Genomic DNA, 72,089 nt, shown 5'->3' on the forward strand with positions numbered 1-72,089 from the left:
CCCATTATGCCCTATGGGGCAAAAATGGGAATGGGGAAGGGTAAATGGGGATTGGGGATTTACCGCCCCGCCGACCTCGGAATGGGGCGGTAAGTCCGCCAACCACCATGGCGTAAAAGTAGTTTACGCCATGGTGGTAAAGGTACGACCCAGGCGGTAACTTACCGCCTGGGTCGTAACGAGGCCCATAGTATGTCATGATATGCCAGAGCATGACATGGCATGTCCAAACTACAAGACTGCCAAAACTGTGCAAACCTGGAATTAATTATTTTGGGCTGACTGTGGTGGACAGGACATGGAGGTTCTGCTTACTCCAACCAGCGTCCTAGCCAATAGCAGACACTACATGGCGGGGAACAGTCGTACTGCAATGTCCTTGCGGGTGGCAGCCCCACTTCTTGAAGAGGCCCTGATTCACTGTGTGGATAAATGATATCAGTTGTTTCTGGCACTAGCAAGAGAAAGTAAAACCTGCAGGTAGAGGGAAGATAAAACAAGGCTGTGATGTCTTAGGTGAACATAATGGAAACCAGCCATGACGTGTACCCTAAAAAAAACTGCAATTAATCTTTCTACCGTTTGCCCGCTTTGCTTGACCCAGTCTGTTTCTCTTTCTTTTCCTTTCGTATCTCCTCTCTGTATGCCTCATCTTCTTATCGTTATCTTGCCAACATCACAGGGCAATTCGGTGTGTCGGAAATATTAAAAAAAAACACAATGGAAAAAAGAACTGATGTGCTAAGTGGATGCACTGGACAACTGCTGTGATATGCCAACTGGTTATAATGGGAACTAACAAAGACCTGTTAAGTGAGACGGGGGTCATTTAACAACCGGACATGATGTAAACTGCTTATGAGGTGGTGGTAGGTGGGATTCTGGAAACTGGCACGTATGTGTTAACTTGGCAGAATGCAAATGGGTAATGATGTACCAGATTCAAATAAACATACGTTAAAAATCTAAGAGTGCAATTTTGATTCATTAAAACATTTGGTGCCTAATAGTGATTACATGCTGTCAGCCTTTCCGTTCTTATATTGTTGTAAACTATTTAAATAGAGGAGCCTTTACTTGAAATGATATGTAATGCCTTTTCGTTTTGCATTTAATTTGCATTTGAGAAGGGCTGACATCTTTTGAGTGCTTGGGTTGGCATTCACTAGAATTGTGTGGTTAGCAGGCATAAACATTGCCCTCCCAAAAATTTCTGTTTAATAGTTTGGTGGGAAAATGCATATTTCTGTTTACCCCAAAACCTTAGTTTCTTTTTTGATTGAATCAAGCATCAAAAACAAGGGTCCCAGACAATGAACAGACTATAGTTGAGGCAAGGTGAACATAATCGACGATGGCCAAGTCTAGCAAGGTTGAACACTGCTTACCGGTTTAGGGATGGCCTTTTTACATAGACATGCCACAGGCAAAATGCATACATAGAATAGGGATGACCACATATATAGATGGACAACTCTATGTATCCATCACGCCATGGACAACCAAAGGGCTGGCTGGCCCGGTGGACTTTGAGATATGTCACAGAGAGGAGTGGGTCCATGTGGACTTTGAGATATGTCACAGAGAGGAGTGGGCCCATGTGGACTTTGAGATATGTCACAGAGAGAAGTGGGTTATGGCACAGGGACTTTCATCCTGTAGCTTTTTGCACACTATTAAGTTCCTTTAGCAACACTCTTCAGTGTGTTGCACAGCTCTTCAAACACTGTTTGGTTCTCAAGAGACAGGCTCTCAAAAGCTGCACACGGCTGTCGCTCACAGCCTAACACGAGCTTAGCAAGAACATGAATTTGAGAACAAATAATTTTTAAAGCTGTGAAAAACCTTCCATTGACATCTATTTCTGGGGCAAAGGCTGCAGAATAAAAGGTGTAAAAAAGAAAGCAAACCACAGCCTTAAATTACCATGTACAGCCTACACATACCATTGAAAGAGCCTTCCTGCAAGCTTCCCCTTTAACATGGAAAGCGTTAACATAGAGAAAGGACAGCTGCCGGCTGAGGAAAGCATCAGCAATTTTGAAAACAGAAAACCTCTGTTTCATGCCCCATTCATGCTAGTTTAAAATACATTGGCCCTCATTACGACCCTTGCGGAAATCGGAAAACGATGGCGGAAATGCAAAACCGCCATCGAATAGCGCTCGGTGCGACTATGACCCGTCACCGCAAAGTACGAAGCCATTAGCGACACCGTAGTGAACGCCAACGCTAACTGCACCAAGCACGCGCGCGCGCGCCATGCGAAACCGCAAACACCACCATGGCGCAAGGGTACGCCAATTCCGACCCTAGCGGACATGTACCTAACGCCATCAGGCATGGCGTAATGTACCATTCCGCCATGGTGAGAAGTACGGCATCGCGAATCAACCGTAAACGGCCCCACTGAGTGCCTGTACACCGCTCCCTGCCCACAAAGTACAACTCCCCGTAGGTGCAATGAAGTCACAATGCAACCATTGAAATGTACAAGTCACCCATGCATGGCAACGAACAAAAGAAACACAAGAGGGGCCAATGGGAGCTGCAGGGCACAGATGGCACGAATACAGAAGCCATCCCAATGGACATGACCACAGTCCCCCACCAAGAAACGCACGCAAACACAGGCACCTGTGACCAGCAATATTCCGAGAATCACATCATTCCACCAGTCCACCTGGCTGACCGGCATCTGTAACACAAAACCCAATCCCCCGCCCCTGAGCATGACAACATTCAAACTGTCATATTGGCAGCCCCCATCCCTGACCTCACGGGCTTAGTAGGCAAACGCGCCCAGTACAGTACCACGCAACTAAACTCCGAAGCTGGAACCCAATGCAGATCTCCTCACAATACATCGCCCCCCAAATAGGCATATGCCACATCACTTGCAAAGAAAAACGCTACACGGGCCAAATCAGAATAGAAATTTAATGCACATCAAAGTCACCAAGCCCATACAGCCATCAGGCCATGAACTCCAAAACACTAATCACCATTGTGGGCTGCATCCGCAAGAAATGACCAGCCACTACTTGTGTGTTGCCCTGTTCCCTCATGGTACACAGAGCCACATTCACGTACGAAAAGGCAACATGGAAGCGCACAGAACCGCAGGGCCGTCCCAATGGGGAGGCACTAGTCCAGCTGAAAGGCCGAAATGTTGCTCCGAGCCACCAGTACTGCGTAAGGGCATGTGGGCCATTGGCGATCGTCCCATAAGATCGTAATGCTGCTCCACTGATTAACACGAAGCAGCAGGTGTCGGGAGTAAAACCCATCTGCAGGAGTGGCATACAGATGGCAGTGGCAAAAGGGGAGGAGATACCTGTCAACCAAAAGAAAAGAAAAAGAACAGAATGGCCATCAGAACCACATTCCAACAACTCACTTCAATGATCACACGAAATCCACAGCCATATGCATGCTAGCCCACTCCAAAGGATCATCACCACCCCAAAACCACTTGCGACTCATAACCATCTATATCGAGGTGCAAACACCATCACAAACGAGTGTACCTGTGCATGCGTCTGTCAAAACAGAATCCATCAGATGGGAATGTTAACGTGCATGGACACAAGTGTCTGAGGGCGCGTCGAGACAGGGAGGGCTCAACAAGGCCAGATAGACGATGGTCCCACTATGGCAGCCCTGCATCACATAGCGTAGGGGAGGCGGATAGATCCCAAGAAGCCCTGTACATGGCAAACTCTGTATCAAATCACCTGCCCATGCATCCATTCATCATTCCCTCATCCCGGAATCAAAACGCCTGAATAATTACTCACATAACATTAGAAACATCCATTGAGTCTGTGCGTTATGCAGCCTGCAAAATCCACAGTGCCCCAGCCCGTAATTCCAGTGTAGTGAAGTAACATGTATTTGGGAACGTCCGGCCTCATCGCCCACGTAGCAATTGCGCATCCCAAACTATTCATATCAATCATTGCTTCCTCGCCATGGGCCCTGTCTCAAGGACATTGAACAATAGAACGTTATATTTGCAGTCAGACCTGTGGGCATCTCCTCGCCGCTAGCTGGAAACCGAAAGCGCCGCCCTTCGAATTCCTCATTTGCAACATCACGCCGAAAAGGCATCTGTGGCCGTTTGAAATCACTAATTATTCCATCGAGTGCGGCTGTGTGTGAAAATGGCAACTGCCTTCACCCACAAATGGGACGCCCCGCCCGTCGTTGCAACTCGGTACAGTGATGCATGAGGGCCCACCGTTACTCGAGTACTACGTTCCACTGACCCTTCACAAGTCTGTTCGCGACTGCACAGATAGTATGTGCAACAATGGGACCACAGCAGAATGAACATGTCAACCAATGTTACACGGCCATCGGGTACAAATACATGATTGCAATAGCAAGATGCCATTCCCCGATTTGCAGCGTTGTGCGCGGGACGTGCTCGGCCAAAGGGGAGAGCAGTTTGCACAGGTGGAATGAATCACCACAGGTGGAGGCCATACAGCCTGAAAACACATAAATTGCACAGCCAGTCTCCTCCCACAACCACACCGAAATGCTACCGGCAGGACTCGCGATGTTGGCCCTGGGGGACCTGATAGCACTGCAACTACTCCAACTCCAAGAAGAAGACGAACACCAACTGCAACCGGCCGCACGAAGGAGACGCAGGAGGAGGAGGAGGCCAAGGCAGGGCCAGCAAGGGCCGCCAGCACAGCCACTACCACCACGCAGGCAGCCCGCAATCCCACGCCTCCGAGCACATCCGTTCGACCTCACTGCTGAGCAGATCCACACCCTCTACCGTTTGGACCGGGACACCATAGCCGCCATTGTGGACATGACACAGGCTGACCTTGTCAGCATGATAGATAGCCCAACTGCCATCCCACCCCTACTGAAGGTGGTGTCTGTACTCCACTTCCTGGCCACAGGCACCTACCAGCACACAGTCGGACAGTTGCATGGCATTTCTCAGCCACTGTTCTCACTGACACTATTTCAAGTGCTCGATGCCCTCCTGCAGCACGCAGACGACTACATCTCTCTACCACGCTCGGAGCAGGAAATTACCAACACAAAAGTGGGATTCCATGCACTTGCCGGCATACCGGGTTGCATTGGTGCCATCGACTGCACCCATGTGGAATTGGTCGTCCCACATGCCATGGAGGCCCAGTACCGCAACCGAAAACAATTTCATTCCCTGAATGTACAAATGGTGTGTGACTCCAACAGGATCATTACACATTGTTGTGCCCGATTCCCTGGATCAACCCATGATTCTATGGTCTTGAGGAACTCTACAATACCACGCTACATGGAGCGACACGCAGGGAACAGATCCTGGCTACTCGGTGAGTCTCATTACATGCATGATTATGTGGGGTATGTGATTTGGCAATGACCTGGCAGGAAGGGGCGGGGGTGTGCGTACGTAGCAATGGCATTCCACATCATACGTTTCTCGTCCACATACAGGTGATGCTGGATATCCACTGAAGAGATGGCTCCTCACACCAGTCCGGAACCCACGGGACCAGCATGAGGAGGACTACAACCATGCCCACTCACGTACCCGTGTAGTCATTGAACAGGCATTCGGCCTACTGAAGACTCGTTTCCGCTGCCTCAGCAGGTCTGGCGGGGCACTCCTGTACCGCCATGAGAAGGTTGCAAAGATGGTGATGGCATGTGTCATGCTTCACAACATGTGCGTACGTAGAAATGTGCCCATGCCCCCTGACGCAGAACTGCAAGCACCTGATGATGGTCATGATGAGGGTGGGGATGTGGCAGCACCTCATGGAGTCTGCGAGGCACCGGAGGCCCGTGCCATTCGTCAGCATCTCATTGATGTATGCTTCTAGCACTCACGCCTGGTGGCTGATACATGGACACGGGACTCGTGGCACTGTGTGTGTCTGGGACATGCACAATATGGACTGTACGCCTATGATGGCCTAGTACACAAAGATCAATGTCCACACATCTCATTGGTTGATCGTGCACTTTTTATGGCATATGTGATGTCATGTTGAACACCCTATCGACCCGCCACCCAAGTGAGCCCAACACACCCCCTCCACCCTCCTACCTCCCCCCCGAACACCAGTGTCCAAAGATGCTCATTGTCAGTGGGCTGTCGCTATTGCAAGCCCCCTCTGCGGGTATCAGGGGCACCCCTGCCTGTGGAGCGCAGCTTCCTTCCAGATCTACGTTGGGGGCTGCCCTGGACGGAACTTGCAACGGATGATGTGTCTGCCTGCTCACGTCCATGCATGTCCCTAAGGGTTTGCGAGAGCTCAGTGAGCACACGGCGCACTGCGGCAAGTTCGGCACATACGTCTTTGGACGTCGCATGCAGTTCCCCCCTCAGGCTCTCGGTGCTTCTCTCCATTTGGACTCTCAGGCTCTCGGTGCTACTCTCCATTTGGACTCTCAGGCTCTCGGTGCTACTCTCCATTTGGACTCTCAGGCTCTCGGTGCTACTCTCCATTTGGACTCTCAGGCTCTCGGTGCTACTCTCCATTTGTGCCCTTAGCGTCTCTGTGCCTCTCTCCATTTCTGCCCTAAGTGTCTCAGTTGATGTTTCTATGTCTGCCTTAGTGCCCCCACATTCATCGGCATGGTCCTTGAGGAGTGTGGCCAGTTGCTGCTGTTGTACGATTAACTGGTCGAGGGACTGTTGCCTCTGCTGGGCCATGGCCATTTGCGGGGGTGTCACAGAGGGGCTGTTGTCCTCATGTTGCCTTGCCACAGGGCTTGTGGGGGATGGCCAGTCGTCGTCTTGTGGGTGCCCCTGCGTGGTATCCTCATGTTGTACGGGATGGGACAGACAGGGGGATTGGGACAGGTCATGGATGGATCTGACTTCGACATCCCCGTTTTCTGTGTCCGAGCATGCTGCCATCAATGGGGTGTCACCTATGGTGCTGCTGCCACCAGAGGCAGTGCCTTCTGTGGCATCCATTGGGGGGACCTGTGGTGGTGGTGTTGTGGGCATGCTGGCTGCTGGGGTGCCTGTTGATGTTCCCTCCTCTGTGCTGCCACCTGATTTGTGCTGCTGCCGTGTCTTGATGCGTGCAGCTGAGGTGGAGGGTCTCTGGCCGTTGGTCTTGGCCCTCTTTGCAGGTGTGCTGGTAGGGGTGTCCTGTAGCTCGTCGTTTGGATCGGACCCTGTGGTGGAGTAAAGGAGGGCGAGGGTTATTGATGGGTCTGTGGGAATTGGAATGGCATTGTATCACATGCATTGGGGTGGTACCTGAGGGTGATTTGGGTCGGGTCCTTGGAGGTGCTTTGATTTGTGTGTGGAGTGAGGGTGCAGTTGTTTGGCAGCCTGCAGTTTGGGTGTGCCTGCTGCACGTGTAGTGCGTGTATTAGGGGTTTTTAATTATTTATGTATTTATTGTGGGTTTTAACGTGCGCTATCAGGCCGATGTGTGTGGACGTTCTCCTGGACATGTGTTTCTGTTGCACTATGTGGACGCATGGTACTTCACATGGATGGACTGTGTGGATTTGGCATTGTTTTATCTGGCCCACCTACCTGAATCTTCGGATGTCTGCACTCCTTTCTCCATCCCTCCGACTCCCTCTATGCTCTCCATTCCGATGGTGGAGGCACAGATTTCTTCCCAGGGGGTCAACTTGATGGGTGATTCAGGACCTCCCCCGGTGGCTGTGGCAATGTTGCGGTTGGCAGAGAGTATGCTGCGGACGCGTATCCGCAGGTCGTCCCATCGCTTGCGGCATTGCTGTGGGGTGCGGGGTGCGGTCCCCACCGCACTTACCCGCTGTGCCACCAGAGCCCATATGGTCTTCTTGTTTGCAAGTGCCGTTCTGGTCATTTGCGTGGAGAAGACGACGGCAGCATTCTCCTGGAGGGTCTCTGTTAGCACGGTGAGTTCCTCACGGGAGAAGTGGACCTGCCGCTTGCGGTCGCACGCTTTCTTCGCTACTTTTCCCATTTGTATTGGTTTCGCTAGGGTGGGTGACGGGTTGGGGTGTGTTTCAGGGTAGTGATTTTAGTGGTTGTGTGGTTTTAGTGGTTTTATAGGTGTACGCCGGGATGTTTCCCGTTCCGGGCCCATGTTTTTACTTCCGTTTCCGTATATTTCCGGTCACCGTACTTTCCGGTAGGCGCACACTGCGGTGACCGCTAAGAGGGGTGGCGGTATTGCACCTAGGGCGCCGTACGGCGGCGGTGTGGGCCGTTTTGGGGTCATTTCCGCCATCGCGGACTTTGCACTTCCGCCGTGGCGTGGTGCTCGTGCCCGATGGGTCGGAATGGGCCGCACTTTGCTCCTTCGTGCAATGGCGGAAACGCTATTTACGCTGTGGCGCTCCGGTCAGTCACTTTCCGCCAGGGTCGTAATGAGGGCCATTGTAATTCTGCTGAGAGCAACGAAATGAAGTGCTGGTTTGAAATATCAAGCAATTCAGCATGGGGAGAAGACACTGTAAAGACATGGCTAGGCTATTTACAATTGACAACATGAATAAACAGCATCATTGTAACAATGATGTCCCGTTCAACATAAAGGTTTAAACAATGGTTTGACATTGCTGCCATTTCATTAACATATCCTAATATCTTCTTAAAGCAAGCTGGCAGTACCGATATTGCAAAGGGCAATTGGAAAGAACTATGGTAAAAAGATCCCTTTGGGCATGGTTTTGGGCAGAAATGTGAGGAAATGGGTGGAAATACACATAGGATTCACCAATAGATGAGTTTTAAATGGGTGTACACATAACCAAACAACACCTACACGCTATGTATCCAACCTAATAAGTCATCTCCATTAGCACCACCTAATAGCCAAAACTAAAAAGGCATATCCTCCCACCCCCACAACATTCATGTGTGATTGTTACTGAAAGGACTTTTCCAAAAAGGTAGCAACTTGCTTCCTAGCTTGCTTTTCAGATGCAACCACACATCCATCCAGTAATATGCATTCACAGAATGATGTCTATCATCCATCCACACAACTGCTCTTATGCATCTTTCTAATTATAAACAGTGTTACCCATCCAAAAACACACATTTTTGCTATGACAAAGCTTGTCATTCAGACGTTGGTGTCAGTGTTCAAGATCATATTTTTATTAAAACAATGAAAAAACTGGAGGGACTTCCATAATATTCACTTTCTAAAGGAAGAAACATATGCCCATCTTTTAAATTCAAAACTAACTGTTGCCCGCGGCTTTGCTCGTGTGGATTTTGGGATTTGGTACAATTGTTTTCAAAAGACATATGAGTTTTTTGTTCAAACTATATGAAATATAATTTACAGGTTGATGTCTTAACATAACATAATGAGCAATGTCGTGTTGCAATTACAAATAGACAATGAGACAGACAAAAAAATTAAAATGATTTATTTGGGATCTGCAACCTACAAAAAAACCTATTTGAGTACCCCTTTGTAAACTACATCAGTGGTTCTCCCTTCAGGTGCTAGGATTACCAAAGAGTTTGGTGAGCTCACTCTGGAACAAGCCACGTAAAACTGCCCACGCGAGAAGCAATCTTCCCTTAGGTCAATTCCGCTACTTTTAAAATCTGCTCCTGAGATTTGTTGATGGTTATGGCGAAACAAACCTTTAAGGGGAACTGAAGTCTTTCAAACGGATATTCTGAAGGTTTAAGAGGTATTTGTGGTATGAACACATACTCCCCCTAGCCAGAAACGGTTAGTACCGTAGCCTTAATCTCATTTATGTGGAGGGCTTTCACTCGTAATCTGGTGCCATTACAGAGTTTAGGTGGTTTGAGGTTTGCAATAATATCACAGGGTCTCCCACTTTGAGAGGAAGTTTGTGTACGAGAAGACCAGGAGGATTTAAGGTGTTCAAGAACTCAGCGCGGCTGTGAACTGCGTCATCACTTTGAACTACTCAGTTTACAGATTTGTACTGCATTTGTGGTGCTCCGAAAGAATAAATAAGTATTTTATTGATTACAGAAGCCATGCTGTTTTTGGGCATTAAAGTGGCACGCTCACATAACCATTCTGTAGATTTTGCCAATCAATTTTTTATGTCAGGTTAAGTTTTGGATGTGAGGTCTGCTAGGGAATTGACGACTGTGCTTAGGTCGGAAGGGATGACAATTTTGCTCTCAAATACAGGATACTCTCTGTTACCAATTTTAAGATGCAGTTCGGAAACTTACTTTACAAGGAAGATTTAAAAAGGGAAGTTTTACTTTTCAAACATCGTCGGTTTGTGAGTTATGGGTATCCTTCAAAAAAATCACCCCCTTTTCCACTTCCCTTAGCTGGATTTTTGGAAAATGGTAAAACACATGTTTCTCTATTTTTGAAGAATAATGCACAACTCCTTTCCCCCCATAAGGGATGGAATTTCCTCAAATTCTTTCTTTAGTGAGTACCTACATCATGAGAACAATGTACCTTCCGAATTCACGTTCATGTGTTAAACGGTTTGAGCTGTAGGTTAATGAGTCAGTCAGTCAGTCAGTCAGTCAGTCAGTCAGGACTTCTTTCATATATATAACATCATTAAATGTGATTATTTTTCTCCACCAGATGGCTGCGCTACTGTTCACAAATCAAATCTAAAGCTACAGTAAATGCTCGGAGAGAAGGAAACACTCAAATGATTTTACTATTTAATAGCAGATTAGGGCATTTAGAATAAATCACCACATATGCACAACACCGCCTAGGAGCCATCACTGAAAGTTCACCTTCAGCTCAGGGCCACTCAGAGCAACCTGGTGTAAGCTCAGCTATAGTGGCAGCCATTTGTAGCAATGAATAGAGCTTCCAAAGTTGGAAGGAAGTTGTTGACTATTGCTTTTGAGGGCATGTTTTCCTTCCATGATGCTTGGTGCATTGATTTAGTTTCAGTTTAGGGTAGAGGTCCTGAGCTGCCAAAAGGTCTGACATAGATTTAGAGCACAAGCACCCCCCTCCCCCAGAATAATGGCCATCCCATTTGAACTGCCAGATGCCCATAAAATAGTACACCTAAATCCATCAGAAGTTGGCTGATTAGTGTGCTCCTCGAGAGGGCCAGGAGAAGCCCCAAGGAGAGGCAGCTGATAAGGGGGCAGCAAGGATCGAAGCATCCCATGAGTTGAGATAAAAGGAGCAGGAGGTGATGCCAACACATTTAGTCCCACACCAGGAAAGCATGGTGGGAGTGCTTGCATGTCTGGTATCATATAATTGGCACATTTGTCCAACAAGGCCATTCAGTGGTTCACATCATGTTTGCCCAACCGCTTTCAACAGGTTAAGGCAGGCTCATACCTGTCTGAAGCTCTGCCTGTAAATTGTGGAGTGCCGCAGGGAGGGTCGGATTGGCCCCTCTGCCTTTTGGCACTGGGAAGTGGGGAGTGGGGGTCGGTTTCTGGCCATGCCTGGGCCGGTTTGGAAGTAAAGCAAATTGAAAAAAAAATATTTTTTTGAAATTTTTCTTTTTTTTTTTCAAAATGCCTTTCATCCTTCTTAGGTCGAAAAATGACTACCAACACAAGTTGGGTGATATTTTATGCATATTTGTTCTATTAAAAAGAGCTTAAGCGTAGCTGCTATACAATAACATATTATCATTTAGCTTTGGACGTCTGCTTGGATTCACAGTAATTTAGTGTACTTAGGACCAATGCTATTTGATGCCACTTCCTGTTTTGTCAAGGGGTGAAAGGTTGTGTTTCATCGCTTCCCAGGATTTCACTTTGGGTTGGGGTCAAATGTCAGATGTCAAGGGTCATGAGGCGAGGGGTGGGCCACTTTTTTTGAGGCAAGGGGCGGGCCTATTTCTTGTCCCAGTCTGACCCAGCCCACAGGGCTCATCGTTTTCTCCAATGTTGTTTAATCTATATATCCACCCTCTTCTCAATATATTTGTCCAATTCGATCTGCATTACCATTCATATGCGGACGATACGCAGATATATGTTGGCATAAAGCAACCTTTCGGGACAGTAGAGCGGATATTAAAATGCGCTGAACACATTCAATTCTGGAGGCTGGTCAATAAACTCCAATTAAATCCTAAAGACAGAGATTATTGTCCTTGGTGCAAGAAAGAAACTGATCAATGTGCTGGACTTGGTACTGTCCAACTCCTTTTGTAATGGCTGCTAAATATACACAGACAGTAAACAATCTTGTTCTGTTTTTTGCAGTCCAGTATGAGTTGCAACCTACATGTCAACCAAATTATCAAGGCCTGTTATTTTGAGATGAAACACTTGAAACCCCTACTCCCGCTTATCTCTGAGAAGGATTGTCCCATGGTGGTAGGAGCTCTTACGAACACCAATTTGGACTATTGTAAAGCCTTGTTGGCTAGTATACGTAAATACCAACTTCAGTGGCTTCAGCTCACACAGAACTCAGCGGTGCGATTGTTATTTTCATTATGATCAAAAACATTGATCTCAGAGCTCCAGAAAGGTTTTCACTGGCTACCAGTGCAGCAGAGAATACAGTTTAAGATTCTATGCCTCGTTTTTAAATGTATTCATGGTCTCGCTCCAACTTATTTGACATCTAGGATTGTAAGTCATCGGCCCACTCGCAGAGTGAGATCTATGGGAAAGGGCCTGTTAGTAATCCCCCCTTCCAGAACCACCACTTAGGGTGACAAACATTTCTCTTCTGTAGGTCCTCGCACCTGGAATTCCCTTCCTCTACAGCTGTGGCAAATTCATTCTCTAACTATTTTCAGGAAGCAACTAAAAATGTATTTGTTCAAGTAATTCTCTGAGTCAACCTGTATAGGGAAAATGCTGTTTATTTGACTATAATTTCATCTGCGCCCAGATTCAGTTCGCTGCCAGGCTCCCTCTTGGGAAATGTGCGGTATCGATATAAAACTCAAAATCAAATCAAGAGAATGCACCATTTATTCTAAGGGGCCAATTTGACCTCAACAGTAGCCGCTGTGCTCATGTTAACGACCAGGTGCACACCACGTCACTAGGCCAATGGGTAGGGCAACATTCTAGGAGGACCGCCAATCAAGTAGCAGAATCCCAAGATGACGGAGTAGGGAACCACGTAAGGGGCAGATTAGGATGTGGCCAATCGGTCGAGGTACTACAGGGGGCTGGTAGTATGTATATAGGTGGTAGCCAATGAGGGTGGGAGATGAACACTGTATATCATGTGCATCATCAGTGACAATGTATTCCCTTATAACTGCATGCTTGCTTTGAAATAACTGAGAGCTCTGTGGCAGTTTGGTTCTATGGGACCTTCTGGCACCTTATTCCTTTTTGTATACAAAATAAATGTGTTTTCCTTGCAAAGAGGTGCACTTAGCCTTTTCCTTAGATGATTGTTTTTTCTTGTTTCGGTGTCTGGAGGTCTTGCCTTAAGAAATGTGGTGACCCAGACGTGATCTCAGATCCTATGCATGGACAGAGGATTCCTGGCTGTACCTCTAGAGCGGCCACGGCCACCTGAAGTGACCAGTCCTCTGAGCACAAACTGGAGAGGTTTACAGGAGCTATGTCGCCTGAATTCCTGTCTGCTCTTTGGCACACGGTGCCACTCCCAGATTATGCAGGCCATTGCCAATGTAAGTGCACCTTTTTCAGGAGAAAACAATATGGGGGCTGAGAGTGTTGGGGTGCCTGGCAGCATGTTGAGAGTGAAGTGACTGTGGTGTGAAAAGACCACATGGAATTATATATATTTGTTTTAGTATATGGAGTTAAGAGAATTAAAGGAGCAATGGGATCCTCACCGATTGGGGAAAAAGAGAGCGCTGTATGATTACAAAGGAAAAAGAGGAATAAGGGGGAGGCCCCATATATTGAGTGCACCTTGGACCCCTCCAACCTGATATAAAGGGGGCATTAGGACAAAGAATAGTCTTTTTGTGTTTTATTCTTTTTTTATTGTGGTGTTTGGACTGAGGTGGGGTTGGGTTTTGTTGTATGAGTCTATATATATATATATATATTGAGGTGAAGTGAGATGAAGGTGTGTATAATTTGAGTGAGGGTGTGTGGGGTGTAGTGGTGTGGAGTGTGCTTGTGTGTGGGGATGAAGGGGGAGAATGAGAAATTGGGGATCAGAAAAGGGTGGAGAAGGGGGCGTTAAGGCACTACTGAACCAGGGCCTTGATTAACAACGTATATCATAATTGAATAGGGATAGTTATCATGCAGCCTTCAGCCCCATTGGAGTATATGTGTACGGCTCTTCCATTGTATAGGGAGACAATAATTAAATACCATCAAGAATGTATGGCTCAGATGAAGGGGGGGTCTATAAACCTTGTCCAGGAGAAGGAACAATCATCAGGGATGTTTTGGGTCACATGTATATGTTTTTAGCAGCAAAGTATAAGGGGAAGAAATTAAAGAACCGTAAGGAGATGTTGGAATTGTGGAAATTGGTGGAGGATTTACAAGATACCCCCTGACTCTGCCAAGTTTGTGAGCAGTCCACCAGTATTGTGTGTCCCGGCCCTGTCGACACCCATGGCCACAAGCGTTCAGGGTTAACCCCCCTCACCGAACACAGCCAAAGCAGCACAGCCTCCCCCAGCAGGTGTTACCCCACATGCGCAGCAGCAAGGTACATGAATCCCACCTATGCCTGCACCACCCCTCCTCCTTCAACGTTGGCCTAGTATGAAAACCTTCCAAACCCCATAGCCTCTGCAGCCTCTTGAGCTCAAGGGTGTGGGTAATCAGAGCAGAGGCTACAAAAAAAGTTAGACAAGGCGTTAAAGAGGAGAGAAGAAGAGTTATCAAGAATGAAGTTGGAGGCGATGGGGAGAGAGCACCTACTGGAACAGATGAGTGGAAAGCAGGGGACATTTTGTTTAGAGTTGACATTATGGCGATTAAGGACATGAATGTGGAGAAAGAAAGTAAAGGACAGTATTTTGAAGGGCAGAATGGGTGAAGGCTGTGGGCCGGAGGTTTGAATTATGGGTCCGTTCAGTCTAACGCTGATATGGGCGCAGGTGCAGATGAGGGAGAGTGGGACACAGTGGAGGAGCTGGGGGATAAATTTAATGGGTGGAGAGTTTGTGGGCGGCCAGGTTGAGAATGCACCATGGGCATGTGGTGGTAATAAAGGGAAAGCAAGGAGGTAACAAGAAGGTGATGCAGCCTGTGTGGGCACAGTTTCCTTTGTTACACCAGGCTCCTGGGAGGCCACAATATGTACCCTGGCCTCACATGGACAGAAATAATGTGATAAAAGCGTTACCGTCCCTCACTGCAGGCACTGGTAAATGGATATATGCATTTGAAAAACAAGCAGCAGGCATTACTCTGGCTGTGGGCAACATGAAGAGCTTGTTTGCCACAGTATTGGGGGATCAGGCAGAGAGCATGTGGGTTGAAGCAGGGTATCCCGGGGCACAGATATGGGACGACAGCCATGAGAGTGTCCACTTTAATGATTGCACGGCCCGAGTGTGGACAGCGCTGCGGCATGCATACCCCGAGACACCTGATCTTTAGTATGAAATGGCACAAACTATGCAGGATGATGAAGACCGAGCCCAGTATATCTTACTGATACAGGAGATGTGGAGGGCAGAAACAGGGGAACCATGGGACCAGTCCATAGCATTTTTCCACTTTATGCTTAAGAAAGGCCTCTCCAAAGGGGTGCAGAAGGCACTAGATAAGGTGGTGGTGATCAAAGTAAAGGGGTGGGCAGAGATACATGGGCCTCATTACACGTTTGATGGTCCATAAACAAGGGTGTCGGTAACCTCACCGGCACCCTTGTTTTTGGACTGGCAAACTACAAGTTTACCTGCCGGGGCCACTGAGCCCGACAGGTCTGACCCTGCCAGGCACAGCAGCCACGGTAGGCAGACTTTTCACAGAAGCGCTGGTACCGTTAGTAACAGTGCTGGTGCTTCCGAGTCCCCACTCCCATAGAGTCCTTTGGGACTCTATGGGAATGGGGACTAATATTTTACCCATGCCCGACTTCCCAGGCCGCCAGACTTGTATGGCACTGGGAAGTCAGGCACCGGTAAAATATTACAAGTCTGGCGGAAACCCGCCGGCAGCGCTGGCAGGGTTACTGCCAGACTCGTAATGAGGCAATGTACAGTCTATAATTGTACATCATTGCCAGAGAGAAAGCAAAGGGAACAGCAGAGTGAGTACAGAGAGAGGAAGCAAAACTAGTGCAGAAGAGGCTGGCAAAATGATTGGTGGAAGGAGCGATAGTGACTGCACCACAGGGAGGGCAGTCCTGAGAGAGGTACGAGCACTCCCCACATGGGGAGGAGGCTATGATTGGAACCCTGGGTGCAATGGGCCATATCAGGGTGAACATGCAGGAGGGTAGTCCAGGGGAAGGGGAGGATTTGCAGGATCTTGCAGAGGCAGAGGAGGATTTGGAGAGATTGGCCCAAGGGGGGGGAAACACAGGGCAATGTTGCACTTGTGGGAGGATGGGTCACTTTTCACAGGAATGTAGGAGCAGACAAGCTGCTGCATATGACCTGAAAATGTTCCCATATGCACAAGGCACACCTTCCCAGGACCCACAGCCTTATGCTATGGCACCCCCGAATGCTTCGTATGGCGCACCACCGCCTCTGGTGTCTCCCGGTCACCCACCACAGTTCCCGCAGCTGTCAGCCCCTGTGCCTTTGGCGCACCAGCTTATGTGATACTTCCAGCGCAGCCACAAGCCCCTCAAGCGCACAACAGTAACACAGTACCTCATAGCACAGTAAGGAGTTACCAGGGGGCCGGTGTGCTAGGGGAAAACCCTTCCCCATCCCAGGGACAAACACATAGCCACAGGGATGGGCAGGTGAGGTGATAAGGGGAGAGCAAGGAGTGAAGCATCCCGTGATTTGTGATATGAGGAGCAGGAGGTGATGCCAACAAATTCAGTCCCACGATGGGGAGTCATGGTGGGGGTGTGTGATGCTGGAAATGCATCGGAGGGACAGGGCCTCCGTATCCTTGTCCTTTACTGCTTTTTATCGTGTGTTCTGTCGTGTTTTCCGCGCAGGAGTTCATGTGGGACTCCTGGCGGTGCAGCTCTCTTTCTTTTGGTTTGGTGAACGGACCCGTGGGATACCCTTATGGCACCCATGGGTGGGGGGTACAACCCTGTGCCCCTGGTGTATGTTTTTGGGCACCTGTGGGTGGCCCACAGAGCAGGGTATGGGCTGGTGGCTGCTCCATGCTGAATTTGACAGGTGAGCGGAGTATACTCCATTTTGGGATACCCCAGCCCTGCCATTGGGATCAGTTGATTCCTGATGGAAAACAAGATGGCCCCGGTGGCATCTTGCTTTCTATTACCCATTACCTTGTTTTCCCAAAGTCCTGGGAAGCCCTGACTCTGTCCCTTCCCCCTGACTGGCTGTTGGATGGAAGTGCCATATATGTTGTTGTTGTGAAGGCCCAGTCAGACTAGCTGGAGCCTTCCCGGTGATGTATGTTGTGGGTACCTCCTGTAGGTGGGACCTGGGTGAATAGAGTGTGTGACGAATATGCATTCTGTGTTGTGGGTGTCTAGTATCTGGTGGTTGACACAATGACTGAGACAACCCTGCCCGAAACCGGTATGAATGCAGCTTGGAGTGTTGAATGGCTCTGTACTTGTCCCAATACACATAACTTGTTGTGAGTGTCTGGAGAGAAGTGAATGGCCTGAATACCTCGTGTGCCTGATTGGCTGCCTGCCTGCATGAATGCCCGTAGTCGTGATTGGATGCTTGAGTGTGACCCAGCGGAATGAATGGGAGCTCAACAGTATATATGGGGACCTCTCACTGCTAGGAATCGTGTTCGGAAGCTGAAGTACGCTACGACGAGTAACTGGATTAACTGACACTTCACCTTGAAGCCCTGCTGGACGAGAAGAATTGCTGTTGCTCTCCTTCGCAATCTAAAAGCTGCTGACCCAGAGAGGACCTGGTAAGGCGCCCTCTTCCTGAGCTACGAGGGACCATCGTGCACAGCTGATCTTTGCCAATGCTCCCTGGTAGACAGACCCACGACAGGCTGCCGACCCGATACGGGGACTGCTGCGGAACTCGAAGGAGAAGCACTCGGACTGTTGTTCGCCACTGTCGACGACCGCTGTCGCCACCGGAGCCGCCGTGCACCCGTTTGCCTAAGAACTTCCATTGATCATCGGACGCTCTCGTCTGCATCGTCACCCGCTTGTCTCCCGCTGGAGAAAGCCCGACAGTCGGCACGCCGAGGAGTATCCACCGGTGGGTTTCCCACCACCTACAGACCGCAGAGACGCCGACGACTCGACGCCCTTGCTGGGCCACAGTTCTTCATCATCTCTTTGCGGTCCAGAACTACTGTCATCGAGGTGCCCCGCACGCCTCTTCCTTGCAGGACGCCAACGCTCTGTCGTCGACGAGCACCGCTAGGAACAAAGCTATCACTTCCTTGCCATAGTTCACCCTGTTCACCGTCGGACGTTCGACGACCCGTGACTCCCGCCTTAAAGGGAAAGCACTCAAGAAGGGCCGTCGATTCCCCGACACCGAACGCCAAGTTCCCGACACCTCTCGACAATCCGTGGCTCCCGCCTGAAAGGGAGGCACTCAAGGAGGATCAGTCAGTGCATCGTCGGAGAACTCTACTCCACCAGGTACATTGGGCGGGGTTAAAACCTTAATAGGAAGAAGTGAGACTATTGAACATATGGACTGGGCTTGTGCGATATATCTTATTTTACAGGTTGCCCAGGTGGGGAGATCTCCACACAGAACTGTGTCTGGGGTACGGGGCCAGTATTCTGCCTACTGTTTCAACCATCTTGCGTTCCTTCCTATCTCTATTGCTGGTTTACTCGTTATTGATCTGGGTGACATTTTAACCGTACAGTTGATGCACTTTAATGAGATTTGATAACATTAGTGGTACCACTCTAGACGTGTATATATTTATCATTATTGACTTCCAAGTACAAAGTGCGTTATTGTGATCGTGTACATACCTTTGAATATTAATTATATAACAACTGTGTTTTCAGTAATACAGTGTGTGGACATTCCTTTGTGGGGGTTCGGGGACTACACTGTACTTAAGAACCAGCCTGCTTCACCTCCTGAGAAGCTAGGCCTTGATTGCTCGACTACTTTACCAATAATAGAGAATCTTGGCTGGGGTCCTATGTGCCTCTCCTCTACCATATAGAGAGCGGAAGTACAGACACCCCCTACCGGTCTTTACAGGGTGCCCACAGGGTGCCCACATGTCTGGTACTAAGAGAAGTGCACCATTTATTCTAAGGGGCAATTTGACCATGAAGGTATCCACTGAGCTCATGTTAACGACCTGTTGCACACCACTTGACTAGGCCAATGGGGAGGTTAGCATTCTAGGAGCTCCACCAATCAAGTACTGGGAACCCAAGATGATGGAGTAGGGGACGACGTTTTAGAGGGCAGGGGTAGATTAGGATGTGGCCAATCAGTCTAGGGACTACAGGGGACTGGTAGTATGCACATAGGTAGAAGCCAACAAGGGTGCGGATGAACACTGTATATTGTGTGCGTCATCAGCAATGATGTCTTCCCTTATAACTGCATGCTTGCTTTGAACTAACTGAGAGCTATGTGGTAGTTTGGTTCCACGGGCCCTTCTGTCCCCCTTTTCCTTTGTATATGCAAAATAAATGTGTTTTCCCCGCAGCGAGGTGCACCAAGCGTTTTTTCCTTAGAGGATTGTTTTTTTCTTGTCTGGTGTCTGGAGGTCTTGCCGTACTGGACCAATGAGCTTACTGCATATTTTGAGGTGGTCAAGACCCCCGTAGCCCCTCTGGTGTTTGTACCTATTCACACGTCTTTCATCCCACTTGAAGCACTGAACAAACACTTAAAGAAACCTATTTATGTTTACGTTCAAGTTGCAAACCGTTCAAAGCTCAGATTTCCCGTTTGACCCAATTATGTGATCCTTTGAAATGCACTCTCTCTCTGTTCCCTATTTGTTTTAGATGTTTACATTATTATCGGTAACTAAAGTGTTAAGCTGTACTCAGTCACTCCCACACATGCAAGGATCAGACGGAGTCAGCGTTGCGGTGAACCTTCTTTATTCACTCCCTAACACTCTCTGCCTCTCTCCTCCTCAGCCCCCTCCCCTTCCGCTTTCCTCCCGCACTTTCTGTGTTGCCCCTCTTAAAGGAGCCGTGTCCCTTTTATTCATGTACAACACCTCCCCCGTACTTAGCATGAGAGTCCAGTTACATCTGTTCGATGAGCCTCACTGGTTTCTTTATCGTCCTCGGGGGTCTGCCTGGTGATTCTCGGCTCTCGCCGGTTGATTCCACTGGGGGCTCTGATTCTTCTTCCGCGCTGATGTTTTCGTTAGGTGTCTCCTGTGTTTCAGGTTCTTCCAGATATAGCTTTCGGAAGAAGGATGAGTTGCGAGTGATGTCTCCTAGTTCCCTAGTCGCTGTGATCATGGCTCCTTTGATAGCTGTGATGACTCTCGGCTCCGAGCTGTATCGGGTGTCCGTTTTCTTGCGCTGTGTTTGTCGCACCAGGACGGTTTGCCCAATCTCTAGTTGTTGTTCCTTTGCTCTCCTTTTCATGTCAGCCCATTGTTTGGCTTTCCTCTTCTTTTCGGCGTCTCGTTCTCTGATTGCTAGGTCTTCTTCAGGGGTGTAGTCCTCCCATCGGGGAATGCGTGTCCTGGGCTGATATCTCACCATGAGCTCTGCTGGTGACTTTCCCGTCGCGTCATGTTGAGTATTTCTGTAACTGCGGAGCATGCTGCAGATGGCTTTTGAATGAGGCGTGTGCTCCGCTGCTGCCTTTTGTCTGGTTAGTTTGATGGTGGCCATAAACCGTTCCACCATCCCGTTGGCTTGTGGCCAGAGAGGTGTGATCTTTTGGTGGTGGAACCCTAGGTGGCTTGCAAAGTTCGCAAATTCTCTTCCTTGGAATGGAGATCCGTTGTCGGTCTTGACAACATTGGGGATGCCCCATTTGCTGAATAGTTCGTCCACTATGGGCGCGGTCTCTACAAATGACGTTGCAGGCGTTTGTTTAACGAAGGGGTATCTCGAGTATTCGTCTATGACTACTAGTAGGTATCCCCCCTCTTCTAGCGGTCCATAGAAATCCATCGCAACCTTTTGCCAGGGTCTTGTCGGGAGTGTGGTTAGTTGTAGAGGGTTTGGGTTTGGTCCTTTCGCTGCTAGTTGGCAGGGTCTGCAGTGCCTGAGCATGTCCTCTACTATTACGTCCATGTAGGGGAACCAGACATAGTTCCTGAGAAACCGCTTTGTATTGTCTATTCCCCTGTGGCCTTCATGTGCCAGCGTAGCTAGGGTTTTCCTTAGGTCTCTTGGTGCTACTAGCCTCTTTCCGCGTAGCAGGAGTCCTTGGTCAGTGGCTACGAGTTCGTCATGTATCTTGGCCAGTCGGTCAAGTTCCTTCTGGTCTGCATCCTCCATTTCAGTTCCTTTCGCATGGCGTTCCCTCCATTTGTTGGACTGGGTGAGGGAGATGGCGGCTCTGATTGTTGGGTCGGCTTTGCTCCTTTCTTCGAACGTTGCGGTTGAGATGGTGGGTGGCATGGCGTTAGATGATAGATATGAGACGTATTCTGTGGCTTCATGGGCTAGGGTGTCGTCCTTGTCCAACAGTGGATGCCTGGATAGATAGTCCGCTGGGTTGGCCTCTCCTCCTGGTTTGTGGACAATAGCATAATCGTACTCTTGCAGTCTTATTCCCCACCGCTCTATGCGGGGCGGCATTTTTGTTTTGGGGTTCCCAAAGATCGATATTAGGGCTTGGTGGTCCGTTACTAGGGTGAATCTCCGGCCGATGACAAAGTGGTGGTATTTCTCGCATGCCCATACTGCGGCCAGGCTTTCCCTCTCTGCTTGAGAGTAGGCCTTCTCGGTGGGTGACAGGGCTCGGCTGGCATATGCAACTACTGCATGATGGGCGTTGTCTACGGTGTCGGTCTGGGCAAGGATGGCCTCTAATCCCACTGGACTGGCGTCGACTGTAATGATGGTGTGCCAGTCTGGACGAAAGTATGCTAGTTGTCGGTTGTTGGTGAGACCTTCTTTTATTACCATGAACGCTTCCTGGCAGGGTGCATCCCATATGAATGGCTGATTCTTCTTTAGGAGGTTGCGGAGCGGGTCGGTTGTTGTGGCGTAGTTTGGGAGATAACGCGCACAGTATCCCGCCATTCCTAGCAGGGAGCGTAGCTCTGCAGTGGTCGTAGGTGCTTGGAGATCCGTGATGGCCTTGATCTTGTCCGGGTCGGCTGTAATACCTTTGTTTGAAAATATGTGTCCGAAGAATTTGAGGCTTGTCTTGTTGATATCGCATTTGGACTCGTTGAGAGTCAATCCCGCCTCATGTAGGATGGAGCAGATGTTCTTGAGGGCCTTGTCATGTTGCTCCTGATCTCTTCCAAATATTAAAATGTCGTCACTATAGTTTAGTGCATTCATCTCTGATGCTATGAGGCGTCTTATGGTCTCTTGGAAGATCTCAGCGGCGGACGATATGCCGAAATTTAGCCTTTTATATCGAAATAGGCCATCGTGCGTTGCAAATGTAGTGATGGGACGTGAACTTGGGTCCAGGACAAGCTGATGATAGCCCTGATTGAGGTCAAGTTTGGAGAAGAATCTCGCTTGGTTTAACCTGATCAACATGTCCTCCAAACTTGGGCCTGGGTGTCTTTCCCTCTGGATGGCGGTGTTCGGGATGCGCATGTCAACGCATATGCGGAGACGACCGTTGTCTTTGGGAACTATTACTATTGGCGATACCCATGGTGTTGGTCCTTCTGCTTTCTCTATGATGTCATTGAGAAGGAGAAGTTGGATTTCCTTCGATACTTGTTCCTGAAGGTGGAAGCCTACTTTGCGTGGGTGTTGTGGTACTGGTCTGATGGTATCGTCGACGTGTAGTTTGATGCTTGATCCTTTTAGCATGCCCACCCCTTCAAATAGTTTGGGGAATTGGCTCTTGAGGTCTTCTTTCGCCAGGGGTCTGTCCATCATTGCTCTGATGGATCCGCGTGGTAGTGGTAGTCCCTCTATTACTTCTGACTGGTCATAGTGCAAGTCAATCAGGGCGAGTGCATTGGCTGTCCGGTAGCTGAGGAGACAGCGGCCGATGGATGGGCTCCTTATGACGTGTATCGTGGCCATTACTGTGATGTCTCTGTGCCGTAGGTCACATTGGAATTTTCCTTTGGAAGTCATCGGTTGGGCCGCTCCCCATTGAAAGATGTGTGTCTTGGATTCTTGCAATGGGTACAGGGAGGCTATTCCACGGTAGATGTCCTCGTTCATGACATTCACCGTCGCTCCCCTGTCAATGATGAATCTGTTTCTAGTATTTCCCATCTGAACCGTCACTCTGGGAGCTGAGGTGTCTTCAGTTTCACTACTGAGGAGGCATACGTATTCTCTGTCGTAGCCATCTTGTAGGTATTGAGCCTGTTCATTTCCTCCTGGTCGATATTGTGGAGGGGGGTTTAGGTATGGGTCTTTGTCCTGATCACACGAGTCTGAGGTTTCTACTTTGTAGGTCATCTCGTGTTCCAGGCTTTGCATGAAGTCGCTCTGGTGGATGTCATATAGTTCATGGTCTTTCCTATCTGGTTCAATCTGAAGCCCTTCAAGGGCCCTTACAGTGTTTGGGCGTTGATAAGCACTCGTGGAGGATGGTGCATTCCTTTCTATCTGGCGGTGTTGCTCTGTGTGTGTTTCCATCGTGCGATTGGCAGGCCGTGGGCGTGTTGAACCACCTTCCGTTAGTAGTTCCTTGCACATCACTTGGAAATAATTTTCCATTCCACACCTCATGCACCGTTGGCCAATGGCAGGGCATGGGCCCCTGTGTGGCTACTCGAACCCACAGCGGTAGCATTGGCGGTCGCTTTGTGTCTGCTGTGTCAGGTACCTTGGATTTATCCTTGTCGGTGGACCTGAGTGTCGGGTATAGGGGTGGACTGCTGCTATCACCTCTCCTTTTTTGGGGTTCTTGATGGCTGCTGCCTGAATGTCCACTCGCTCGTAAACCCTGGCTAGGTCCAGTACTTCTTTTAGGGATAGGGGTTTCTTCAGGAGGTGCTTCCGGAACATCGAGGATACGCAGCCTTCTATTATGCGTAGTCTGATGGCTTCTTCGTCATTAAAGTTGGCGAAGTCGCATTTCGATATTTTCCTTTGAAGGCGAATGACGAATTCTCCTATTGATTCGTGGGGTAGTTGGCCGCATTGGTTGAAGGTGTATCTCTCATAGTCACGATTGGGTGAGATAACGAGTTTTTCATTTATGGCTTGCAGGAGTTTAGCATACGTGGTGCGGTCTTGTAAGGGGATCGTGCGTATGATGTTTTTGATTTCCCTCCCTGCAACATTTGCGAAGATGCTTAGTATGTTGGGAGATTGTTGTGTGCCGATGGCACCCACAAAATCCTCAAACTCCTCCATCCACTCTTCCCATCTTTGGCCCTGGTCGTGGTGTGGATTTAACGTGAATGGGGCGGGTCTCCTCATTAGGCTTGCATGAGAGGAGGATACCTCTGGTGGTGGTGCTGGTGGTTGGGCATTGGGATCTACCATATCTGGGGCCGACATGATGTTGTCGCTTTGTTTGCTTTGGTTGGTCAGGTGTCTTGTGGGCGTTGGTCGCAGTTTTCTCTTGGCACTGTTACTTCCTGTGCATGTGTGTCCAGGTTCCCTCTTGCTATGCGGGTGTGGTGCAAAGCTCCTTGTGGTGGAGGGTTTTCTTTCCTCTCACCAATCCTTCATGTGTCACTTGGGGAGGCACAGGGGTTTTTTTTTTTTTTTTTTTTGTGGTTCTCCTTTGAGTGTTTTTTTTTGGTAGTGTCACGTGTGGGAGACACGGGGTTCTCCCCCTTTTTACGATCGCCCTTTTCCGGCACCTTGTTTGTTGTTCGGCGCCGTGTGTTTCCGTGGAATGTCACGTGGGAGACACAGGGTTTCCTTTTCCCCTTTATGTGATTTCCCTTGACTATGTGTTTGTGAATGTCACGTGTGGGAGACACGGGGTTCTCCCCCTCTTTACGATCGCTCCTTTCCGGCACCTTACTTGTTGTTCGGCACCGCGGGCCTGCGGGTCTTCCTCGCAGCTGGTGCTCTCTCTCCCAGTCTTTCAGGCCTACGGGCCTCCCCTTCGCGAGGTGGATGGCCTCTTCACGTCTGCGGGTCCTCTGCGCCGTCGGCGTCCTCCTTCTTTCCTCTTCAGGCCTGCGGGCCTCACCTACCCGAGTCGCACGGGCCTCCACCAGCTCTCCTCCTTCACGATTGTCGTTGGGCACACGGGCCCCTCCCGGTTGCTGCTGGTCGCGCGGTCTCTCCCGCAGGGCTCACGCGCCGTTTCTCCGAGATTGCCGATTAGCACACGGGCCCCCCCCGGCTGCTGCTGCACTCTTGTGGGCGCACGGGCCCTCGCGATTTCTGCTGGGCACACGGGCCCACCAACAGGGCGCTCGGGCTCCTGTTATGTCACAGGGCGCACAGGCCCTTTCCCCCTGCTGGGCACACGGGCCCACCTGAACTGCTGGGCGCTCCGGCCCCTCACGGTTGCTGGGCTTACCGCCCTCCTGCTACTGCTGCCGGCACCCACAGGTTCGCATCGGCTTCGTCGCCAGTGTTAAGCTGTACTCAGTCACTCCCACACATGCAAGGATCAGACGGAGTCAGCGTTGCGGTGAACCTTCTTTATTCACTCCCTAACACTCTCTGCCTCTCTCCTCCTCAGCCCCCTCCCCTTCCGCTTTCCTCCCGCACTTTCTGTGTTGCCCCTCTTAAAGGAGCCGTGTCCCTTTTATTCATGTACAACATAAAAGTTTTCAGAATCGAGCCATATTGAAGTCTCTTGATTTAGTTCAAGCTCAGGCTTTAGTCCCAACCCTTTTTTTAATCACGCTTAATGCATTGCTTGGATGCTTAAAATATATGGTGTGTGCCATGGTACACTAGAAATGGCAATTTTGATCAGAAGACAGAAAATACGGAGTGTAGACCTCAACATGTTCTGCTTAATTATCATTCTTTTGTGCCATTTTTATAATTTTAAATATTCTTTGTTATTTACATAAACACAAACAAATGTGCATAAATACAAACAAACGCACAGGTGTTTCGTTGCCATTGCTGCCATAGGTGCCCACCTGCACTTTCGGGTGGCATCCTGTGTCCAACCTCCACTGCATACCATTGCCCGAGATGCCACTGGTAGCAAGCCTACGATTACACCGTTCATAGTTAATAAATATGAAATTGATTTCCACAAGAGGATTAAAATGTGATTATTTTCTCCCACTAGATGGCGCTCCTACTCTTCACAAATAAAATCTAAAAACACTTTTCCTGCTCACGGAGAAGGAAACAATTGAATGATTACACAATTTAAGGAATGTAAGGGTTTTTTGTGGAATTCATCATACTTTTGTACATACATGTCTCTTGAATGTGTTTATGCATGTATGTGCTTTGTATTTTGTGAGACAAGCCTGATCGTAATCCGCAAACTATTTTAGTTATTAATTCTCTAATCCATTTGTAAGGAGGAAAGCCATTTTTGAATCAAATAAATATGATTAAACCATACATATTCTCAGATATGGTGTGTATATGTACACTCTGTAATTTTCATATTATTGCACCCTCAGAAAACCTTTTACCAAATTGTTCTTCTTTCATTGCTTAATGGCTTTAATGCATTTAATAAACGTCCTATGCATTAGCTATATGTTATTGCATACAAAAGACCTGCATCAACATCTAAAGTGCTACTGCTTAAAGTGCTATAGAAAATCGAACAACTGATGACACTACTAAAAATTAAACCAACTGGAATACATGATACATAGAAAATGCAAAATATTTAAGAAATCTCAGATTTCATCTGACATACCTTGAAGAAAAAATATTTTCCTGAACAAACACTTCTAATTGTTTCATTACATCATATCTCAAAGAATACATATGATTATTTCATTAGTTGATTAGGTTTAATAAATGATGGTCTAATCGATCTTTTTTCAGAACGCCTGATGTACAATGTTAGTCCAGGCAGGTTTAATTCCTATTCAGAATGCCCAGCATTTGCATATTTCTGTCTAAATCTGCTCACATTACATTGACTTCATCAGGAGTCTTACTACGCCATTTTCATTCTATGTAAAAGATTGTGATGTATTCACACTATGTTTTCATGTCACAATGTTATAACCTAAAAATACACCTCTTGTACACCTCTTATTCAGCACCAAAATCTTCATATTAGTTAATAAATATTATGAATGCATGGGGGCCTTTCAATATCTCTCACGGTGTCCCACAGGGTTCTGTCCTTGATCCTTTCCATGTTTCTCTCTACACTTCTTCACTTGCTACTATTATTTCTTCCTTTGGGTTATCTCATCACTTCTATGCTGACGATACCCAGTTCTTTTTGTCTTTTTTTTCTTTCTCATCACTATTCACACGCATCTCTTGGCCTGTCTTTCTGCTATTAAAGCTTGGATGTCTGATCACTTTCTTGTTCTTAATGCTTCAAAAACTGAAGTTATTTTCTTCCCGGCTTGTACTTTTTCTTCTCCTTCCCCACCCTCTTTTGTCCTGTTTCCACCCTCTTGCTTGCTATTTCTCTTACTGCCCGTAATCTTGCTCTTCATCTCGATGCTGACAAATCCTTCATTTATCATATTTGTATTATCTCTCACTCCTGTCGATTTCATCTTTTCAGTCTCGGTAAAGTGAGGGCCTTTCTTACTTTAGGCACTGCTAAACCTCTGATATCTTCACTCATCTTCTCAAGGTATTGTATTGCTCTGCATTACTCTTTGTTCTTCCTGAATTCTTTCTAGCTCCTCTAAAGTCTATTCTTAACTCTTCTATCCGTCTTTTGTACTCATTTTCTCCTCGTGACTCCATCTCTACTTCCTTATCCTCTCTTGGATGGCTATCTTTCCACTCTCGACTTAAATATAACTTTCTTTGTATTGTATTTAAATCTCTTTATGGACTTGCACCTTTCTATCCCGCATCCCTGTGTCTCTTTGTGTCCCCTCCCATGTTCTTTGTTCTCAATCCACTTTTTATTATCTGTGCCTCTTGCCTCTGGTGCGCAGTTGCACTTTTGCACCTTCTCTTTGCTTGCTCCTCTTCCGCCCCCTTTCTCTTCGATTTATTGATTTGTAATCTGCTTTTATTGGAGCTCTGAAAAGTGTTCTACTTCAACCATAATCACGTACTTCACTTATGTTGTCACTGAATCTCTTTATTTATTGTGTATTGTATCACTATTTATCATAATGAGTGTACGGTAAATTGACACATTTACAGCGCCTTGGCGTAAGGCACTATATAAATCTCTATATATAAAAGAGAACATGTGTGGTTTTGAGGGGTTGTGGCATTGTGTAGGTTCTCTATACAACTCCACAATGTTTCACCAATCTGCACCACATTCTGCACAGTCACCTGTTAGGAATCTCCAGACAATACTGGCTAGATGACATCTGGACACCCCACGCCTTTCCCCGGATTTCAGCAAAAGTGAAAATGTGGGGGTGGGGTTGTGGCTGTTTGCCTTCGCGTATGTTCCTTATACAATTCCACACTGTTTCACCAATCTACACCAAATGTTACACAGTCATTTGTTAGGATGCTCTGGACATTACTGGCTACATGACATTTGGACACCCCACCCCTTTCCCCGGATTTCAGCAAAAATCAAAATGTGTTTGTGGATTTGTAGCTTTGCATATATTCCCTATACAATTCCACACCGTTTCACCAATATGCATCACATTTTGCACAGTCACCTCTTAGGCCCCTCTGGGCATTACTGGCTACATGACATTTGGACACCCCATCCCGTTCCCTGGATTTCAGCAAAAGTCCACATTTTTTTGTGGGTTTGTGGCTTGGCAAAGCCTTGTTCCTTATACAATTCCACACTGTTTCACCACCAACCTGCACCACATATTACTGAGGGAATGAAAGCTTGTGCAACCAACGCCGGGTATATCAGCTACTAACAAAGAAATCCAAAGCAAGAGGGACCAGGAAATCCCTGACAAAGGAAGTCTGGAGAAACGGGCGTCGAAACATGTTGCATTATTCTGGGCTCAAAGTATAGTTGATCGCATTTCGTCAGACTGTCCGGGTCTCTCTTTTTCATTTTACAGGTACCAGACTTCACATTTTTGCCATACGAACTGGGCACTCTCGCCCCTTGTACCGAGAGATTTGTGTTTTAAAAGGAAGCCCCTGTCCCAGTTTTGGGAAATGTGATGGTGGTCTCGCTGCAGGATGCTCCTTGAGCAACAATGAATAATGACAATAATGTAGATTACCCCTGCTAGCTGCGCAGGGAGTATTAATTCTATTAAAGACTAGGAGGCGAGCATTATGCTTCATCTTCCTTTATTCTACTCTTCACAGCAGTTCAACAAACACAATAAAACTCTTGAAAAGTGACCAACAACAAAACTTTTCTTTTAAAACTACAAAGTCCATGAACTTCTGTAGTCCAGGCTCCTTCCGACAGCCACAACCCACTTCCTGTACATGGGCTCCTCCTCTGCTTTTACTCGCTCTGAATGTCCATATAACTCTCATAACTGTTCCTCGCTAACGGCGCGAAGCCTCCATCAACTTGGTAACTCAACTGCCGAACTCGGCCTTCTAGACTCTTTTGTCTTCAGTTACTCTTCTGGTCTTCCCCTAATAATTAAAACAAATAGAAAGTCTTTAGGGTGGTGTCTACGTGTTGTATTTACTAACATAAGAGCAATACAAATGTAAATCGACAGTACAATACTCGGGTGGGAATTTAATGCTCGCCTCCTAGTCTTTAATAGAATTAATACTCCCTGCGCAGCTAGCAGGGGTAATCTACATTCTATGACAAGACTGGAGGCGAGCATTATGCTTGTTCAAAGCTCCCCCAACACCGTAACTGCTACATTCTCTGTTGGTTTAAAATAAAACTCTTTGAACGTGCGTTCACACGACCAGTCTGCTGCTAACATTATTTCCTTTAAAGATACACCAGCCCTTACGGCTCTCGAGGCCATTGCCCCTCTCACAGAATGAACTCCATACATGCTCACATTCACTCCTGCAGCCTGCATAATCTCTTTTACCCATCTCGCGATAGTTGCAGCAGTTACTGCGTGAAAAGGCTTCCTACGAGCTATCAGAAGCTGCGTGGTACCTACTGCTCTATATTCCGCCGTCCTGCTCTCGTATTCCTTAATGCAACGTGCAACGCACCATTTCCCATTACTCGGAAAATAGGGATAATGTACCGACGTGGTCCCTGTCTTAGTTCTCTTCACTATCGAGAAAGTCACTCCCTCCGGCCCGAACGACCTCCTGGACACCTCCAATGCTCTCACGTCCGACACTCGTTTACAGGATACCAGGCACAATAGCATAGCCAGTTTGCCTGATAACTGCTTGAGAGAGAGGTACCTATCTGATGGCCAATCTGCTAGTAATCGTAGCACTATCGCTACGTCCCACGTCGAGCTATATCTGGGCTCCGGTGGCACTTTAAACTTTGCTCCTCTAATGAGCCTTACTACTGCGGGGTGTTCTCCTGCCGGCCCTCCTTCAATCGGCAAATGACCTGCTGAAATGGCCGATCTGTATACTCCTATAGTACGGAAGGCTCTTCCGTCCTGCAACAAATGCGCCAAGAAGTTCAAAATTTCCACTACAGGCGCTGAAATGGGATGAACACCTCTGTTCCTACACCAGCTGGACCACCTAGCCCAAGCTGCGTCATAGCTCCTCCTAGTGGATGGCGCCCAGGATTCAGCGATAAGCTCCGCAGCTTGCTTCGAAATTCCTGGCAGCGCCCAGCGTCTCCTGATATCCTGCACGCGACTAACGGGAGTGTCCCTCTCACTCTCAGAGGATGAGATGACCCAACTGGGTCCGTGAGTAGTCGCTCTCCATCTGGTAGTACCCTGGGTAAGTCCGTCACTAACTCCATGAGCGTCGGAAACCATACCTGGGACTTCCATCCGGGCACAACTATCACCAGCTCCGCCTTCTCCCTCCGACATTTCGCTAGAACTCTGTCCAGCATCACAAATGGAGGGAAGGCGTAGTGTGTGCCTCCGGACCACTCCTGCAGGAAAGCATCTGTTCCTTGTGCCCCTGGGTCTAACCTCCAGCTGAAGTAATTCCTTGTCTGGGTGTTGAGACGGGAGGCAAATAGGTCTATGTGCACCGGGCCCCATCTCGCGTTCAATTCTCGAAAGACTACCGGATCTAGTCTCCAGTCGCTGGAGTCCGTCAGATACCGCGAGTTCCAGTCCGCCACTGCATTCAGGGCGCCTGGTAGATATTCTGCTGTCACTGACGTCTTCGATGCTAGGCAGAAGTGCCATAAATCCTTCGCTAGTTCCGCTAACATCTTGGACCTTGTCCCCCCTAGGTGGTTGATATACCGTACCGCCGATATGTTGTCCATCTTCAACAGGACACAAGATTTTACTCTGTCTCTCGTGAATGCCTTGATCGCAAACGAACCCGCCAAGAGCTCCAGACAGTTTATATGAAGGCGGAGTTCCTCTTCGCTCCACTTGCCTCTGGTCTGTAAAGACCCGCATCTGGCTCCCCAGCCCTTCCGGCTGGCGTCCGATTCTATGATCAGATCTGGCCTGTCTCCGAATATGGCACGCCCATTCCAGGCGTCCATATTCCTCAACCACCATTCTAGTTCCGTAATGGATTCCGAATCTAGGGGTACCGACTGATGATACTTCAACCCTTGCTGAAGGTGTCTGATCTTCAACCGCTGCAGCGCTCTGTAATGCAGCGGGCCCGGAAATATGGCTTGGATAGATGCCGCTAGCAATCCCACTATCCGCGCCAAAGTCCTGAGCGATACTTGCTGCTTCTCTAAACATGTCCTGATCTCCCTCTTGATATCTTTTATCTTTCGAGGTGGGAGTTCTAGAGTCGCTTTCCTGGTATCTAGCACAAACCCCAGGAAATCTAACCTTTGTGCTGGCATGGTGTCGGACTTCTCTGTATTCACCATAAACCCTAGTGATCCTAGAAGGTCCTGCACCCACTGTGTCTGGTACACCAGCACCGCCCGATCCTCTGCTAAGAGTAAGAGATCGTCCAGATAAATGATCATCCTCACTCCCTTCTCTCTGATTGCCGCTGCTACCGGCTTCATCAGCTTCGTGAAAGCCCAAGGCGCTGATGCAAGACCGAATGGCATCGTTTTGAATTGCCAGAACTGCCCCTGCCAGTGAAAAGCTAGGAATGATCTGTATTCCTCGAGAACTGGGATTGTCAGGTATGCGTCCTTCAAGTCGAGACGCGTCAACCAGTCTCCCTCTCTCAGGGAGTCTCTTAGCTGATGGATACCCTCCATCTTGAAATGTCGGTATATAATCCATCCGTTGAGCTCTTTGAGATTTATAACTGGCCGCACTTTCTCCTTCCTGCGGACCAGGAACATGTTGCTCACAAACCTTGGCGCTGCCTCGCATTTCTCTATCGCTTGCTTGCGCACTAATTGCGCTAACTCGCTGTCTAAGCATGCTTGCTCTGCTAGCGCTAGCTTCTGCCTCTGAGGCCTGCTGGACTGTACTGGGTCTTCTACAAAATCTAGGAGCAAACCTCTGACGGTCTGCAATACCCAGGAATCGCTTGAAAGCGCGCGCCAATTTTCCAAAAACCTGCGCGTCCTCCCCCCTACGGGGGGATAAACCTTCGCTCTCACCTGGTGTAAAACCTTGGCCTCGCCCCGATCCTCTGGATCTGCGTCCTCTCGGGAACCTCCCTCTGGACGGGAAAAAGGTGTCCTGGCCCTTGTTCTCCCAGTACTGGGCTCTGGATGTATGGGATCTTCTTCCCCCTTGGCCGCGACCGGCTGCTCGACCCCTGAAACGGCCGGTCCCGCCAAAAACTCTACTTGGGAAGATCCTGCGGATCGATGCCTGTGCCTTCTCTAAGGATGCATACGTTCCGACAAAGCGTCCCATCTCCTTCCCAAATGTCTCACCAAACAGGAGACCCTGAGCTCCTTCTCCCGCTTCATAAGAAGCCAAATCACTAAGCTTAGGGTCAATCTTCAGAAGGAGACCTCTACGCTGCTCTGACGCAATGGCACTGTTAGCGTTCCCAAGAAGGCAGACTGCCCTCTGGGCCCAGCCGGCGAGAGCCTCGGGGTCCACCTCTTCCCCGGTATCCTTTGCCCTCTCTGCGAGGTCCATAATCTTCGCCAGCGGGCCGGCTAGGTCCAAAACTTTTTCCTGGCAGCTCCTCCAGGATCTATCGATGCCCTTGCGCGGGTCCTTGACTGATTTTGACACAAAGGTCAACATCTTTGGGTCGAGTTCGGGTGCCTCAGCTACCTTTCCCGGAAGGTCTGGGCGTGGACACTCAGCCCGAAGGCGCTGTCTTACTTCCTTGTCTAGCGCCTTGCGCAACCTTGCTGCCATATATTGCGTCACCCGGGGACATGGCTGCCATTCCGAGGGCCTTGGGTTGCGGATACTGTCTGGGTCGAACATATCGTCCTGGGGCTCCAGGAGATGTTTCTCCTTTCGCACTTTCTTTCCTCCACTTGGGATGGCCCAGTCGTCTTCCGCGACTTCCTCGTCTCCCTGCGAGGTCCGATCCTCTACCAGCTCTTCTTCCGAGCTAGGGTCTTCTCCAGCTATTTCTTCCCCTGGAGATGGGGTCAAGAGGTGCGGCACTGTCTGACGCTGCAAATAAGCCTCCTTCAACTTCGCAAACGCGTCAACCACCTCTGGGGCCTTGTCTTCTGCCCCTTCCAAAGAGCCCCGGGGGTGGTCAGAGAATTTTCTCTTAAGGGCTGTCTTACTCCCCTTACTCCCCTCTTCCGAGGGTTCTGCGGGCGTGCTTTTCCAGGTCTTGGTGCTTGTACTGGGTTGGGATAGCCATGCTTCCAATGACTCCAGTCTCCTCTGCAGGGGCCTGACCCCTTCCGCCACTGCATCTACTAGGGAGGTACCCAGCACTTTCTTGAAGCTGGCAGCGAGGTCCTCATTCTGTTCCTCCTCGCTCCACTCGAACTCCGACATTATGCCGATGTGCTCTGTGCCTAAAATACCTGCCACAGGTGTCTTAGCACGCCCCTGCTCCCTTAGATGCACTGCTATACGAATATTCACTTTTTTTTTTTTTTTTAATTCTTTATTTTCGTGGCTGCACCGACCTCTTTTGCTTTCTGGCCAGCTGCGAGACACCTCGCTTCAAGCGCTGTCTTTCCTCTGCACTGGGCTTCTCACTGCCCCTTTCCTCCAGCTGATCTCCCTCAGCTGTTGATCTGCAGCGCTGCGACCGAGGGATCGCGTGATGAATTACAGCTGAAGCTGCAGTAACTATCTCTCGAAGCCTTTCCTTCTTTAAAGTCGCTTCCGACTACGATCGGCTTCTGCGCGAGGCAGGACTCGCTATTGGCTCCTCCCACCCGCGGGTGGGGGCTCGCTCGCGAGAGCGCTATTCGCTCGTTTCTTCCCGATCGTAGCTCCGCCCACCCGCGGGTGGGGGCTCCCTGAGATCGGCGCTTCCCGCGCTCGCGTGTGCCGGCTCCACCCCTCCAAAGGAGGGGGCCGTTGCGCGAGCAGCGATGAGCTCTGCGCCGCTCGCGAGGCCGGCCGCACCCCCGAAGTGGCGGTAATGCGACACGGGGTCGCCGCCTCGCGAGCCTACTCCACTGCGTCCCCGCGGGAACGCTACTCACCTGTGGGCTCCTGCGACGAGGTCGCCGCCTAGTATAAAACACCTACTGTGCCTGCCGCGCCGCGCCGTGCCGCCCGCGCGCCCTGTGAACACTGCCTATAGAGGCAGAAACAACCTCTGCTCGCCTATTAGTGCATAGCCCTGCACTGATAAAGCTGTTTGCTACCCCAATAACCACTCTCTCCAGTCAATCCCCCCAGACACACGGAAAGGAAAAATGAGGTACTTATCTGCTTGAAGAGCAGTAAAAGAAGAGGAGGAGCCCATGTACAGGAAGTGGGTTGTGGCTGTCGGAAGGAGCCTGGACTACAGAAGTTCATGGACTTTGTAGTTTTAAAAGAAAAGTTTTGTTGTTGGTCACTTTTCAAGAGTTTTATTGTGTTTGTTGAACTGCTGTGAAGAGTAGAATAAAGGAAGATGAAGCATAATGCTCGCCTCCAGTCTTGTCATAGAATAAACAGAATCATAATCTAGCAACTCTGCATTATAACTCAAGCCACATCTCTGCCATCTGGGAGGGAAGAAAGCAACACTGGCAGGAGCACAGGGTGCCCTGCTCCAGCAGAGAATAGAGGCAGAATGCACTGGGAAGAGGGAGTTTGGGGCCGGGGGTCTAGAGGAATAGCTGAGAATGAGGGGCAACGGTTCATCCGGAAGGAGCAGAGTGTGCACTTTGAAGGAAGCACAACACACCAGGAGGGGCTAACGGACCACTAAGAGGGTGCCATGCAGTACTAGGAGAAGGGGTGGTGCATGGTGCACTGCGATGCATACAGGGATCACTGGAAGAAATGTGCTTTTCAGAGTACAGAGGTTGAGGAAACACTGGAGGAAGTGGGAAAAACACTGGGAGAATGTGGCACTGACTATGGCATTACCTTGAACACCCTGACCCTGGCTTCAATGCCTGCCCAGAACAGCACCTGTCCAAGCCAGGGTACATGGTCCCTATATACAGTGGACTTCTTATAACCCACCAAAATGTCATCATTCCATTGACTTTAATGGAATCAACTTTTAAAACATCTGACTTCACTCTCCTTGAAGACTCAACAGGCTGCAAGATATGAGACAGGATTTGAGGTATGGGTTTTGTGTTGCGGGAAGGCAGGAACACAGGTATATGTTTTACGTTTTTAGGGTGCCAACTATAGGTTTTGTGGGGCTGGGAAGCAGGAGTCCAGGTATGGGTCTTTTTCTACTTCAGATCATAATTGGTTGCTAAAGCCAAGTCAGACCTCTGTTCTGTACTGCATCCCCCAGTATAAAAAGGTCGATGGCCGCCTTGGAATGTTAGGTTTTACTTCTTATGTAAATGCCATGTAGTTGGCAATGATAACATGTAATACAAACAGTGCTGTTTCAGTTGGGTGAAGATGACACTGTTCACAATTGTAAGTGGCACTCTTGGTATCTGCTGTGGAACACACTGATAGAATGAGATGTGGGCATGGATTGGTTCACCAGATAAAGTTATATTCGGTCAAGGAAGGCCGCGGTTTGAAAATGTTGCATGACCCCTTCTTTCGGTGTCAGGTATTGTGGAGAACCACGTGTTTAAGTCACCGGTGCTATCAGTTGCACAGGTAAGTGGTGTCGATTCCCTGGAATCCTGGCCACAACATTTCAGAAAAAATATATAGATACCACAATTGAGCTAGTTATCTCACTTATATATCAAGGAGATAACCCTTGAAGTGGGTCGTGGGTAGCCTGGGCACAGCCCTGGCAGTCTTCAAAAAGTAGCCGGAGCTGGGATTCTCTCAGCAACCCCCAACTAGTCCTAAACTCGCCAACCCCCTCTGGCAGCCCTTTCACTCCACAGAGCCATATAGTTAAAGGGCTGCATGGAGGGGTCATCACATTTGATAAGAAAAATTGAGAGATGGGAGCACCAAAAGCATTAATAACAGTGCACCCTGCCTCTCCTTTTATTTCTTAATCAGAGGTGCCGATCCCAGAGGCTGCCCCTTAATCACGCATTTATGTGGAGTTAAAAGGCTGCATGAGGGGTTCAGCGTCTCTCCTGAAGAATCAAAAGAGAGACTGTTATCTTTGCTTTTGGTGTGCGCCCCTCTCCTTTAGTTTGTTAATCACAGGTTCCTACCCCAGCTGGCAGCCTCATTCCTTTGTGTACGCCCCATCGCTCCTGCTTGGCTCCCACTGCTTGTAAGAGGAGGCAATTTCGACTCCCCTCACCGCACTCAGGCCCCACCCCCTTGATTGAGCCCCTCCCACTCAAATCCTCCTCCCACTTAAAGCACTGTATAGAGACATTTTGTCTTCCGTGACTAATGGAGCAAGCAAAGGTCAAAGCTGGGGAAGAATGACATGAAGTTGTGGAAAGAAAGCCTACTTAAATTGTTCCAATGATACACTACTGAAGTCAGTGGTACTTTTCTGAGAAAATAGCCTTCAGAGCACAAACTCTGCTAACGGGAGCAGTATTTGCAACTCGTTAATCTATGGAGACGTATCACACCAAAATACCGCAACCCATCACTGCAAGGCCTAAAATACCGAATTTCGAGAGCCCCATTTCAAAGGTGGAGGGGTATGTTGGGGGTTGCAGTGGTCTCCCCCACTTATATATGTGGTCAAATTAGGTAAACAAATGGTATTTTGGGCTTTGCAGTGCTTTTCTCGACATTATCACAAAGATCCTATGAAGATAGGCTCATCCAACAGAAATGCACAGTTTACTCATTATGTAATGCTCGGACTTGCAACTCGCTTCATCTACACCAGGGTTGTCCAACTCCGGGCGTCCAGGGCAGAAATTCTGACGGGTTTTTAGGATATCCGTTATTAATATTCACGAGGAAACATTTGCATACATTTAGAATCATTTTATGCAAATGTTTCCATGAATATTAACGAGCGGTAGCCTGAAAACTCAACATGGATCTGGCCATCGAGGCCTGGAGTTGGACAACCCTGATCTACACTGATCACATAAGAGAACTTCGCTACATGCCAGATTGTAAATGTTGAGAAATGTTTCTAGGATGGTGGGGATTATGAACAGGGGGCGATTTTACACAGTTTCTTCAAGCATATGAGGCCTTTTACTCCACCGATAGTTATGAGACGTTGCGATGCTGGCCCCGGCACTCCACAAGCCGCAATTCCTCAATCCTACCCCACAGCACCACTGTTTGAAAGTTCATCTTGTTCTTTCCGGATGTAACTTTTTCTTCTTAGTCATGTTTAAGTGGCCGTGTCTTTAGATTCTGACAACATGAGATTTGTTTGGGAAGCAAAAACGCAGGATTGCTGTTGTCAGGGGAAACATGCATGCCCACGATTTCCGGATGGGCTCACCTAATTTGTGGCCCAATGTGGACCAATTTTAGGGTGCTAGGCAGCTTTTAGTTTTAGTAATGCTACAGGCCCAGTTTTTTAAATTTTTTTTACAATTTTCAACAAATTCGCCCGAAATTCCCACTTCCTACTACTTGAAGGTACTACTCTCCTAGTTTGTCACAAAAAATCACTAATTTCGATTTCCAAAGGCAAGCCACTTTAGTTGAGAGGTAGTGGTGGATAGCTAAGTATTTCAAGTGCACACAAACCATGAGTCTTGTCTTGGTGCTCTCCCTGCTGTGAAGCTGTGAAGAGTAATTTGTGAAGAATATTTATGTTTGCAGAAAACACCCTTCCCTATTCTGCTCTCTCACTCCCCATGTTTCATGATGGCTGCATTCCTGTGCTCGTTTATTGCTCACACAAGCAACGACAACAGACAGGGGCCCATGCTCTTATCTGACCCCCACCACATTCCCACCCCCCCCACTTAGGGCAGGAGACGTATTTACCATTCCACGTGCGGTTTAGATTTTGCACTTTCGTTTCACTGCAGCTCAACACTGAGGCAAGATTTTTTCTGGTCACTGTCCTCCATAATGTGAAGATACATTTGTGAAGCTTAGCCACGCGTATCACTCTATAGAATTGTGTAGATTAGCCACATAGAAGAACTTAGAGAGTAACCAATGTACTAACCACTCTCCAAAACACCACCAAACACTATACACGGCCACTGGGCTAGCTAACCTATGCACTAGCACACACCCAGCACAAGTAACACAAGCTTACACCACCAAACCTGGAAACTTGGCCTTACCCATATGGATGCAACAAGCCAGTGCGCACAGCCTGAAATACCATCCCATCTACACGTAAAACACACAGACACACTCCTACAGAACAAATAGTCACATAGAAACAACCCAGGCATTGGACCATACCCGTGAGGATACAATAAAACAATGCACACATCCAACCATCTGCAAGATAACACACACAGACGCCAGTTTCTCCTGGTTCTGGACCTATCCTATCATTCTACCATCACTAACCAACCCTGTCCTCTTTCTTGTAGAGCCACGTGAGCACCTGGAGTCTGCCCTTCGGTGGTAGCGGTGTGCGGTAAGAAATCAAAATATCATCTACCATCATTTCTTTTCAAGGGGGTATATGCCATCATTCTATGTCAAATAACTTTGTAGGACGGATCAGCACAAAATTTTGCTAACAAAATGTGTGGCCAGGACCCCCAAAGTGTCAACAAAAGGTGGGTTTATAAAAATGGGCAATGATTTTCCTACAGGCAAAATGCCCACTTCTTGCTGAAACGCTCAGCCTAAACCGCTGGATGGATTTGCACCAAATATGAAATACGTTGGGTACAAAGCGTTCAAAGGAAATCCATGGTTGGTTTGGCGTAAATCTCTATAGTAGCTTTTGTTTTAATTCGGCCTAGAGTGGGGTGCCCCATCTCCCAAAAAGTAATATTATGCACTGCTAGTGCCAAGGTTTTTGTTTTCTCAAGTCCACCAATTCGCAGTTTGAGATTCAAGAGTTCGATTTGTTTTTGGAAACTGCCCTAAAATCATATAAGGGATGTGTGTAGGGTAGTTTTGTGGCTGGGTGGCATGTGGGCAAGGTAAGAAAGGATGGTTTGGGGTTCGGGGATAGTGCTGATTTATTTTTTCGGATTTTTTCGGAGCGTAATTGTAGATTGCGATGTGAAAGACCAGTTTTCTTTAGTTGTAGCTCCCTGATCATTATTTGCAATGCTAGACACATGTTTTTAGGCCTTCATAAAATACCAGGTGTATTGCATCTGTGGTATATCTTCAAATTCAGTGCCTAGGACACATACTGACCAGTAGGTTCATTGAGCAGGTTATAGGTGGTGATCAGCCGGATTTCTCAAATGATGTCAACACTGATGGCATCTGACATGGCCAGACTGATGTCATATGTGATGTCATCGGCGTACTTGTGGGCTGTTCAATGAGGGCCTCATAGTTAAGGTGGCACAGCTTCCAACACCGGCCTAATTTCAGCGGTTTTGTTGCATTTAATCGCCACCTTAACATCACTTCAACAAAAAAATGGTCACTGAATTTCAAGGATGTCACAGCATCAGATTGTTTCAGCTTATTGGTGCTTGAAATAATGTTTTTACACTGAATTTCAAAGGTTTGGTTACACTGAAATTACACTGAATGTATTCACCTTAACTGTCCTTTAAATAAATCAACAGTAGTAATCCAAGTATCCACAATGCTATTCCAATGATGGTATTAACAACATTTTCAGTGCACAATCATCAGTCTGTAATTCATTAGTGTGAGCTCAGGTTCCTATCATCTCCCCCTAACTAAAAGGACTGCCTGCCCCTACACAATGCTCCTATGCTATTTTTGGACAGGAGCCAGGGCTACAGTCAGCATCCTGAGTATCACCATAGAAACAAATGTAATTCCATCATGAGGCACTAATTTCCTGGGGCCATGTATGCTCACGCACATACTAGCTGCTCTGAAAGGTACCACTTGAGATGGGAGGCCTGAGTCCTCTAATAACAGTAATTCGATGAACCCAAGTCCACACACACACATGACATCATGTGTGTTGTGCACTGCGCACATTGCTAGTATGCATGTGGGTGCTTACAGTATTATTGACTCGTCAGCCCCATATTAAACCAGAGTGCAAAACGTGTGTTGGCACGGTTAATATGAATGGACATTTAAATATGTCAAATATACGTTAACAATGACAATAAATACACGTTCACAAATTACCAGTGGTCGAAGTGTGCGGGGACGATCGAGAGCGGTGTTGCACGACTTTCATTTTTTACTGTTAACAGTTCCACTCCTTTTTGCAACCATGCTCTCCATTCCAGAACTGTTCTTTGCAAAGTGGCTGTCAACCAGCATGGCTTCAACCCTTGAAAAATATGTTGCACATTGTTCCCATCCTGCCTACTCTGTCGTCCGCTGGGGAACAGTTCCACTACTTTTTTTGGTTCACTTCGACCACTGCAAATTACTCTACCCAGGGACTAGAGCTTTTTTTTTGACAGTATGAATGCAAGACTTGTTTGGCATGCATAGGGAGATGTGTGCAGTTACCTTATCGTCACCATTTTTACAAAGGTTTTTGGGTGTTATACCCCTGTCTTGAGTCATAGATCACAACACAACCACACAATTATTGATGTTCAGTGGCACGCCCACAAGACTTTATCATCTGTGTTGCCATTTTGTTTGAAGCCCAGATCTATTTTGTGCCCGTTCCAAACATCGGTGACAGCTTTTTATATAGGGTTGAGAGCAGAGTTGCCATTATAGGCTTTGATGGCGCATGGAGCTGTGGTAATTAAACCGTGTGCTTGTCATCTGTTACTAGCACAAAGTTTAAGGACAGAAGGACATGAACAGGAAACACTCACGCGATACATCCATTGATTTTTCGGCTGAACTGTGAAGTCTGGCAACGTGGCTGATGAAAATGGCAGCTGTATGATGCCCCCAAGAATAAGCTCGCCATCCTGGAAATAGCTGGACGTGTTTGAATGCCTCAGGGCGACCTGCTGCACCTGGAACTCTTATCAGAATCAAAGGCACCAACACTACCTGCAGACAGCTTCTACACAGCCTCCCATCCAAGGGCTACCATCCCTTGAAGGTGGACATTTCAATCGTTAAATACAGTGTTCATAGGGCAACTGAACTGCGGATGCCTCCCACCACATTGAGCATACGAAGATGACGTGCAATCAGAGAAGGTTTTTTATTTTATGGATTCTGAGTGTGTGCAGGAAGACCACATGGTAGTGGCCTGAAGACCACAGTGGAACCTCAGGGCTTACCAACCTCTTTGTCTGCCTGATCTCCTGAAGTTCCAGAAACTCCTTCAGACATTCCTCTTCTCATCTTCCTTTTCTCCACCTCTACCCTGCTAACCTCTCTCTCCGCTCAATCCCTCTCTCCCTACTTTTCCACACAGCATGCCGACCAGCCGCCGGGAGCACCTCAGAGTCTCACAGGTGCCCAGCACCCTGGCCAGTCCTCCAGCACTTGCCTCAGGGCTTGCACTTCCATCATTGCTACTGCACTCAATCAATTACCCATTGAGAATGGAATCTCTCAGCACTTACCCAGTTTCTGAGCAACTGGGCGCATCTGTATCCTCACCTACTAAACTTGTCCGCCTCCCCCTGCCCTCTCCTGTAGCGCTGTGCACTTGCACGATCTGAACGTACCATGCTGGAAGATCGTCTATCTTCCCTCCCTGTCTCCCCTCCTGCATGGTGGTGCCTCTATGCTCTTGGAAAAACTGCAGAATTGTGGTCAGACCTATTTGTTGTTATCTGCACTGTTAATTGTATCTATGCACTTATTCTGCATGTGCCGACTGGTTATCATTCAGAAACTCAAGGGCTCTGAATGACTGTTGTTTTTCTCCCCTGTTCCCCCCCTCCTTGAGCACCTTGAAACACTTGCCTTGTGTATAGGCGCTTTACAAATAAACATTACCATACCATACCAATCTAGAGGATCAGGAAACACTGACGCAACCAAATTGCTACTGAAGTTAGGTTGACACATTCTCTGCAGTGGGTGAGAGGTTTATATCATTTCAGCGAAAGGAAAACAGTTGTAATTTTGCCCAGGTCTATGGAGGTCCACCATGATTATGAAAGTGCCGTTTACAAAAGAATACTTGCAGCTTTTATTGACCCTTCTGGTTATGTAATCCTCCTAGGGATTCACAATGGCTAACCAGTTATTTGCTTGTTTTTATATGAATTTCTTATGCCCTGGGCAATGTTGTTGATTGCAGAGGTGTCAGTACAAAGTTATTGTAGCAATAAGCCCCAAGACGGCGGGCCAATACCGCCCCAGGTAATGCCCCCGGGGCCCATAGTTACAGGCCCAAGCATAGTGAGGGCCTTAACGAGGCCCTGGGGGCCTTACCACGGGCAGTATTGGCCCTCCGTCTCGGGCTTATTGCTCTGCGTTTCGGAACAGAAAAAAAAAGAAAAAGGCAAAGAAAATGGCCGCCGGGAAAGGGAAAACATAGTCCGTTTTCCCTTTACATGGCGGCCATGGGGACAGAAGTGTTCCCAGTGCGTTCGCGCCTGAGAAAAGGAGAAAAAAGATGGTAAGTGGGGTTGGGAGGGCAAGGAGGGGATAGTTTGCAGGGAGGGGGGTGGAGGAAATTAAACATACCTGAGTCCCCAGCTCGGGACGAAGGCAGCCTCCAGCCATGGGGAGGCTCGGAGCGGGGATTGCCCCGTTTCGAGCCTCCTCATTGGCTGAGGGGCTGCCACGCACCCCACCGGGAACAAATGAAGTCACATACGTGTGTGCAAGGGATTCCCGGCCTGGTAATTCCCCGGCAAGGGCCAATCAGAATGCTTGTTTCATTCTGGTTGACCCTCGCCGGGTACTAATTTAAAAGAGCCCATTCCCACAGGAAGACCTGCTGTTATTCTGTGTGGGACACCGCAGAAGGTGCCCAAACTGCCAACTGATGCTCAGAGAAGTTTCCAATACCAATGTTCCCATTTACATGTCACGGTAAATGCGAGTGAGACAGTTCTCCAAGCAGAGATTTGGAGGCAGAGGCTTATCCGCAGCAGGTGCTTCCCTCTGGAACAGCCTCCCTGCCGCCCTCCGTCTTGAGGCTGACCTTCTTAAGTTCCAGAAACTCCTTAAGACCTTCCTCTTCTTGTCTTCCTTCTCTATCCCTCTACCTTGCTAACTTAGAACTCTGCTCCCTCCATCTCTGCATCCTCTCCCTTACAGCTTGCTGACTGCCCACCTGGTGTACCTCAGAGATTCACCAGTCCCAGGCACCCCTGCCAGTCCTCTCTCGCACTTGCCTCAGGGCCCTACACCACCCCACCCTCACTGCACTTAGAAATATCTGCTGGAGGTGAAGATTGGGTGCCCAAGGAAGAGGCAAGCTCTGTTCCCTAATCATCCCCAGGGCACATTGGGGGTGACTTACTGCTTGAACAATGCTTGCCTCTCTGCCAGAAAGAACATTACCCAGAACCTCACAGTGCTGGAAGTTGCCTACAGTTGTGTGCTAGCCTCCCCCGTGTTTTGTTGTCAGAGAACAAGGACTCACCTTGTCCCTGAGTCCCTGGATTGGGATCCACAGCAACCTGAGAGTAAAGAAAGCCAGCCTTCCTGCATTTCACTGTTGAACTGCTGCAAGTCATGATTTAACCATGTTCAAACCTTGTTGACCCTTCAGAGCTGTTTTGACACTCAATTACCTCAGACCACTGTAGTGCATATTAAATACAGTTCACTGCCGCACTGCACCAGCTGAGTGCATGATTGCCTTGAACTTGAATCTTGAAATTGCATCTTCCATCTTTGAACCACCTTTCGAACCACCAGCATCTTCGTTGGCAATCTTCATCAACAGTCAGCAGACCCTGGAGGGCAATCGAACCACAACCTTCAAATGCTGAACCGGATCACCTGACTTGATCTGTGCACCCAGTCACCATCATCTTCACCATCAAACCAATTACCTAATCAACCTGGTGGCCCTCAAGGTCTGCACTTTGCTGAATGCCACTTCAAACCACTTTTGAACCACTGTCTATCTGCCTCAAGCTGTGCATACAGTCACCAGCATCTTCGCAGTGGAACCAACTGCCAAACTAAACATGGTTGCTCCCATGATCTGCACCTCTTCCTGCAGTAACCTTCTGTGAAACCCAGCTCAACCACTGCTCTCCGCCTGAAACAACACGACTGCCGCACTCAAGCCTGCTTCAAACCACAAAACAGTATCAATAATTCTTGTTGTCTGCCGTCGAACCGCCACAACCAAACAAACGTATCACTGACTGATAACTCACACCTAGGCCCATATTTTGGCCCTAGATAGTGGTTACGTCACTTTGAATCCTTTTTACTGTAAAAACACTATCCATTTCAAAGATATTGTGTTTTTATATGCCTTTCACCCCGATTCATGGCCCAGAGTGCTCTTTCATATCCTCTGGTCTTTCCTCTGGGGTGTGTTTTATGTAGTGTTTTTCTATTAGTTATCATTGCCGATGGTGTTTTGAATTAAAATGTGTATAATTTTATATAACCTTAAATGGACAGCCCCTTTAATGTGGAGTATTATGCTATGCAGTATGGGTTGCTACTGAATCACATTAAAACCATTCTTGAGAGTATAACCTTCTCTTGTCCCACATTACATCAAAAGGCAAAGTAGGTATATCTCTTAAATGTGCCTGTTTTCCCTTTATGGTTGAGTTGGCTTGTATTTTGTAGAAGTGTGAGGGCTGAGTAGGTACTTTAGCCTCTACTCATTTCTGTACACCAACAGGGCAGAAGTAAACACTGGTGGCAGAGGTGGGATTTGAGACAGACTGAGACTAAAGCTTAGTCAGCCAAAATAAAACAGTGCAATTAATGTTAGACTCACTGCTGGGGCATATTTTTTAATTTCTAACATTGAACTGGACATAAGATCTGCGCACACCTTGTCTGTAGGTGAGCTATGGGAGTTCTGTCAAGAAAGGGGCCTCCTCTGCTGCAGTAAGGTTAGGAAAGCTGAACAGTTAAAAAGCCACGAAGATTTTGGGGAAGCCTGATGGGTTCCCGGGATGCCAAAAGGGATACTCAGCCACCAGTTCAGGTATCCTTTTCCCTGGAGGGCACAGAGAGAGGGTAGTGTAGTTCCCCATAGGTCCCACCAGTACATGGTGAGCCTCAATTGCATCCCATGTTTAGGCGAGGTCCAATCCTTCCATGAGGTCCACGCGAGTCACCAGAGGAGAAATGTGTGTGAGAGAGAGTACCAGCTATAGGAAAGAAGGTTGGACTTTGAGAAACAGAAGAAGAGGGAAGCCACTGATCGAGAGGAGCAAAAGCAAAGGAACGTTTGCACTACTGCGCAAAATGGAACTAGAGACTAAGCAGTAGAGCAAACTTCCAGTGGGGAGGGAAGTATCTCCAGTGGTGTTTCACAAAGATATCCTAAAGCCACCTTCCAAGGACTTGGTCCAACCATATGAGGAGGAGAGAGATATTTCAGACTGGACCAAAAACTGAAGTCAACCTTCCATCTCCAAGTGATGGAAGAGAAGTTGTGGGGCAGAGCCCTCATGAGACATCTACTGATGGTTGGAACTGATATCATTATTATGTTGGCTGTCAAGAAGCGGTTCATCTATGAGAATAAGAGGGCCGATGTCCTCAGGAGCAATACCTCAGGAGTTTTAAAGTGCTACACAAGAAGGGGGGGTCAAACATTTGAGTTGACAAGCAGTGGCTGTAGGTTCCCTAGCTCTGAGTGGTAACTGTACCGGGTCCTTTAAGGGAACTCTACTTACTACTTATACTGAGATATTTCTGGACCGTGTGTCCATAAATGGGGAAAAGTAGCCTGCTCTGTGTGATACTGTAGATTAGATAGTTGCTGTCAGAGCTCTTTTGTGGTTTAATCCAGTAGCACCAAGTCATCAGTGTATCCAAGCCACTGAATGCACCTGGAGCCTAAACACAGGGGGGAGATATTATCAGATAACAACTCTTGTGAAAGGTCGGCAAGGTACAAATTAAAAAGGATGGGTGCCAATATGCATCCTTGTTTTAAGCACAGAAAAGTAGACAGAACATTTGTTTTGCCTCCCAGAGTTGTCAATCTAATCTTGATATGTGTGTGCGTATATCGCAGCATAATCATGTTTAGTAATCCTAAAGGAATTCCCCACTTGATCAACTTTAACCAGAGACCTTCTCGCCGTGCAGTATCCGGAATCCCATTTGATTAAAAGGGATGCTGTTGTTCGAAGAGATCCAATCATTTAGCTCAGCCAATAGGATACGCACATTTTGGATGGTGTGTCTAGCATGGCCACAATTCGATAATTTCTCAGATTACCTCTGGGACCTTTTTTATGGACAGTAACAATAATACTTTTCCTCCAAGTATTCAGTAGAATGCCACTCACACTTTTCACCAAAAACAGAACATGCCACACCCGGGCCTACCATAGCGGGTTCCTCTTGAGCAAATCATTACAGATGCCATCCGGTCCATGCGCCTGTGAATCTTTTAAGGAGTTAATAATGGCAACAATGTCTCCGACATTACGTCCAAACTACCACTGCTCGTGGGTGACTTTCTGTAATGGCTTAGCAGGTCAAGAATGACTGTCAGGAGTGTTGCCCAGAGCAATTGCCAGAGGTTTAAGATGAATTCTAAACCTTACAGCCATCACCTCTTTGTTTTGCTTTGTCCCCCCGAGTGGGACGTGTATGCCCAGATGTGGGTATCGTGCCTGAAGGACCCAGAGACCCAAGCTACTCCTCACTGATGATGCTCAAAGAGGAGGCCAAAACATGTCTGAGGATGCTTGTGGTTTCGTGCAGAAGCATTGTGTTCTAGCAGTTCATGCTAGACTGCCCATTTGAGGGTGGCAACAAGCCTGATTTGCATATGGTCTCTCCCCTTTCTGTAACAAGCCGGCAGTTAAAGAACAGTGGTCAGGAGGTTTGCCCACAGCAATTGCCAGAGGTTTAAGATTAATTCTAAACATTCCAGCCATCACATCTTTGTTTTGCCCAATCAAGGCCTGTTCTTGTGCTAAAGTCTACTTTTTGCAGTGGTGTCTCAACCATTTATAGTAGGCAGATTTCTTAGCTTTAACTGCTACACACAAGCAGCTGCGAGTATTCAAACACTTGGCATTTCTTATGGCCTTGTCAAACCCATGTTTATGATTTTGTCATGACCCTTGCCCCTGGCCCTCACTGGCAAGACAGCCTTCCAGTTAGGGCCAGGTCAAAGGCCTTAAAAGCTCATCCAAGACTCTCTTGGAGTCAGTCCTGGCGCCTTTGGCGCCAGGCTCAAAACCATCATGAAGACCAACATTAGAATGGGACTATTTACTTGGGACTATTTAATTTGGGGGGGTTCAGCCAAACATGGAGGCACACACATAGCTCAGTTACAAGGAACTGAGCTATGTGGTCTAGTCTTTTGGGTGTGGCAGGCCTGGGACTAACCTACCTTGACTACTTTGGGTGTGGCTGGCCTAGGACTATTTTACCTGGACTACTTTACCTGAGACTATTTAAACCGCACCCAAACAGCAGAACATGATTTGCGTTATTCTGCTGTGGGCAGCGTAATGCTCACCATGTCCAGTTCTTTGATGCCAGTTTACCTGAAACCAAGGACCTGCTGAGAGAGAAAGAACACTACGAAACTTACCTGGAACAGTATCCTGTCTTCAATCCATCACTGACTTCAGTTCCACTCACCTCAAGGTACGAACTCCATCATCCAGCACCACATGCATCCTGGAATACCATAAACTGGAAAGAGGAGAAAGAAAGACAGCATTAGTAAGTGTTTACTCACGTTTCCTCCTGAATGAAGAAAGCTACACAATTCTTACCTGGGTAGTCATTCCTTGTCAGTATCATTGCTGGAACATTACGACGCTCGGCGAGGAGCATCGCAATCTGCAAGGAGAGAACAGACAAAGGTTAGCAATATAAAAGCGAAACAGCACCGCGCATCGCGCATTACTTACCGGACAGCATCGCGCACACCGTGCTTTCGCCTACCGCCCCATGCTCATCTTCAAACTGCATGACAACACCAAAATACCTTTCCATACCTAAAAGGAAAGAAGCAAGACATTATTATTCGAACTAAGAGGAACATAAGAACTGCATTTAAAGACTATAAAGCAGCAAACCTACAGAGTCGCAGCAGGCCTGGATTCCCACAGAGGGGCTTGCACCAGTGAAGTAACTTGGTCGGTGCTCGCCCCCCCCCACATCTATGCGCCCCTGCCACGAGAAGCAGGACGGAGAATCCACCTTTTACAATATTAAGGTGAGGAGAAGGCCCAAGGGGGAGGAAGGAGTTGAGGCCAAGGGAGGTGGGAAAACATAAAGACAATCTGGTATTGAATCCAGCTCTCCTATATTGCAGACCCATCTTTAACCAGAGGCCTTACCAAGGGACCGGGAGAGGGTGCGGGAGTACAAATCATCCAACCAGGGCTGGGTGGCGTCCCTGTGGATACCAGGTGAGCGTAACAGATTTCTCCTGGCAGTTGGAGAGTACTTAGATGGGGAAGGTCTATTATGTACAAGGATGTATTCAAGCAACAAAGATATTGGCCCTCATTACAAATTTGCTGGTCCGGAAACAATGGTGCCGGTAACCTTACTGGCACCGTTGTTTCCCAACCGGCAAACTACGCGTTCTGCGGGCGGATGCCGTCCCGCCTGCCAGGTCAGACCTGGCAGGCGGGAAGGCACCCACCCGCAGAATTTCATGGAAGCAATGGCACTGTTGCACACAGTGCCGGTGCTTCCGTCCTCCCCATTCCCGTCGACTCATATGGGACTCCACAGGAATTGGGATTAACAGAATTGCCGGCGTCGGATTTACTGGACCACCAGGGCTGTAACACCCCAGTTAATTTGGCAAGTCCGCCGCCAGTAAATCACTATAGGTCCGGGGGCAACATGCCGGTTTTACCGGCATGGCTACTGCCGGACTCGTAATGAGCCCTGTTATGTTTTCAGAACACTCCAAAATCATGATTGAGAGTTCCATGGCTCTCGATCTCTCCACAGCACCCATATTCTGTTCACCGGGCGATGGTCTTAGGATAGAATGCCAACTTGGGCCGCTCAGATGTTGAAACAACAGCCAACTCAGGAAATGCTGGAGCCAACGAGCAATATACTGTAAGTAGGCATTAGTCTTGCTCAAAATAGGAGCATTCCAGCTTAATCAATTGAGGCCAGTGTAGACAATCAATTTTCCCAAGACATCATTTGTGGGCTTTAAAGTACATACAACCAGCCAGGCCAACAAGGGATAATTGACTCCATTGGTTTCACAGATCGAGATACCCGCCAAGGACAAGTCAGAGGCAATTTCAAATTTAGTTGAATTACACACTGAATTAATTCTACTTAATAAACCCCCTTTAGGACGTTCCTTGGCCCCCTTTGAGGCCACGTTTCGTATTGTATATCTGGATTTCAACTCTATTTCCTCAGTTAGCCAGGTTTCTTGTAATGCTGTAAGGCCATAGTTATGTACCGTTGAAAAAAAGTCATCTTGGGCACACAAGTTAGCATGGCCCCAAGTATTTCAAGAAACTACCATAAGCTGTTCAGCTAAGGTTGTGTCTGTTGTTTTACTGGGAGAGAAAAAGATAACCAGTGCCAGATATTCATGTCGGAACCCCAAGTTGTCTGGTTTGCTTCTTCGGCGTGAACATGTCCAATCCCCTTGTTGTTAGTAGTGATGTTAACATTGTTAATACAGTTCAAATTCGACATTTCTCCTGTTCCAACAGCCTCCAGTGTTGACAGAAGATTGTGAGTAGTGGCACAACAACCATTTGTTAGATATTCTGTGTTATGACCATGGTTTGCGTCCCGGTCATAGTGTGGCCCTCCGACATATTCCAAATAGCAGTCATAAAGTCAGCTTCCAAGGTAAGAACGAAATACAAGATGTCCTCAGATAAGAAATGAATACAGGAAGATGCATACTCATACACTTCCACTTATTCGACAAGCTCTATGTCTGCAGAAGTTAAGGAACATAGGGGCAGTATTTTATAAAATACAAACAATATAGCAGAATGTTTCTATACCTGTTTTCTGGTCACGATTGGCTTGTTACCTCTCTCGGGCGAGTCCACATAATATGATTCCATTGATATCAGCACGTCTAGCACTTGTATTGCGACCGTAACAATAATTGACACTTGTGTTTACTTGGGAGTTGTGCTTTTAGACTGTGCACTAACTGTTACTCTATGAAAAGATCACATAAAAATGTGCTTGTGTTTGATTCAGTTTTGATTTATTCTGTGTCTAGCAGTTGTTTACTTTATCCAAATTGTATTGGTTCATCATACAATAGGAAATGTCTTTGTTATGTATTTTTCATCATACAACTTATTCAGATTTGTTTTTGTTCTGAGACACTAATAGCATCTTGGTACATCCTTTTTTCACAAAACTTCTATATGCATCTCTCTATGCACAAACCTTCAATATGCATCTCTTAACACATGTTTCCCCACAGGTATTTCCATGGTTCATCAGGCGAGAGTCTGTTTTCAAAGGTAGTTGACATCAACAGACAGTATAGAAGAAGGATAAGAAGAGGAAGTAGGGTTACAGTCTAAAAGCACAACTCCCAAGTAGATATAGCAGAATGGTTTAATGCACACTCCGCTTGTGACAAAGCACATTCTGAATTTTAAGAACCTTCCTAGTGCCCCATGTGCTCGACAAACAAGGACCCAACCTAAGAAATAGGAAAGGCTTCTCTTTGGCATTCTTGACTGAGTTGTCAACCATAGTGCTGGCCATATTCCATGCATGAGACAGTGGAACAGATTCTCTCAAATGGCTGAATATTGTTGACCCTAAGACAGTGAAGTGGCACCTTCTTCCAATCAGAAGAGACTTTCTAGCCCTTCTAAACGCAGCAGGACGTTGCCTGGTGCATCCGGGGTATTTTGCACATGTTGTGAATTACTGTTAATAGTGTCTTTAGTAGGGTCCTTTGATGGCAAATAGAGTTGAATATCACTTCTACCAGAAGCGGAGAGAGGTCTTGATAACTTACCAGCAGTGGCCTTCTTTTTGACATTTCCCTTTGCTGCCCCCCGCCCCCCTTTTTTAAACACATTTTTTATCATTTCAAAACATTATTTATCATTTTGAAAGACAAGTTACACAGGAAAACAATATAAACGTATTCATAACATCAGAGGAGAACATTTCGAATACACCATATATACAGTTTCTAACAATCTAATTATGATATTTACAATAGATGTAATACTTAACATTAACCATTACACTAATCCTCTATATTATGGCAACAATCCAAACACATATAGCAAGACCAGACGACACAACTTTGACAAACTTCAACAAACAAGTAACATAATTTCCTAATAGACGCTTCTATCATGTCATGTCCATCTAATTGCTTGATATCACCAACATTAACCATACAGCTCATTGAATTATCCCAAATCCCAGAGTAGTGTTCCTGTCATTCCTGCTGTTTGAGCATTACTTTCTCATAACTAGACAGTGTTCATAAATCCAGCAACCATCCCTCCACTGCTGATTTTTCCCTCACTTTCATACCCTTAGAATTTTATTTGACGCCACCACAAGCACTCTGTTAATCCACTCAGTGTACTCTTGAGCTTCTGCACCTCTCTCTGTACTAGACAATAGGATTGTTGAATAAGGTGTTTTTGCCAGTGTACCACCCAGCATCAAATCCAGTCTACTCAGAACATCATTCCAGAAACCAACCACCCTTGGACATGCCTACAACCATGTGCAATGAAGTATCCCCATTACCACCACAGCCCCAGCACATGTCACCATCAGACAAGCCCAAACTAGCCATCTGTGCTGGAGTCCAGTATAGTTGATACATAATCCTTTGCCACAGATATCGCAAGCCCAAATCCATCTTTGATTTAGTGCCAGTTATCATTGAGCTATCCCACTCTTTTACAGGTATGTCTTTGCCTAACTCCCTTACCCAACCTGCTGCAGATTCTCCCATGCACTCACATAAGAACTATCCATCGGCACCAGCTTTAGGAATGTCGAGACCATACACAGAGAGGATTGAATGACGCTACAGACCGTTGGTCTTTGTTTCATAGAACTGTCCAACATCCTCCGTCTTTCAGCTAGAAGGTCCTTCAAGTCGATATAACACCTACGTTCTCTTCCCCCTAACCCAAAAGTTCTCCTGAGTAATTCAAAAGGGACCATACAACCATCTTTCCACATATCACATATCCTTAAAGTACCTTTCTTAACCCAGCTCCGCCAGCACAAAGTTTTGTTTTCAATCTGTAATCCCATATTGTGCCATAATGAAGCATCGCAATGAAATCAAATATTTTCTCCTCTGGCGGACATGAAAGCTCTCAGGTCCTATCCAACAGTTCCTATAGTAGGTAATCTAGTAGCTAGACTAGGCATCTTCTATATCGAATACAGTATATGGTAAGAATTTTTCCTTCTCTATAATCTTCCATAGTGGTATATCATTATCACTCCCATCAAAATATAGAGCTGACTTCTTCAGTACAAGCCCCCTACAATAGTTTTCCAAATTGGGGTACCAAAGCCCCCCTCCCACACAGCCGGCATAAGATGTACCTTGGAATCCTAGGCCTCTTGCCTTCACCCCAAAGAAACTTTTGAAATACTTTATCAATGCGACCAATATTCTTCTTTGTAAACCTTAGCGGGATAGATTGAATAATATGCAGAACTTTGGGCAGAAGTACAATTTTTATAGCATTAATTCTCACCCAAAACCAGAGTACTAATTGGCCCCACTTTAACACGTCCTTTTGGATTACCTCTATAACCTTTGCTGCATTAAATTCCACCATCCTCTTTAAATCACGAACCAGGTGGACTCCTAAATACTTCATTGATCCTACATTCCATTGACAGGTCCATGAATTTAAATCACTCCTTGGTTGTGAAACATCCAACAGAAAGACCGCTGTCTTCTCCTAATGAACCTTATGACCAGACAAGCGTCCCACTTCCTCAAATATGCACTTTAGCCTATCCCCCGCTTTGGGTTAGACAATATTATGATCATGTCATCCGCATATCCTAGCACTTTGATCTTGCTATCCCCAACTCTAAGCCCCTGAAGACCTTATTCCTGTCTAATATAAGCTATCAGAGGCTCTAATGCCAGATTGAAAAGATATGGTGACAGTGGACAGCCCTGTTTGGTAGTCTGCCAATGTACCTGTCCAAACAATTAGTTAATATTCTAGTAAACAGTTTGATGTCCACATTTAATAATGATATTGGCCTATAATTCTCAAATTTTTTATGGTCTCTACCTGGTTTAGGGATTACTTTGACACATTCCTCTCGCATCGTTGGACACATAATCCCTTTAGTCATGAAATGGTTATATAAGCTAGAACTCAACTGGTAGTCCGTTTAGGCCCAGTAATTTACCTATATCAAGTTGGTCAATTGCTGTCAGTATCTCCTCCTTACCAATAGGCTAATCAATTGCGATTGCTTGGTCTACAGATAATTTTGGCAAATTGATCTTCCCAAAAAAACTATTCCAAGCCATCTGGTGTCAGAAATCGATCCTCTGTGTATAGAGATGCATACCATTTTCTGAAATATTCACATATCTCTTCCCTTTTAACCTTAGATATTCCTTCTTCAGTCACTATCCTCTGTACATAGGATTTATCAACTAAACCATTCAATTTATTGGCGAGCAATCTGCCACCTCTGTCTCCCTGTTCCCAATATTTCTGTTTCATAAAAAAAATACCTTTCTCGCTCTGTGTATCCATCTCACTTTTCAGAGACTCAGGTGCCCTTTCCATCTTCGCTTTGTCGCCACTACTTCTTGTCAAGAAGGGTTATCGTCTGGACCCAAAAAACTATAGGCTGCTCTCAATGTTTTACTCAACAGCCAAACTCTTTGCTTCTCTTCTCCTCGATGAATTACAAGTATGGGTGGACGAAGCCAATATTCTTGACAAGTTCCAAAGTGGCTTTAGGCAGGGGTATTCTACCACCCATAATCTTATGGTGATGGACAACATGCGCACAAGAGCACGAAAAGTTGGTAATCCTCCTTTATATGCATTATATGTGGACTTTAGAGCTGCATTGGACTCGATTCCGAGAAATAGGCTCTGGATTAAACTAGAGAACATGGGCTGCCCGGAGGGATTGCTTTACTATCTGAGATTACTGCATTTAAATACTTTGGTTACTCTCCGATTAGATTTAGCAGGGCATATGACAGATAGGGTAATCCAGAATATGGGAGTTAAGCAAGGATGTGTCACCGCCCCTCTTATTTATAACCTTTATGTCCACGATATCCCTGAGGCAATCAATGCTGCTGAAAACTGTCCGCCCAGAATTGGTCTGGCGCCCTGTCCGATCTTAGCATACGCTGATGATCTGGTCATATTTGACCATACCTTTAGTGGGATTCGCAGATCTGCCCTGGCTCTCTGGGAATATGCAAACAAAAATAGTTTTAGCATTAATTTGGATAAGACACAATTAATCAGATATTCCAGTAAGACAACTGTGCGTGTTAGCCTTAGAATACACCATGCAGTTATCACATACGCTCCTTATTACAAATATCTAGGAATCGAATTTGAACCCAGTGGTGACTATTTCACATGTAAGCGTATGCGCATCATAAGAGCGGCTCAGGTTACCGTGTTAATATACAAATTCACCAAGACACATGGGGTTTTACCTGGTGGGCCACTCGTCAACTATATATTCAAGTCTTTTCCCCCATGATTGTATATGGCTTGGAAGCTCTACTGCATTTAGATCTCAATTGGCTCCAGGTACTAGAGGGGAAATTCTGGCGGGAAGAAAAGGGCTATATCTTACTTAAAGATGTGTTGTGGCACTAAGAATTTATTGCTGGAAGCTATCCTCCAGGATACATCTAGGAAGCATAATACCTGCTTATTGAAAACTACTGTGGATACATTCTTTGTAGAGATCAATTGGTCACCTAAAGTGGGGACCTTTTCTGAAGAAATACAAAAGGCTTTAGTTAAACACAATGAATTGTGGGACTGGTAGGAGAATTATGCCCATCTGAATACGCTTAAGATGTACCAATTCGTCCACTATAGATCTTACACTTTAAAGAAGCCTCAGGGCTATCTTGACCTTTGCCCTTTGCAGAGGCTCAGACGATTTATACTGTTATTAAGAACTGCCCAGCTCCCCACTCTGACGGTGACTGGACCTGCAAATAATGTACCCTTGAAAGAAAGGTCTTGCCGTCTTTGTAAAGATCCTATGATCTTAGAATCAGCTAAACATTTATTGACTGAATGCCATATAATTGCTAACCCTATTGAGTATCATCTGGGCAAATATGCCCACAATAGGGAAACAATCGGGTAAATGTCTTTTGGTTGTATTGCACTAATACAAGGAATATGCGCCTAGTAACAGCCCTCTATAATATCTGGTTAAGGGTTGAAAACAAATTAAGTATCTCAAAATGAGGGTTTGGTCAATCGATGACTGGTTCCCCTATCACTTGGAGAGCTACTGGGTAGAACCTGTGTAAAACTGAACATCTACTGAGTAAGTAACCGCGCCTCCCCCAATTCTAGTTTCAGCATTATCAAGGAGTGATCTGAAATACCCCTCTCTATTATCTTTACACAAATCTAAGTGATTTGCCCACGGCTGAAAGTACAGCGGGCAAATCGTTTGCATGAGAAAGGTGCGAACTACCAAAAGTTTGCACCTTTCTCATGCAAACACACATACATTCTCACACATACACAACACACAACACGCCCATAACACTCCCCCACCCACACCCTCAGCACAACCCCACCCACCCCCTCAACATAAACAAACCTGTAGGGTATTTTGTGGAGATTTGGGGCCTGACGGTATTCTCTTACCGCCGAAAAATAACTTAGCAACAATCACTCCTTGTATTCAGATTGGGCCATTTACAACAATAATACAGTGGACATGCATTATTTCAGCACACAGACATGCGTATTTGGTATGCGTGGTTGGTATGCGTGGTTGGTGGTATTTTGGTGTGCATAATTCCCTTGTTTTATTTGTGGCCCCAATATCCAGAGCCCCTTATTTTTGTTTAGATTTTTCGTGTAATCACTAGAGAGACCTCAGGCTTGCATTTCAGGAACACCACATTTTCATTTTTAGTGTGCCACCATGGGCAATTTCTCTCTGTCTTATCTACGGCAGCGAGCTATCATGTGGTATTTTCACTATCTTATATACGGTAGTGAACTATGTCCCGGGCCTCCCTTTTTGCTGACTCATAGACCTCCGACAAACTACAACACACACAGTTAGTTACAATTGCTCATACTGAACTACATTGTGCACACGGCTGCAACCAAATTTGATGTTTAGCTACCTTGAAAATGACAATTGCACTGTCTAAACATCTCCCCACATCATCAGCACTGTATTGGTAAATATAAAACACACCACCCGTCTGCTTTCAAATATTTTTGTGTATTATAAAAGTTGCATTTAAACACGATCTCACTCTTTACAGAAATAAATAAAATAGCACAGTAACAGCATTGTCTGTGATACACTGAAAAGAGAGTGGCGGAGACAAGAACTCAATTTGCAACATTAAACATGTGAGTAAAGCACAGGAATCTCCTTTCCTACACTGACTGAATATTCTCGTACACACTCAGCCCCCACACTTCTGTAATTACCTTATCTGTTCAGCATGAGTTTTCTCCAGCTGTTCTCTTTCTGAATTTGGCTCCCTTGAAGATTAACCCCAGTGAAAACAAGCGTCTTTCGTTCTCAAACCGGGGTTATTGCCTGGAATTCTCAGCTTTTGCAGCAGGAATGCTTCAGCCAGGAAACAGGTCCTTCTCCCAGCTCTGCCAAATCTCGATTGTCCTCCCCCTCTCCTCAAGCTCCCCCAGCAAAACTCTAATCACTGCCTCTAGCATGATACTTGCTATGACGCTGCTCCAATCAGAATCAATCATGCCATTTCCTCCCTCACTACACAATGGCTAGTTTCTACAGTAACCATTTGTAACCAACTGATTTCCTGTTCCTTCGAGCCCTTTGCCTCCTGTAGTTATGTGGACAGAGCAGCAGAGAAAAAGAAAAAAATGAATGTGCGTTTAAAAGTTCACTTTCAGAGCAGGCCTAATTCTGCAGTGGAGACACATTTTTATTAGTGGGTTATGTTAAATGCAGTTTTATTAGTCAGGTTAGTTATTAATAAGGTTAGTTATTAATTTTCAAATGTGTCTCTTGCACCATAGGCATTTCAGGTGAAAAATAGTGTGCATTTTTGAATGTGCACGTGTGCTTTTAACTGTAAAAATAGATTTGCATCTTATATGTTAAAATCGTTTTTGACTGAATAGCCTGTCTTTACTTATATGTCCATGTTAATCTGGCAACACATATAGCAATGCACCACACCCATGTGGTGGTGCTGCATCAAAAAAAAAATTGCTACCTGTGCAGTAGTGCTGTACTCTGTGCTGTAACACGCCAAATATCCTTACATACCCTCCTTTTGTTTTTAGAACTTGGCTACGATCCAAGCCAATTCCTAAAAACAACTTGTTCTTTTTTTCTTTTAAAATGCATGTGTATTGGGATATCTTTCTCTTCCTGACGTAGCTAGTAAAATCAGTAACATTTTCATTTTTACTGATAGCACAATCAACCATCCACCCATGATTAGCACCAGGACAGCCAAACCCACTATTGAGCGTTCCCCCCAGGTTCCCCAATTAAATCTTTCCACATCTATTATCCCCAGATTACTAATTGTAATATTGTTTTTTCTCTCAAATTCATTTTTATAACATGTCTTTCTTTGTGATTCAATAAATATTCCACATCCGGATCTATTGGAAAAGTATCCCTTTGAAAAAAATCGATATTTTCCACTTGGCTTTCCCAAACATCATTTGTTACATGAAACAATGTTAACCCCCCAATTGACACAATTGTATCCTTTGGAACCTGTAAATAAAAAACATTATATTTCACCTATTTAACCACGTATGTTCCATGGTTTAAATGTACTACCGTCATGTTCTTTAAACCGGTGCTGACCAACCATTTACCTCTGACCATCTTAGCCTGTGCCATTTCTTCACTCCCCATATTGCTAATAATCACTTCACATCCTTCTGATATACTTGGGTCAGATTTCAAACCACAAATAGCATCTGTGGCATCAGGAACAAACGGTTTACCTGGACACATATAATTTTGTTCTTTAAATTTTACAAATGTTTCCAGGTTTGGTATTAAATAAACTTCAGGTTCCCATGACTGAAATGTCACCACTTCTGGAGTCTTAATCTTAATAAATGTGTCCTCTTGCCAAAATCCCACGTTGTGTACCCACTTCGTTTGGTAAATAAGTTTAGGGGCTACATATGGGATGCATAGCAAAAATCCGATCTCAAGTCTTTCCAAGTCCACATATAACGGCATTGCATTACCCATTTCGAATGCAATTTTTACCTGTATTACATCAATTTCCCTCCTGGTCAATCTTTCTATCATTTGACGAATAATATCCTGCGAAACAAAATACAAGGGGATATGTCCTTGAATCAATTGTGAAACTGCCGTTTGAACTTCTCTCATATAATTCGTTAATAGTCTATCAACAGGACTCATTATGTTCAATATTTCATTTAAAGTTCTGTCATGCTTAAGTATTATTTTAGTCGCCCGTTGCATTACATCCGCTTGTTCATTTAGAATGATTGCAGTTTCATTTATGAATCTTACTTGTTCATCCAGTCCCCCTCTAATTCCATCTAATGTTTTTTGTATTATTTCTAGGTCAATACTCAGTTGTTGCGCTTTAGTACTCAGTGTTCCTACCGAAATAGAATTGGCTGTTGATATTGTGGTACCTATTATGGCTCCAACTATAGACATTACCAATGATATCGCGAGCATCACCGCACCTCTCTTTCCTCTCTTCTTCTTAATGTCTGCTGAATTCACAAATGTTTTTTCCCAATTGCATTAATATATCTCTTATTGACTGCTTAGTGTCCTCATTTCTTATTTCCAGCCACTCTTTAGTCTGTTCAATCTTAATTCCGGTATTGTTCAAGTGTTTTTCAATCAAAATCTCAGGATTCAATGGTATGTATATATTTTGGAAAATCATCCTTCTATCACTCATGATGAATCCTGGTGCCTCTTCCACCGCGATACCAGATGCTGGTCCAGGTTCAATGACCACCTGTGCTTCTGAATTCTTGAAGATCCCTCCAAATATCATCATCATTAACCATATCATCGGTATCATCTTCAATGCTGATCGCTTTGCAGCCTTGGTCTTCACCCCTCTTTGAGGCTTTCCCGGAATCCGTCCACGTGGGCTCCAGGACTCCATCGTCTCCCGTGGGCTCTGATCCCGGAACCTCCGACCAAATAATGTTAATTTTCTAAATCAAATAGAAAATAAACAAATTAAGTACATAGCACAATACTAACTTCCCCCTTTTGCCAAAAATAAAACATGCTTGGTATTTTGATTTTTTTTCTGAAATTAAACACAAATTAAAAAGAAAACAAGCACATATAAAACAGTATTCAATATTTAATACCTTTTCTCTCTGCACACCAACCATGAGCTTCCATTATATATTTATTTATTTATTTTATATTATATATTTTTATATATATTACAGTGTTTATGTGCCATTATAACAATCAACTTTTTAACTTCTTTGTCACTGCCTCCTGATTGTACCCATTTATTTTCTCTTTTTGTGTTCAAGGGACTTTATCTGTTTCTACATGCTCAAGCTGCCTGATCTCATGTCTGGGATGGCATGGTTTGATTTGATTTACATGGACAAACTGCTCTATTGCCGTTTCACCTTCATTTTTCAAAATGTTATAAACTACAGGAGAGACCTTATCTATAATTCGAAATGGCCCCTGCCAGGCTGCTAGAAATTTAGAATTTTTCTGTTTACTTTTTCCAAAATGAAACTTGTACACCTGATCCCCTACACTGTATTCTTTTACTGATGTCTTTTTGTCATAATAAGACTTTGCACTGTCAGCAGCTCTTTCCAGATTTCTCTGCACAAAAGCAAATGCATGTTGCAAATGCCTCCTCAGTTCATCAATATATTCATGAACTGTGGATGCACTCACAAGTGTCTGCTCATGTGTTCTGTATAGTAGGTGTTGTGGTAACACCATTTTCCTACCTGTCAAGACCTCATGGGGGCTAACACCTGTTGCTTTGGCAGGAGTTGATCTGATTGCCATCAAAACCAACGGTAAACGTAAATCCCAGCTGGAACCTGCTTCTGCCACAAATTTCTTTAAAATATCCACAACAGACCTATTGCTTCTTTCAACTGTACCTGAAGACGATGCCCGATATGCGATATGTAGTTTCCTTTTCACACCTAGTATTTGCCATACCTTACTCATTAGAGTACTTGTGAAATGACTTCCTCTGTCTGACTCAATTCTTTGTGGCAACCCAAACCTTGAGAACACATGGTTCACCAGCAATGTGGCTGCTGTTTGCGCACTACAATCTGGTGCAGGAATGCATTCAATCCACTTCGACATCAAACATACACCACTCAAAATATAACGGTTTCCCCTGCTCGACCTTTTTAAAGGACCTACATAGTCTATTTGCAAATCTGACCATGGGAGAGTTAGGCCTCTTTTCATCAATGGTGCTCTATGCATTGGTGAAGCAGGTTTAAATTGGGTGCATACTAGACATCCTCTAGTATATAATTCCACATCTTGGGACATATGTGGCCAGTAAGCATAATCTTTTAGTATTTCTAATGTTTTTTGTGAACCTCTATGGCCTGCAGTTATGGCATCATGTGCATGGTGTAGCATTAGCCCTCTGAATGAAAGGGGTACTACCCACTGTATTTGTCCTGTTATGGACTCTCTAATCATGAGTCCATCCTGTAATCTAATTCGTGTTTTGTTCTTTAATAGCACCCTCAACTCTTCTTTTCCCATACAATCATTTTCTGTTAAAGAATTTTGTTCGGGATCTATCAAATGATTATAATAGATTCCCAAAATTCGATCATTCTTTTGTGCCTCAATCAAATCTTGGTCTGGCGTGTCATGACTCCACTGCACCACCGTTTGATCTACCTCCTTTGGTGCTTTAGAACGTGTGACTGCATCAATTTGTATTTCACCCATTAAATAATCAATAGGTAGCAATTCTCCCATCACAGCCCCAATCTTAGCCAGATGGTCTGCCTTATCATTTCCCTCCTTATCCTCTCCTGGTGTTTTTAAATGCCCACGAATTTTTCTCCAGTATATTGTTAAATTATTCTCTGACACCAATTTGTCTATGGCTTGTATCATTTTTCCATGTTTAAGTGGCTTTTTGTTGTATGTAACCATGCCTCTTGCTTTCCAACCAGGCAAATACTCCACAAAGCTATTCCGTGCATAGTCAGAATCAGTCACCAGGATAACTTCACTGAGCTTTTTATCAACTGCAGTAGCAATTGCTTTATAAATGGCTGCCAATTCCGCCACCTGACTGCTCCTATCGCCAATCCTCATCCCTATACTGGGGACGCCTTCACATTTCAACCAGACATTTCCTATTCCTGCCACTAACTGTTTATTACTGTCATTTTCAATGTGAAAAGCACAACCATCCACATATACAGTTGGCAAATCGTTGCATGTTTTTTCATCAAAAGGTTTGTGTGGTGATTGTTCAAATTCCTGCAAACTAGTTTCCACTTCCATTTCATTTGGTATTTGTTCAGCTGCACAGTCATGTAAGTCAGCTAACCCTTGAGCAATTGGGTTCTTTTTATTTTGTCCATATCTCACTTCTACGGGAAAACCTTGTAATGCCAGCGTCCATGAAGTGATTCTGGATTGCGCTAGATTACCTGATCTAATTCTTTTACTCTCTAAAAATTGCAAAGGTTGATGATTTTTTTCAATAATCACCTTTTCTCCCTGAACAATGGGGCGGAAATGTTGTAGCACCCACACAGTGGTTAATAGGGCCTTTTCACATTCATTAAATTTCATTTCAACTTGGGAAAATGCTTTACTTGCATATGCAATGGTTTTGTGATTCAAATCGTGTTTTTGTGATAACACTGCTGACATACAATGTTCAGAAAAACCTATTTCTATAAAGAAATCCCTGTCCTTTATGGGGTATGCTAAACATGGTGCCTTTACAACACATTCCTTTAATTTAGCCACTGCATCAGACTGCTCTTTTTCCCATTTCCAGGGAGTATTCAGTTTAAGCAGTTTAGTCAATGGTTGAGTGATTTCTGCATAATTTTCAATGAACTTTCTGTTATAGCCTGTCATCCCTAATAAACTTTTTACTCCTTTCACATTTTTAGGATCTTTTAATCTTTGTATGGCCTCTATTTTCTTCTTTTGTGGATTTAGCCCATGTTCAGTCACTTCATGCCCTAGAAAGTTCACTTTTTTCTTGCACCATTGTGCTTTTTGCAAAGATACTTTGGCGCCTGCTTTCTGCAATTGGCCAAGTACATGTCTTATTTCATCAAAATGGCTTTTCAGGCTTTCATTTTTTATCAGGACATTGTCCACATAAACTATTGTTCCTCTTTCCGCTGCATCCGGCATGGCCTTTCTCAAAAATATGCCAAATTCACTCCCACTATTGATGTACCCGAACGGAGCTCTAAGCCAGGCATATTGAGTCCTGTCAAATGTAAAGGAAAATAAATGTTGTATCTCCTCTGCCAATGGCACGCACCAATATCCAGAGGTGAGATCTAATGTGGTAAATACATTTGAACCATGTACCTGAGCTAGGCCCTGATCAATGAATGGCAGTGGCCATCTAGATACTGGTACTCTTTTATTTAACTCTCTCAAGTCTGCACACAGCCGCCATTGACCATTTGGCTTTAACACACCTAAAATAGGTGTATTGGATGTGCTATGAATGGGCCTGATGATTCCCCGCGATTCCACATTTTTAATAATCTCTGCCAATGATTCTAAACATGCCAGCGGTAGTCTATACTGGCGTACAAACACTGGATTTCTGCTACACCCTTCTGGTAGTGTGGCCACATGTAAATCAGCTAAACCACAATCATAAGCATCTTTTGAAAATACATCCTTAAACTCCATAAATATCTCCCTCAGATTGTCCCTATCCTCATTGCTTTCACACGCATCCGCTAAGGAGATCTGCTCTTCTACCATTTTGGAAAATTCTGGAAAATCTTCTGGTAAGGGAATCTCGGCGCTTTCCTCTAACTAGGTGGCTGTGTCCTTTTGTAAAGCTGCCACTTTTAAATATTTTGGCATATCAGCTTCCACTTCAATGGGCTGGTTTTCTGTTTTATTTTCATTTAAATTAAATATTATGCAATCCTCTTGATGGCAGCACACTGTCTCATTTGAATCATAAGGATACACAGAATGAATTTTAAATATTCCTTTGGGCTGAGAGTCCAGGTGTTCTGGCAACTCACCCTTGGCATCTACATACTTTTCAGGAATATTTCCAATCACCATGTTATTTAAATCTGCCGTATAATGTGATTTTTGTATGGCCATTCCTAATGGGGAGTTTTCCTCTAAATGAATATCCTGACAACCTTTATTATTTACCATAATTTTTTCAGATCCTTCACCAATGTCTACCAATGGAATGTATTCATAATACAGGCCTTATAGATTCATTCAGGCATACAAATGCATCAGAGCCTTTCATCTGCTGTCCATTTTTACATTTCAGTGTTATTGCAAACTGTTTTGTAAATGCAGGAATAATAGTATCTTTCCTCATTTGTAATTCGATTGCATAAGGAACCAGTTGTGCACAATGATAAGCCCTTCTTTTGTCTTCAAATTCAGGTGCCGGACCACCTAGGCGTGACCATATTTTTTGATTAAGGAAATCTAACACCATACACATTCTGTGCATGATGTCATTGCCCATGTAAAATTCATTTTGTGCTCCACTCACTATCCATACATTATGGTAAATTGTTTTCTGCCCAATGCTAATTTTAAGCATGCATCTGCCTGCAATTCGGTTTTCAAAGTCTGGACTGTCCAACCCAGAAACATATTGGTTTTTAATCCTAAATCTCGGGATTTCTTCCCTCTCCATTATTTTTTGCAACAATTTCTCATTAATGAAACTCCTTTCATGTCCAAGCGCTAAAGTGGCTTTTATTGTTTTAAAATAGTCATTTATACCAACATGAACCCATGGTTGCTCATCTTCCATGTGTATTTCTGCCAGAGTGGTAATGTGTTTTTCTAAATCTGTTTTAGGAGCAATATTCTGTTTGCATGTTTTCTCTTTTAAATAAAAACGTAATGTGTGCTCATCTATGGCAGTCTGCCAATTTTTCCTTGGGTCCAAGTATATTTGTACAGGTAGTTTTTCATTGTCGCTCTGCATTTTGTCTTGACACATTAATATAACAGTGACACTAGGTATGCAGCTATTCTGGAGATATACCTCCACAGCATCATTTGTTTTGGCAACGGTGTGACATTCATTTATATTGCTGTTTTGTGATTTTAGTTTCTTAGGCCTCAATGGTTTTTTGGTTAAGGCCCACAGCACTCCATTCACCCCATCTATTAGAGGAGACAATCTTGTCAGGCAATCTGTCCCCATCAGAAATGGAATTTCACAAATAGATGTGATCAATACCTCTTGTTTCATTCTGTGCTTTCCTATTTTTATGTCAACCTCAGTTGCACCTATGATGGGCACCTCCTCCCCATTAAAGTTATGCACTGGGCCTTGATTTTCCTTCACTGTGATCTGACTCTGTGGGGGTCTCCCTTCATTGATACTCTTTACCAGCTCCTTGGACATAATTGTGGCCTGTGCGCCAGTGTCAATCATAGCAAAGGTGTGGCATTTTTCTTCTACAGTGATGGGTGCATAATATCTGTCCTCAACTTCCTCTAATACACATAAGAAATGTGAATTCTTACTGATTTCAGGGCTCACCTTTCTCAGGTCTTTTTCACTTTTGGCTAAACACATTGGTAAATGGAAAAACATTTTTCCCTCCTTTTTACCCATTTCTGTGCGAGAGACTTTATTCATTTCTCCATGATCAGAGGTTTTTTGGAGTGTGGCCACTGTTCGCCCATCCATCTGGGTAACATCAGAGACCACATTACAACCTTCCAACTGAACATGTGTAACAACATCATTCAGCAATTTGTCATTTTTTAATTCTGTGCATTTGTGATCATTTAGTGTGATAACAGCCCTTTCAGCCTCTTCAAAAATATGTGGCTCAAAGAATTCTTCAGGTGATTGACTTGTACCCTCCTTGTGAGTATTTCCTTTTTCTGTCTGTGTTTGGTCATTGTTTTGCTTGCCCAGGGAAGGAGCTATAGCATCCCCACTTACTCCCTGTCCACTGGTATTCCCCATGCATGAGTCATTTTTCTTAAATCTGTCCCTTTGTTCTTTTGGAATTCCTAATGTTTCTTTTTCATTTGTACAAATCTTTACTGTTTTATTTAGCTCTAGGTTAAACCGTACCTCTTTTTTAGAAGTATTTGCACTTTCTGTCACAAGTTCATTTACTGGCACTTTCACATTTAATCCATTAGGCATCTCAGAGTCGTTATGCAAAATTATATCAGAGCAATCTGTCATTTTGGCACTGCAGTTATCATAAGTACTTAGTCACTTTTCGGAAGCCCCCCGGTCATTGCTATGGCCATCAGCCCCCTCTTTGGAAGGTTGTTTTTGCGCTGTACAGAGCTTTCCTATTTGCTCGGCTAACATTTTCACTTGGGCCTCAAGGCACTGGAACCTTTCCATCTCTCTAGGATCCTCTTTCTGTGGCCTAGGTCGATATTGGTTGTTTTCCCCCTGATTGGATCTATTCTGATACCTCTCAGGTGATTGATGTCGGTTGGGATGGTTTCTGAACTCTTGATTCATTTGTGGAGGGGAGCGGGTTGCACCCATCCTTTGATTATAGTCCCCTGGTGGGGAATCATTGTACTGACGTGGATTGTAGTTCACGTTTTGCCTCATGTCCTGTCTCTCAGATTGTGGGTACTGGCCCCTAGGTTGATTTCCATTATCAGTAAATCGATCCACATATCGGGGCCTATCCTGATTACCATATATCATGGTGTTGGGATCAAATCTGCTCTGTTTCCTCAATGACTGGTAGGGGCCATCATTTCTTTGATCTTGATTTTGTCTCTGGTTATTGTTCATACCTGCCATATCAGGCCGATATCCTACCCGGGGTCTGTCCCCTAAATACCTAGGGCTGATGTAGCTCTCTCTATTACTAGGATCATGTGATTGGAACATTGGTACAGGAAATGGCGATCTTTGTTGATTACCCCTTTGTTCAGGTGTCACATTATTTTTACCTTGGCTTTGAGCAGACTCAAGGGACATTTTGGCTGACCTGATTTCCATTACTGTGGCTGAGGGTTCTTTAGATTTAGGTCTAGCATCTTTCATTTTATCACTTTCTCTACCCTGACAATAGAGTACCTCATATAGTTTTGTGCTTTGATGTACAATCCATTCAAGGGACTTGTCACGGTCAAATTCACGGACCAATTGGGATATGATGTCTTTCTGTAGCCCATAGAAGTATGCAGTTTTAAACTCATTGGAATTTGAGTCAGAAGATACATCAAAGCGAGAAAATGCTCTTTTTAAGTCTTGTAAAAATTGGCGAGGGGATGTATTAGGTCCAGCAGTAATTGTGTAAGCGACTTTCTTTGCCTCCTGCAATGACTGAAAAGGAGAAAAATGACGCCTAATTTCTTTTTCAAACTCCAACCAGGTCATATTCTGCTGTTCATTTAATCCCCTTATGATGCTGGCCGTCGGGGCATCTAAAGTTAAATGAAAATATTGTCTGTACTGTTCCTTAGGTATCTGGAGTGCTTTAAAAATGTCATGCACCGCTTCTAAGTGATCCTCAATGCAGCATTCACCTCCCTTTTTAAATGGTTTGATCAGGGCTTTAATGGATTTCATTATTTCTATGGGGCTACTTGTTGCAATGCATGGAATTGCACTATTTTGTGATTCAATCCTGTTTTCAGGTGTATGAGATTGGTGGCTGCCCCCAATGGGAGTATCAAATCCCCCAAGGGTGCTGCAACCAAGTTCAGTCACCGGCCCAGTCACTGGAGCACTAGCTCTTTGGGCAGAGCTAGAATTCACCTCCACTCCATTGAATGTGGTACCCTGCCGCCTCTCCTGGGACCTGGGAATGCACATTTGCTGTTCTAAGTCCTTACACTTTTTAAGGAGTCTGTTTGCTTCATTTTGCAAATAGTTGTTTTCATCACTCATCTTATTAATCACCTCCTGCATGTCGCACATTTGCATTTGGCATTCATTGAACTCTTTATTTCTCTTGTCTCTTTCTTGAATCATTTTAATCATTTCTTGTTCAGCACTCTGGAGATCACATTCTTTTTCACAATGTTTTTTTTGTAAAATCTGCATTTCTGAAACAACCTCATCTTTATCCTGTCTAATGTGGTCCACTAAGGCTTTTAAGTGTACCAATTCTTGCTCACTATCCTCAAATTGTTTCTTGCTTTTGGATAACTGAGCATCAAAGTCTCTGCATTTTAATTGCATGTCTTTTTGGCATACATCCAATTCTGCTCTTAACATTTCCTGATTTTTACTTGCCCCATCTAATTCAGTCTTTAACCTGTTAATTAGCTGAGTATCATTCTCCTGCATTCGCAGGAACTTATTCAAAATAAACCATATTTTGCTGCATAGCCGTATTAAACAGTCTTTCTCTGCACTTTTATCGGCTGCATTCAATAATCTTGTAAGGCAGACCTGAATTATGCTGCCTTCTGCAAAAATAGTGTCTAGTTTTTCTTTCTGCACCTCACCTTGAATGCGTTCACGCCATTCTAACGTGCTATTCGACGACCAAGTCCCATGTGCAAACAACTTTGCCTCTAAATATTGCACTAGGTCTGAGAATGTGGTTTCCCTTTGTGACATTCTGAAATTCGTTTTTAGTGGCACACTGCTATTATAAAATGGGTTCCCTTTAATGTGCAAATGGCAGTGTGAGACATGTTTGCCACGCCCAGTAGGTACTCTATGATCACTTTCCCGGCCTGCAACGCACCATAAATATGTAGGGTATTTTGTGGAGATTTGGGGCCTGCCGGTATTTTCTTACCGCCGAAAAATAACTTAGCAACAATCACTCCTTGTATTCAGATTGGGCCATGTACAACAATAATACAGTGGACATGCATTATTTCAGCACACAGACATGCGTATTTGGTATGCGTGGTTGGTATGCGTGGTTGGTGGTATTTTGGTGAGCATAATTCCCTTGTTTTATTTGTGGCCCCAATATCCAGAACCCCTTATTTTTGTTTAGATTTTTCGTGTAATCACTAGAGAGACCTCAGGCTTGCATTTCAGGAACACCACATTTTCATTTTTAGTGTGCCACCATGGGCAATTTCTCTCTGTCTTATCTACGGCAGCGAGCTATCATGTGGTATTTTCACTATCTTATATACGGTAGTGAACTATGTCCCGGGCCTCCCTTTTTGCCGACTCATAGACCTCCGACAAACTACAACACACACAGTTAGTTACAATTGCTCATAGTGAACTACATTGTGCACACGGCTGCAACCAAATTTGATGTTTAGCTACCTTGAAAATGACAATTGCACTGTCTAAACATCTCCCCACATCATCAGCACTGTATTGGTAAATATAAAACACACCACCCGTCTGCTTTCAAATATTTTTGTGTATTATAAAAGTTGCATTTAAACACGATCTCACTCTTTACAGAAATAAATAAAATAGCACAGTAACAGCATTGTCTGTGATACACTGAAAAGAGAGTGGCGGAGACAAGAACTCAATTTGCAACATTAAACATGGGAGTAAAGCACAGGAATCTCCTTTCCTACACTGACTGAATATTCTCGTACACACTCAGCCCCCACACTTCTGTAATTACCTTATATGTTCAGCATGAGTTTTCTCCAGCTGTTATCTTTCTGAATTTGGCTCCCTTGAAGATTAACCCCAGTGAAAACAAGCGTCTTTCGTTCTCAAACCGGGGTTATTGCCTGGAATTCTCAGCTTTTGCAGCAGGAATGCTTCAGCCAGGAAACAGGTCCTTCTCCCAGCTCTGCCAAATCTCGATTGTCCTCCCCCTCTCCTCAAGCTCCCCCAGCAAAACTCTAATCACTGCCTCTAGCATGATACTTGCTATGACGCTGCTCCAATCAGAATCAATCATGCCATTTCCTCCCTCACTACACAATGGCTAATTTCTACAGTAACCATTTGTAACCAACTGATTTCCTGTTCCTTCGAGCCCTTTGCCTCCTGTAGTTATGTGGACAGAGCAGCAGAGAAAAATGTGTCTCTTGCACCATAGGCATTTCAGGTGAAAAATAGTGTGCATTTTTGAATGTGCACGTGTGCTTTTAACTGTAAAAATAAATTTGCATCTTATATGTTAAAATCGTTTTTGACTGAATAGCCTGTCTTTACTTATATGTCCATGTTAATCTGGCAACACACATAGCAATGCACCACACCCATGTGGTGGTGCTGCATCAAAAAAGAAAATTGCTACCTGTGCAGTAGTGCTGTACTCTGTGCTGTAACACGTCAAATATCCTTACACTTACCTTCATCTTCACGCTGGGTTCCTGCAGCGCGAGTTTACTTTCACTTCCGTGATCGGGAACCGGCACTGCAGCGTCCTTTTTTTTTTTGTAACGGAAAGCTGCGGGGGTGTCCCCTACAGCCCCCGCTCACTATACCATAAAGTATAGTGAGCGGGGCGATGCGAGGGACACGCCGCAGCCCCCGTTTTATTATTTGTTTTGTAACAGAAGGCTGCAGGGTGTCCCCTGCAGCACCCGCTCACTATACGATGAAGTATAGTGAGCGGGGCGATGCGAGGGACACCCCAGCAGCCCCCATTTTTGTTTTTCAATGCTACCACCAAAGTTTCAAACTTTTGGTGTTCGAACCTTTGGTGGTAGCATTTTTAGAACATTTGGTCAATGCAACCATTTTTTTTCGGTAATTTCGCCCTAACCTCTTTACACTAGTTGCCTTTTCAATGAGTCTTTCAGAAGTCAAAACATAAACGATTCTGCCATATCGACATTGTGCAGAGTGGTGTAGCTAATGATCATGGACACAATTGAAATCTCCTCCCAAAATAATGTGTTCCCCATTCACATTCCACAACAGTGATATTATTTTTGTGAAAAAAACACTCTCTGCAGCACATGGGCCGTAAATGGATCCTATTGTAATTACACTCCCTTCATACTTTACATCAACTAGAATCACTCTTCCCTCATCATCCATAACCACTTTCTCCACACTGAAATGTAATCCACTACGAAATAGTATTCCTACTCGTCTTGATTTAGAAACATAACAGTTGAACAACATCTTATTGAACAGTGTGTTGTTCATAAGACTTTTAGATTCCTCTAACAAATGGGTCTCTTGTAGAAGGGCAACATCTGTCTTTTCCCGCTTTAGTCTCATTAAAACTTCCCTCCTTTTCCTAGGGTTATTCAATCCTTTAATGTTCCATGAGCAAAACGTCAATTCATTAATCTAATAGCTGGTTCTCCTAGTTTCTCCTATTTTCCATTTTTTATTCACAATTCTGTGAGTTATACACTCAGCACCTAATTTGACAGCCCTGGCAATACACATTTGGAGTCATGTTCTTTGAAGCCTTGATTTGGGGGATAAAATCAGAGCCACTTGTATCCATGTAATAGTACTTTCTTGACTTGACGGAGATTCACATATCACGTAGACAAGACTCACAAGACAAAACCAAACAAAGACACTTAAATGTATACCCATAAAATACATCAGAGATAAATTGACCACAACACCCTGTGTCCTCACAGAGCGATTCTGAGTCACAATATTTACACTATAATTGCTGTTCTGAACTATAAAAACTCCTAAGCCCGTGCCTCAAAATATTAGTATTGTGAAAATAGCACCTACCCCCACTCTCTCTTTTCGAAATTCCTCCTACGTTTCCCTTACTGTGCAATACATCATCAGCCAGATATTAAGCAGTAGACGCTATAATGTCATTAGATTCCTCATTCAGATATAGTGGTCTCTGGAACCAGCACTAGCCTGAATAAAAAGATTTCAGCTCTTATGAATCACTACTCCCTCCTTTCAATCCACCTCACCTTACATCAATACCGGTTATTATATCTCCTACTACAATACTCTTGCATGTGTTGTTGTGATCCCCTCAGCCTATCACTCCTTGTTCACCTATAATGACTAATTGATCCTCCCAACATCACAAATGCGGTGGAACCCTACAGTGCCACA

This window comes from Ambystoma mexicanum, chromosome 10, assembly GCF_040938575.1.
Source record: "Ambystoma mexicanum isolate Mex_15411 chromosome 10, UKY_AmexF1_1, whole genome shotgun sequence".
Lineage (NCBI taxonomy): Eukaryota > Metazoa > Chordata > Amphibia > Caudata > Ambystomatidae > Ambystoma > Ambystoma mexicanum.